Genomic DNA, 72,089 nt, shown 5'->3' with positions numbered 1-72,089 from the left:
ATTATTCACTGTCCACTCCTTTTTTAACCAACCATGATGTTGTAGATGCTAATTCTATCCTTGCTTCCATAGAATACCCTGAGTTGTCTTCTCAGCAATGGAAGCATACTGTCTCACTTGGAATCAACAGAACATATTAGCAAATTGAAGCCATAGCTTTTGCCTAATGAAGGGCATTTTTCTCTGTGAAAATCTGGCTAGTTCATTAGGTAGGATCGAAACCATATACTCAGTTTCATTAGGTACATGTCTATGCAACTGAACTATCCAGCCCAAGAAAACATTAGAATGCATGTAGCATGGACAGAGAAATCCCGAGGATTCACATATACATATACCTTTACTTCTCTACTCAGGCATAGATTTAAGAATATTAAAGATAATATTTAAGGGAATAACAAAACAGCTAGCAATTTATTTTTGAAAAGGAGACATGACAGAAGAAAATTAGAGAATTGAAAAATTTTACCTGAATGATTCCATGTCTCACCATTGGAAGAGAATGGGGTTTGGCAATTTTTTGAAGAATTTACATGGCAAAGCCCCCGCTGGGTAATCCACATCCCATGCCTAAGAATTCACACCAAAAATAAAGCAGGCTCTCAGCAGGCATAACTGCTTTTTAAGTTGACTTAGAACATAATTTTAACACTTTCTGAAATTATAGGATTTTTTATGCATTTGTCCTACTTACGTCTCAATTCTTTTTTGCTGTCATTAAAAAAAAAAGATGAGCAAAATTCAGAGAGAGAGGCTAAAAGGTGAGCTGTTTTATAGAGAATAAGAAGCTAACATTTCCCTGGTCATGACATATAATGCCATATAATTTGAGAAGAAAATAAAATGAATCTCATCTTCAACCTATGAGTCTTCAAATGTGTTCTGAATAAACCCAATCATGACACCATTATCTTCTCCATTTAGTTTTCAATTAGATATGCAGGGTTTAAATGATCACCTTTCCTTAGGAATATGCATGCTCTCTCCCTATAAGAAATACTATTTCCTGTCAATGTTTTGTTGATACCTTCTTCAGGAGAGCTCATTTCTGTGTCCTACAAAAGTGGTTCTGCTGGCATGATCATTATCATCATTAAGCATTTATGAAGCACTTTAGAGTTATTTACTAGAACTCATGATATGCCTATAAGATAGGTTGGTATAATGGTCTTCTTATAAATGAGAAAATGGAGGTTAAATAACAGCCAAGGTTACATAGATGATTTGGATAAAAGACTCAAAGTCCCTGACTTCCTGTTTAGTACATAAATGAAAACCCTTAAGTGGCATTAAAAAGTCATCTGCTTCAAAACTTTACACCTTAACAGTTAGTGGGCACAAATAACTAGAGAGATGGTGTTTTGCTCTAACCCTGTGGCTGACAGAATTGTTTCAGTAGATCTGTGATGTCAAGGCCAGTGTCTCTGCAGTTCTCTTGGTGGTCCCTTCTTGATCTCAAGATGTTAGCTCCAGCTTCAGGCAATATGCCTGCGTTCGAGTATAAAAGAAAGAAGCTGTGTTACCAACACTGTAGATCCCCATCAGGAAAGCAAAAACTTTCCAGAAAATCCCCAGTGCAATTCTACTTATAGAGCTTTGTCAAGAGAGGTTGATCATATGAACATTTAACTTTCTATTTTTCATAATATATCAAGAAAGGCAGTTGTGCTGGTCAACCAACGGTATCCACCAAAGTCATTCACAGAATTTTCTTTTGGATATTTATTTGCTAAGCATTATTTGGTTGCATTATATGCTAGCATTTGTTAACAGATCAGTGGGAGCCAGCCCCCTAATATTTTTAAATTGGGATAAAACTTCTAAATTGAGAACATTTTATTCACTGACTTAATTTAATGGATGAAAAGAAATGATACAAAGATAGCCATAAATTAATTTTAATGGATTAAATCCAAGGTCTAGTTTATTGTGTTCTAAGGAAATATAGTTCAAAAATTACTATTTTAGTGTAAGTAGCCACACATTTTCTAGCCTCCATGCCTTTCCTTTCCTTGTATCAGCCCCCAGCAGATATATTTTCTTCATCCTCCTCCTTTTTGTTTATCTAAATCCAATCACTTTTAAGATTTGGTTCAGCTCCCACCTTTTCTATGAATGTTCTCCATCCGTTTAACCCATGATTCAATCGCTTATTCAGCAAAACACACAACCTTATCTTGCTGAGACATTCAGTACCTGCTATGGGAGCATTTACCAATTATAAAGATTCATTATATAATTTTTTATTTACATTTGTCTCACATCCCCAAGGAGTGTGGTCTCTCTTCTGTTTTGCATACATCTACAGAGCGCAATATGTAGAACAGCAGCTAACATTGATTGAACAGTCAGTATATCAGTTAAATAATTTCCACATATGATCTTAAGTCTTTCAACAACCCTGTGTGACTGGTACTATCATTATCCTTGTTGAATAGATGAGGTAATCCAAATTCAGAGAGGTTAAGCAACTCACTCAAAGACACACAGTTAAGTAATGCAGCTTTAATGTCAATTCAGGCAACCCATCTTAATCACTATGCTTCTACTCATTCTTCAATGAAAGAAGGAAGATGGAAGGAAGGAAGAGAGGGAGGAACGGAGGGAGGGTGGCAGTCAGCGAGGGAGGGAGGGATGGAGAAAGGGATGGAAGAAATAAGGAAGGAAAAAGAAAGACCTGGAGGGTAGCAAGAACGGAAAAGGCAAGCAGGCAGGTAACAGGCAGAGATGGACTTACGGTAAGACTAATGAAACTTAAGTGTCAGGGCCCTGCAATCACATAGGCTTTTCCCAGCACTTGAGAGGGGCGCTAGCAATATGCTTTTGTAATTTTGTGAAATTATCAAGAGACATTTTAACTGCAATTAGTTAAGACATCTTTCTCTTTTCATTCTGACTCCACCTCTGTTATACTTGCCCTCGTGTTCAGGGGCATTGGAGTGGCCATGGGTAATTTGGGATCCAATTAAAGTAAGTTGAGTTTAGGATGTATTTGGATCTGGCAGAATATATTTATGTAGTTTGCAGTCACTTGCTATATAGCTGCTATTTTCAATCATCCTAGTATAGAAATGGCTTCCAGGAAAATTCCTATTGCCCTTTGTGTCAACTCAACAGCCTCATTATGTGAAGGTACCACATATCCCAAAGATAACCTCACCAAATGAATGTGGGCTATGCTGCCTGGCTCCAAAAGTAGATGGGAGTGCATGAGAAACAAAGCTTGAAACACCTGGAACCAGAAGCTAGTCTGTAGAAAACTCTTTCAAGTATTGGATATGTAAAATTGTAAGCAGGGAATCTGCCTAATGCCGAGTCAAAATGGAAGTTCTCGCCTCTCAGGAATATTCTAGCTAATGCAGATTATTCCATTATAAAGATTCTTATATTTATTTTCTTTGTAATGGGAATTGTACCAAATAGAATTTATCAGTATCCCTGTGTTTGTAGGGTGCAAACCTGTAACAGGCTACAAACAGCAAATACGTCTGTGAGTGAATCCACATTTTATATATTCTTATGTGCCTTAGCATGACACTACCAATAATAAAAAGTGTAGCAAGAACACACTTTTTTGAATTGTCAATAGAAAGACAAATTCCATCAATTGTAATAGAGGAAAGAATGGATTTTATTTTTCTCTTGATATATATAGAGCGAATTACAAAATCTCTGCCCTATAAATAGGCAATTAAAAAGCACATAAACAATAATATAGAAAAAATGTTGGTGTGTCAAGTGGTAAATTAATGAAGGGATACAATTTTTTTATAAACTGATGATTGTTGTTTTGTCAGCTTTTAAAAATTGTAAGTTGCTGTCGTATATTTTTATTTTAGATGAATATTAATTTTATATTTGCAACTTTGTATTCCTTTTCTTAAAGAGGTCCCAAATATTGCCTAAGCTTCAGGATTGCTCATAGCATGGTTCTGCCTCTGAAAGAAAGAAGAAAGATAAGACTGTCTAATCAGCATGTAAATGTTTCCTTAAGAAATAACACAATGTGTACACTCTTATGAAAGACTACAGGTGTGAGCAGCGAAGATGTTCCTCAGGGTGGTGAGAAAAGCATCCTTTCCCCAAGATGATAACTATGGAAGTTCGTTTGAAGCCTCTGTTAGAACTCAGGATTATCCAGATCCTTTGAGGGGAAGCTGGGTTGCCAAAAGTGGAAACAGTATTTATCAATATAGCCTTTGAAGATATTCAATATTTGTTCTACATACAACTTTTAGTACAGAATCAAATATACCAATTTTGTATAGTAATAACTACATGCAGAATAAGCAACAAAATTTTTAAACTAGCTAACGAAGCGTTCAGTTTCTGAAGCAGAAAGGATGGAAGCAGTTGGAGAAGGCTCTCAGCAAGACGAAGTTGCGCCAGTGACTAGAATAGAGAACCATGTATGAAGATGAGAACCAAAAGGAAAATGGCAGCAAAAAAGGGTTAGCAAGGAGAACTCAGAAAAATAATGGAGGAATGAGAGCCCAGCACTGATGCAGCACAGCTCAGTTAAGAATTGCTTCTATCCGCACTTCCCCAATTTGAGGGTTTATGGAGCTAAATAAATGAACGGCCGTGTCCCAGGGCTAATAGCCCAGTTGGGGTGAGTACATTGTCAGCCCAACTCTCACTAGCTCAGGCTATTACTAGAAAAGAAATAAGAAATAAATAGAACTAAATAAGAGAGAATGGAGAAGACACTGAGAATGTAGGAGAGAGATGAAAGAAGAATGACCGAAAAGAAAGCCCCACCCATTGTGGAGAAGGGAGGGGCCCCCCACTTAGACTTAAAGATGTCCCAGATCCACAGGTTGTCCATGCTCTGACTCTATCCCATACCATAACGCCCCTTTCTCTGCTTTTACCAAATACAATTTGTTGGTGGAGAAGAGGATTCTTGAGGTAGGGCTCAACTAGAGCCTCAGGGCAACCAGTGATTTTCTAATAGAAGGCAGGGCAAAAAGAACCAAGATATCTTGGAATGAATCGTCAGCTATATTTTCCTAGATATGTCCAAATGGTAAGAATAAGAGTAAATGCTTGTGCTGAGTATGAGCAGACCAGACATTAGGCTACGCACTTTGAAAACATTTATTGTGCACAGCAACACATTGAAGTGGCTGTAAATATTATTTTCATTTTATAAGTTAAGAAAGTTCAGGCCTAGAAAAGTTAAGAAATATTCCCAAGTTCACACAGATACTAATTGATGGAATTTTAGGGTAGTCTTCCTGAATACAGAGTTGAGGTTCTTTAAAACTACATCATAGTAACTACTATTAAGTTAGACTCAACTCTAACTTAGATTAGAAGTAACTTCCGTTTGTGGTTTTGCTCACTTAAAGCTGCAGATAGGATGTTATTTCAATTCTTTTCATTTTTCTGCCTTTTACATTCACCCACGTACATCTGTGTCTGCAGAGAAGGCATTTCACTGCCTTACTTCCTCAAGTAAAAAATATTAGAAGAGTATATTTTGAATCTCTCTTTTTTCTTTCATGTTTCTTGATAGAAAAAAACATCCAGTCTCTGGTAGCAGTCTCCTAAGATAGCACTCCAGCCAAAAGCTAAAGTCAGATTTTTGGCCATGTTATGTATCCCACCCTCAGAGGATGATGAGCTTGGGTTCCATCAAGAAACACCCAATGACTTTCAGCATTCCCTTAGAATAGAATCTCTGTTATCAAGTCATTCATTATAGACAGCTCTTTTGCATGAAGACTGACGATAACTGTGCTGTTCTTTAAATCTCAGTATCTTACCAGTTTAGTACATTTATACACTTACAGAAAATAGCTAAGGAACTAATGGCCCACAAAATTTCTTATCTTAGCTTGAAACTGTGTTTAAGTTAGAAGCCACTAGTTTTCCCTTCACCCTTCTATAACTTAAAATATCCAAAGTTGAATTATACTGTTTTACAATATAATATGTAGATTATTGTATTCATAAGTAGAAAACATTAACAACTTTTAACTTTAAAAGAAATTTAGCAAATGTGGCCAAATTATAAATCTTTGAAGCAGAGAGTTCTCCAAGACTCTGGTGAATTCTAATGTAGATATTATAGTCATTTAGAATATATTCAAGATTTCACTGAATGGTAGTGTATTTTCTAACATGTGATTAACAAATAGCAACCCTGAGCTCCAGTGTTATTTCAAACATTCACACTGTATAAGCTCATTTTAAAGGTATAATGTTTAAAGGTTCTAGGTCTAGGACAGAAGTATGAAATATGTGTCCTGAGTGAAGAGCCATGGTCCCTGGGCTGCTTGAATCTCTACCAAAATGTCTGCAAAATTTTAGATATTTAGATTTGGATCATATATATCAAATATTGACTTTGATATTGAGTAAGCCACAAAACTTCTGTGAATTCCAGCCCCTCCTTTGTATAATTGGGACCGTAATGCCTCTCCCATTGTTAGTTCAGTGCTAAACACAGAGTGTATAAAGCACAAAGCATGGATAAGCACAAGGCATGGATCAGCCTATAGGGTATCTCTTCTTGAATATCTTCCAGGCACTTTAAACCCAACACATCCCAAAAATGAACTTATGAATTTCTCTCCCTCCACCATCATGCCTGTCCCATTCCAATGACTCAAATCAAAAATCATAGGAGGCATCACTGACTCGCCTCTTCTTGAGTTTCCATATCTAGTTGTACCTCCAAATGCTATCAAAACTGTCCTCTTAACAAATCTGGTCTCTGTCTCCTTTTATCCTAGCTGGAGTCTTCATCCTTTCTTTATGGAATCATAGCAAGAATGACTGGCCTTCCTACTTTCTGAGCTTTTTCCCTCAGATCCAAACTCCCTATTACTGGTAAAGTGCTATTTCTAGATTGAAAATCTGATACTCTTGCTCCCCCATCTAAATCCTTCCACTGGTTCTCTCATGACTCCAGCATCACCAAGTCCAAGCTCCTAAAACAGAATAAGACACTTAGTGTCCTTATGTCCATGATCATGTTTTGTTCTTCTCTGCTAACACTGCTCAACCCACATGCACTGTAACATTAGCAATACCGGGCCACTTGCAGTTGCCCAGAATTCCCCCACCCACTTCTCTTCCTCCCCTAGATCATTGCCACTTCATCTAGACAGTCCGCAGCAGCAGCTTGTTTGAAGTGCAAATGCACAGGCCCCTTCCCACACAGACAAATCAGCATCTCAGGTATGGGGCTCAGGAATCTGTATTTTAACATGTTCTCCATGTGATTCTGATACATGCTAAAGTTTGAGAAGCACTGACCTAGATGATTCCTACTTATCATCTGAAATCTAAATTAGGCGTCATCTCCACAGAAAGCCCTCTCTAAGGCTCACAACAGGAATGAGATGCACTATAGCGTTCTACGCATAGTGCTCATCATTCAATAGCAATTGTGTGTTTGGATGCTTATTTCCTTCCATGGATTGTGAGTTTCTTCAGGGTGCAATAGATATCTTAGTTTGATTCCCCATCACCTAGCCCCTAATATTTTTAATAATAGTAGATAATGCTTATATAGTGCTTATGATATGACTTGCCTTTTCCTAACTCTACATACATGAATTCACTCAATCATTGCAATAACCCTAAAATAGAGATACTATTATTATTAACCCCATTTTTCAGATGAGAAAACTGAAACAAAGAGAGATTAAATGAAATGTCCAAAATAAGTCAGTGAAGAAGTACGATTTGGAGCCGTGCAAGGCTGACTCCAGAGTTCATGTCTCCAACCACTGTAGGGCACTGCCCCTACAGAACAGAAAATGAATGAATACATGAATTGTCTGGAACATGATTGCTCAGTGAATGAAACAACCACTCTGATTACTGTCACCACCAGACTCCCACAAACCATGTTCCTTGCCTAATCCTCCACAATCAGCTCTACTCACTGCTGCCTATTCATTGGCTCAAATACTCTCCCTTCAGCTCTCCTACTAAGATGTAGCAGGGGTTGATGTAGTGTCAAGTTTACCTGGGAAAAATATAACATCGGCTTCGTCTCTTGGCCCCCTTTTCTTACTTTTTAAAAGATCAGGAACCTCATGTAGCAAAGGGTTTGCCCCTTCCAATTACACCCCAGTCCAAATCTTCACTAATAGAGTTATTACCTTAGAGTGTCAGTGACAGTATAAGAAAATGCTAAGACAACTTTCAATTACATTTAAAGCCATCAAAGGCAATCATCCCCAGAGTACTAACAGCATTCTTGCTCCACCCTAATGTACAGATTTAATGTGGTGGGATAACAGAAATATTGTGAAATGCTTACCAATGTATTTTTCCTTCCTGGTAATTGTTTTAGGTTGAAATGTGACCTTATTTGCAGATTAGGTCTTTATAGAGCTAATGAAGTTAAGATGAGGTCATTAGAGTGGGCCCTAATTCAATATGACGAGTGTTCTTATAATAAGAGGAAATTTAAACACAGACACATAGACAGGGAAGATGATATAAAGATACAGGGAGAAGATGGCCATCTACAAACCATGGAAAGAGGTCTGGAACAGATTCTCCCTCCCCACCCTCAGAAGGAACTAACCCTGCAATACCTTGATTTTATACTCTGGCCTTCTGGATTGTGGTACTTATTTATATCAGCCCTAAAAAAAAAAAAACACACAGTCATCCCTTAGTATATGTGGCAGATCAGCTGCAAGACCTCCCTAAGGATACCAAAATCCACAGATGCTCAAGTCCTTTACATAAAATGGCATAGCATTTGCATATAAGATATGCACATCCTCTTATATACATATACTTTAAATCATCTCTAGACTACCTCTAATACCTAATACAACATAAATGATATGCAATAGCTGTTGTACTATATTGTTTAGGGAATAATGACCAAAAAAAAGTCAGTACAGATGCAATCATTCACTTTTTCCTTATATTTTCAATCTGTAGTTGGTTGAATCCACAAATGCAGAACCCGCAGTTAGCAAGGGCCAACTGTGCAGCAACCCAGATTTTTTTCCTTACAGCCTTTTCATAATCCCTGCAGCCAAGGAAGGGGTGGATGAGGCCCTTCAGAGGATATAAAGAAGATAGGATATAGGAGCAGCTCTTGCCAGCTGAAAAGTAGCACAGAGCCCATCAAGAGTCAAGGGAAAGAGCCAAGTTGGGGGAGAAAGAAAGGGAGAAAATGAGAAAATAGAGAAGAAGAAAAAATGCGAAAAGGGAGAAGGCTCAGAAGTGTCTTAAATTTCTGCCAACCCTAACTATAGAGTTGATGTTCTGAGAAGAGGTACAGTAGAAACACCCCTTAGAGGTATTGCTTCTCATTTATCCGGCAGTTTGCAAGCCCCTTAGAGACATTCTGAGTTGGTCAAGATGCCAGAGCATTATGGTTCCAACTCGCATTGGGGTAGAAGTACAATTGTCTGCGGGGACTGTCTAGGTGGATGGATGGAGACAGTACCCATGTTTCTCCCCAACCCAAGGATATAGAAGCCCCATGTGCTCCACTGGGGGATATGTGAGTGCTGAGGGAAGTTGTAGGCTAAGAGAAGCATGAGTAAGAACAGAGGCCACAGGATCAAGTCAGGGTCAGGATGACCAGAGGTGATGGTACCTCTGACTCTATCAGTGCAGATACTGATACCAGTACAATGCTCAGAGCACAAGGCAGGACCAGCCACACATCAGTGAACATCCGCTAGCTTGCTCAGTGACCAGATAGGGTGAGATATTGCAGAGAATGCAGGCAAAATCCCAGAGGACAGTAAGTAAACAATGGTCTTTACTCCCATGTGAACACTTAAGCATCTGCTTGCACCCAGAGGGCATCTCACATGGAACAGAGACAGGCGAGGCCCTCTATGATGGGAGAAAGAGAGAAGCTTGAACTTTGAATGGATTAAATGTTTACCACAATATAAATCTTATTTTATACCAGAAGATACTGAGCTACAGGTACTTGGTAAATGGAACTTTTTGCAGCCATCATTAGGAAGGGGCCTCCCAGGTAAGGTAAATTTGGCTATAAGATAGTCATTATTTTTATCTTGTTTATCTGAAGTGCACTGAGTAAATTCCTAACCCCATCCCATTAGATAATGAGTCTGAATGACAGGTAGTTTAAACTAAAAAACAAAACAAAAAAAAAAACTAAAATAATTGACATTTTATTGTGCAAGGAGATGCCACACTAGGCTCTGCAAGGGATTAAAAGATGCCTAGAGAAGCAGATCCAGAAGGCTTGCCAACTCACAATTGTCACTGTTTAGTGGGCACCCAAGTCAAAAGTTTCCACTGCCTAAGGTGACATACTTCACACTCCAACTTGTCTTTCTGGTGTGCAGTGCTGAATCCTTCTTAAAGGCTTTCAAAAATAGGCTGGAAAAAGAAATATTATGGTGGGGTGAGTAGGGTGGGATAAGTCATACATGGAATAATCTCCACTTTCAGAATCAATGAAGCTTGTGGTTTACAACATTGTGGTTTAACTTTCTATGCAGCAAGCCCGCATCTCCTAATCTATATTCAGGTAATCATTTTGAGTATTATGCAGCTTGAAAACTTGAAGTGAATTTTCTGGGTGGTTAATAAGTGATCTGTACAAGTATTAATGAACAATGACCTTGCACTGGAACCAATGCTGCCTAAGTGTTTATCTCGTCGTTACTTCTCTAATATCACAGTGTTTTGCCTCCTTACTTTCCTGGCTCTTTACTGTGAGCCAGTGTTTCTACCTTGCAAAATCAGGCATGCTAAGTGGGGACATTGGATGTGTATCCACATATCCCTCAGAAGTCACACCTGAAAGATGTGACCAAATCTCTGAACTGTTTTCTTTAACTCTCGTTGGTGTCCAATATGCACTCATATAGCCTGAAACACCTGTATAGGTATGAAGATTTCAAATAGATCAATCTGATTTTTTCTTAAGCAGCCAGTATGTGCTATGTACTGTCTTGAATGACAATATACTGAAAAGATGGAGACCATATAGTCTCCGTCTTAAGAATTGTTTACAGAAAATTCAGAATAGTCTACATTTATAAGAGATTTACATGTAATAAAAACATTTAACATGTGATACACCATAGTCACTGCTTATCCATGGGGGATACATTCCAAGACCTCTAGTGGATGCTTGAAGCCACAAATAGTATCAATCCCTGTATAGGCTGTGGGGTTTTCTTCTATAAAAACCTACCTATGATAAAGTTTAACTTATAAACCAGGCACAGGAAGAGATTAACAACAATAACTAATGACAAAATAGAGTAATTATAACATTTACTGTAATAAAAGCTATCAGGCACTGTGGCAGTAACTCCTGCAGTTTGAAGTGCAACAACAAAACTAGCATGAATTTCTGTTTCCTTCTTTGCAATTTCATGGACAGAAGATTCATTCTTACCATAGATCTTAGCGACCGTGGCACAGAATTTTTTATTTAAAAAGTGGGGAATTTTCACTTTGCACTTAAAGCAAGCACTTTAAGGCTTCTCTTTGGCATATCTGAATTTCCAGCATCATTACTCTTGCACTTTGGGGCCATTATTAAGTAAAATAAGGACTACTTGAACACAAGCACTATATTCCAAGATGGCAACTCGGTGACTAACTGGCGGGCAATGTAGACAGCGTGGATATTCTGGACAGAGAGATGATTCATGTTACAGGCAGGACAAAGTGGCATGGCATGAGGTTTCTTCGTGACAGAATGGTGGCAACTTAAAACTTATGAATTGTTTATTTCTGGAATTTTCAATTTAATATTTTTAGACCATGGATGACCGCAGGCAACTGAAACCTCAGAAAGGAAAACTGAGGATAAGCGGGGGAGTACTCTGTGTGTGTGTGTGTGTGTGTGTGTGTGTGTGTGTACATTTCTAACAATTGCTCCCCACAGCAATTCTATTCATTAGGTAATAGTATTAACTCATTAGGTAATTTTGTAGATGAGGCAAATTGCCTAAAGTCCTGTTGCAGCTGAATTGTGGCGAATCTACTATTCAAACCCAGGGCTCTGTAACCAATATCAACAGGAACACTCTTATCATTTCTATTTTTGAAAATACTGCACAAGAAACTCCATAGTATCATATATAATATAGACTCTGTATCAGCTAATTATCAAAATTACCTGAGAAGCTTTTTGAAAAAGAAAATTACATATGTATATGTATATGTGTATGTATATGTATATCTGGGTTTCACTTCTAGAGATTCTAACTAGGTAGATCTGGACTGACTTACAAATCTGGATTTTTATAAAGCTACCAAGCCAACTTTAACAACCAGTCAGGTTCAGCAGTTACTGCCATAAGAGCTCTAGAAGCAGGTCTACACAGAGCAATGAGAGAAAGTGCTGAAAAATATTCACATTATTTATTGTACTTTTAACAATTAATTCAGAACAAAAATGGGGAGAAAAGTAGCCAGGAATCCTAAAACATCTTGATTAGTCAAATTTTTTAGAGAAAGGAAGTAATCTTTCTTTATGTGATAATCAGAGTGTCACTGGAAACTGGCTCATGGGGTATGAAAATAGTTAACCTATTGTCCCTTGAACAGTAAAAGCTACGGTCTTGCCAGATAGGTGTTTTTTCCCCTAAATTCGTTTCCCCTGGGATTTTTCTGCTAAGTTAGTGTATCCACAGACTGGGATTAACTTTAAGACAGTCAATAAAGGCAAGACCCTCCCTTGAGTGATAGACACACAGGTACGTGGGTTTTCTGTGCAAAGCTTCAGGGAGAACAAGCATTGCCTTTTCAGGCTTTTGCTTCCCCCCTGGGGCCTCAGATCATGCCCTATATATGGTGGGCACTGAAGAATATTTGTGGACTTAGGGTCTCATCCTTTCTTGCTTCTCTTTGAATTATTTCTCTTGAATTCATAATTTCTCCCATCAAAGAGTTAAACCTTATGAAAAAGAATAATTGATTATGCAAGATTAACATAACATGATTCTTCTTTAGCCTTAATATCTGAGTTCTCTGGTTGATTAATTATGTCCAGTCCCCACCCACAGTATTGCCCTTCAATCCCAGAATAACTTGCTATGGGTTCAAGTCATTTCAGGAGTAGGAGGCAGTCTCCGGGTGCTTAATTATGTATGTAGAAAAGAAATCAAAAGTTCCTCAGTGTTGTCTATCATGTATATGAAAGTAAGAAAATGAAATGAGTTTGTTGTCATAGATACTGCCACCAAGAACAGATTTCTCTTAGTCTGTCCCTAGAAGACAAGATAAAAACGAAAATGTATAAAGGTATTTTAAGTTTTTAGTTGAACTTAACTTGAGCACTATTGTTTCTCCACTCAAACATCTCATTAACAAAAGCACCATAAACTTCAAATGTCAACTTTGAAAACTGTTATACCAGCACTAGTCATTGTTGTTTTTGCTTTACCTCTGCCTGTCAAACTCAGAAACTCTCTCACTTAGTCACTCATATTTTCTCTCCGCTTCACTTGTAATTTCTTGGCTAAGGTAAATGAGTAACTATGACGAACCAAACTCCCAAGTGTCAGAAGGAGACTAGAAAGAAAGCTATTGAGCACACACAAATCACTTTTATGCAGTGTGACTTGTCACAGTAAAAGGCCTCTCTTCCCTGCCCCCTCCACTTACATAGACTTTCAGTTCTGTCCCACCTCCTATTCCCAGTAAGATTGCAGAGGTCAGGGAGACAGAGAAAGCAGAGTTTATCATAGCAGAAAGTGAATGTGCTGAGACTAGGTAGCTCGGAATGTAGGTAATGGGCTGTATAAGCAGCTGTCTGCAGGTCACCAGGTCTATTCCAGCCCAATAGAGGAGTCTACACATCCACATCTAATGTGAAGTCTGGAGATGAAGTACTTTTCTGGATAAAATAGTTCCCTTTTTGGATAAAAAAAAAATATTTTATATTAGAAAAATTCTCATATTAAAGTGTAAATATCCTATTTAAGTATAAATATATTAGATTTACTATCCCATTTTTTTTCATTTTATGAAGCAAGAATTTATACGAGGGTATTGCCTTTGGGTGATTCTATGTTAATTGCTCTTGTTCAGACATGCTATGCATAGAGGTATCAACAGACTTGATCGCCTCTCCTAGCTTTATGTGATATGGGAGAAAACTGGCCACAGATGAAGCAGCTATAATTCCACTGGAAAAGAGAAGAGTTACAATTACCTCTTGCCCTGATAATATTTTAAGATTCACGCCAATGTTTATTCACTCAGCAAACACTGATTGAGTACCAAATACGGCCAAGAAATGGACTATGTCCTGGAGTTACAGTGGTGATTAAATGTGGAGGAAATGCCTTCTTGTACTTCTGGAGCCCATGATCTAGCAGTGGAGAAAGACAGTTCTATAACTAATAGCAATCAAGTGCAATGTATGTTGCTATGGGGAAGTTTAAGGAGCTACGGGCACAAATAGCAAGAGGAGCTAACCAAGGCCTGAAGGGAGGGATGGCTCCTGGAAGAAGTGACACCTAAGAAGGACGTGAAGTTAGAGTTTTCTTGGCATAGTGAAAAGCACCTGTGAAGGCCGGGAGGTAAAATAGAGCTTGATATATCTGAGGACCCAGAGAAACCGAGGTTAGACACAGAGGGCGAGAGAATGGACTAAACGAGAGGCCCATGGGGTCGGCAGGGCCAGCAGCACTGGTGGAGCCAGCACCACCCACAGGAATGCCTGTCCTGCTTCAGGGCAGTGCTTTCAAGATCTCTGGTTGAAACTCTCCCTACTTTCCATCCCAAGGATTCCACATCATTGCCACATTCCCTCACTTTCTTCTTACTCTCAGAGGGGGGCCTCACCTCCTCCTTTAATGAGGTAATTCCCTCCTGTATGGCTCAAAATGGTTCTGTGTGTTCATTCAATTTCTCCTTGCTCCCATTTCAGAAGAGGAAGAGCCAGTCAATATGAGAAGCCAGCATGGAACATCTATGGGGCTTAAAGCTTTGTGCTGGGAATTGAGTGGACACAGTTATGAGAGAGAATGCCAACAAATAAAGCTAAGAATAATAACCCCCACAGCCCTCTCTCCCCTGTGGTGTCAGTAGACTAGGTCAGGGGGCAGGAAGGAGAGTCTTGGGAGGAATAAGTGAATTAAGGGGATCATGACACTGAATTTGAAAAGGGCAAGGCTCTGGACACATATCTGTTTCTTCCTTTCCTATCTTTCTTCTTTCTTCTTCTGAAGCAGCATTTGACAGGGGAGTGAGGGGACAGAAAAATAACATGGAAGGAGGTGTGTGTTTTCTGCATGAAAAGCAACAAAACAAAAAAGAACAAGAGTCAGGCCTAAGACAAAGGGCGTGAGGGATGACCTTGCTCTGGCCTCTGAGAAAAAGGATAAAATGTGAATCTGGAGTCCCTCCTGTCCAGCACATCAAAGTAGAAGAGCAAATAGGAGTTCAGGGAATAATAAAAACAATTACCAAAGGCAAAAATAAAAGAGCCAGGCTGCTTGGTGCTTTCAGGAACTGGGAGATATTGACAGAGGAGAATTAAAGAAGTCACAGAATCACCTGAAGCTAGCAAGCAAGACATGCACATCAAATTGAAGAGATGCATTGCCTTCAAGAATGTCGTACTGATTGCGAATCTCCCATTACAACTTACTTACAAGCCAACTCAAATTTACTTAAGTGAGTCAAGAGGTGTCATCAGGAGTCAGCATCTCTCCATCATTCAGTTCTGTTCTCCTCCATGGGGCTTCATCTTCAGGGTCCATGTGGTGGCAAGATGACCCCCAGCAGCTCCAAGACTGTAGCATCTTGGCTTCGAGTTCCACTGAAAGGAGCACTTCTCTTTCCTCACCAGATGATAAAACGTTTATAGCTCTTACTCTGTGACAGACAGCAGTCTAAGAGCTTTCTCAGTGTTAATTACTTTGATCTTCACAACAATCCTGTATTACACTGAGAGAGAGAGGAGTGAGATAACTTACCGAAGTCACTCATCTAGTTAGTGACAGAGGTAGCATTTGAGCCCAGCTGTCAGGATCCAGAGTCTGGACTATTCATCACCATGCTACAGCCTGATGTCAGTGGGGGGAAGTGGATCAGGTGTGTATTCCTGCGCCAATCCCCTTGAACTTGATGCTTTGACTAGCCAGATCTGAATCACATGCCACACAGATCTGGGAGCAGACTCACCGCCACCTGAACCCTGAGCTGACAGTAGTCAGGATGGTTATCCAGAGAAAATCCAGGATGCCACCAGCAAAGGAAAAGGAGTGAACAGATAAACAAGATGTCCACTACAGAGTAGAAGCAAAGTGCTGCCTACCCACACCTCTGATCCCATTCTGACCCATCTTCTTCTCTCCCCCTCTTTTCTTCCCTTCTGCCAAATACACAGAAATGTTATGTACACTATGTACCAGACACACAGATGGAACATTAACTAGAACAAAGCCCTTGCCCTCAGAGAGCTTATGTTCTAATGAAGGTAGTGACACACAAAATATAAATATGTAATATTCATCGGTGCTCTGAAGAAAAAGCAGAGCAAGGGGCTAAGAATGACAGCAGAAGGAAGAAAGAGTGCCGTTCTATATAGAATGGTCAGCGGAAGCCTCTTAGATGGGGAATATTTGAGAAAAGATCTGAATAAATTGAGAGGCAGTGATCTGTGCAGATTCTGAAGAGAGATCTAAGAATGAGAAGAGCAAGCCCAAGGGCCCTGATGTGAGAACGTGCTCAATGAGTTCCTGGAATGGCAGGGAGCCAGCCTGGCTGGAGTGGAGGGAATAAGAGAAAGTAGGAGAGAATGATGTCAGAAGAGCTTCTCAGTCTGCTCCTCCAGGGTCATCTTGCCCAGGCTATAGCTCCTCTCTGTGAGCAGATAACTGGAGACCTAATCTCTTGCCAAAGGAGTAGGCCCTATTTCCAACCACCTCAACATAAAAATCCCAGTAGCATCTCAGACTTAACATGTTGAAACTAAAATCTTCTTAGACTCAGACCTGGTTCTCCTCCCAGCATCTTCATATTTGCTGGCAACTACATAATTTCCTAGTTGCCCAGAGATGAAAACCTTGAACTTCTCCCTTTCACCCACCAAGACCCATTCAAATTGTTTTCATTTTTATCCTCTTCCTGAAATGCCTCTCACATCTGTTCCTGATTCCATTCTAGGAAGACTTTCATCATTTCTGATCACAGACAATTGCAATAATTTCTACCTACACTCACAATGTCCACCACACTCCTTCCCAAGATGGACATTACACAGCTGGGAGACTAATCTTCAGAACACACAACCCTAATCACTACTGGGTAAACCTGAACATATTCTAATGCCTTCCTGATCAAACGTAAACACTTAATGTGGACTTATTAGTACTCAAGGTCTTCAATAAGGAAGATCCCAGAATAACATTATAGCCTTGGCTCCTACTTCCAATCAGCCAAGCTGAAATCACTTGTCATTCTGGGCTTCTCTACCTTGCTGACTTGGTTTAACATTTTCTTCTGTTATGATGCATAATTCCAACACCACTAGTGACAAAAATCTTTTCAACCCTTCAAGGTTCCGTTTAAACATCTCCTTTCATGTGAGCCTCTTTATTCCTCCAACTGGAAGTGATTTCTCCCCAATCATTTCTCAAAACCCTATTTATCCCATTTCATCTTGTTTGACAATATGGTCTTTTATTTCTCTAAACTTTCTTAATTTCCTTCTCCAAAGCTGTTCCTCCTCTCTCCCTTCTCAATAAATAGCATGGACATTTATTCATATTTTTTCAGGTGAAAAATCTAAATAACACTCTTGATTCTTCCCTTTCATCTCACATGCATACCATCAGTAAATACTGCTGGCTCTTGTTCTGATAGCCTCCTATTCACCCACTGGTGAGGGAGGAAACCCCCTCCCTAAATAGTATGAAGATGGCAAACACACAACACTGGGCAAATGAGAATGACAGCAGTTTATTAGTCACATATATTCACAGCCCAAGGAGGAAGACACTAAATGCTCTGTAGGGCCACATTGGGGTTGCATTCAGGAATAGAGTAAACAAGAACAGGCTGTGGGAAGCATGCTTTGTAGTAACAAGAGTCTGGGGTGAACCCTGGTTCCAGTGGAAGGATATAATTGGCTTGTTTGAATAATTTTTCAGACCAACAGAGAAGTGAAATCCATTGGGTTAAGGACTGGATAGGGTAGAGCTGGTCCAACTGATGTGAGAGCTAGCTGGGTGGGGGCATATCTGAGGAGAGCAGGGGACTTGGGCTTGGGGTTGGGGCCCTGTGAAGCACAAAGTTGTCAAGACAGCACTTCATATTGCATCTTAATTTTAACCCTTATACCACATTCAGTACCTTGATAACTTGAGGTTAATTTAAACCTTGTTGATAACTAAGATTTTTAGAGAGTGGAAGCATTCCCCTTGGAAGGGTCATCAGCATTAACCAGGAAGGATAGAGCCACATGGTGGAGTAGACATCAAGAACATAAACTTAGAGGTAGCTCCCTTTACGGCCACTGAAGATAATTGATAGACCCGTGAGGCATAAGTGGAGGAAGTGCCCATCCCTAGGGGTGTGAATTGAGATTAATCAACACCTATGGCAATAGCAATACCCAGTAGGGGGTCCATTTACCACTTGATAATTTGAACAGGAGTTATTTGGGGAGCTCATTAGGCCTCACAGTGAAACCAATTGCCTGGTTTATAGTAAAAGTGGAAGTTCCATTGAATATCTTCTTCAAGAGCCCAGCATTGTATATTCTGAGAAGTGAATGAGTGTCTTGTCAACATGGGTGATGTCTGGAACTACTTCACAGGAGCTAAGGAGTGTACTGGTGAAGCCTTGTGTTGTGGCCTTAGTATATGTAGAGACATCTCTTACCTTGATTTATATTTTGGGTATCTGTGAGGCAAGATATTTCCAAAGTTCTTTATCCTGAAGGGGGCAACCCTTAGGCAGTAGTCCAAGAGTATGTAAAAATGTGCAGATGGGGCCATTTATTGGGCAGAACACCCAGTTAGGTAAGATGACTGTGTAAAGTTTGGCCAATTGTGCTTATCCTTGGGTACCATCCTTCATCACGGCTGTCTTGGTTAAGAGATGGAAACCAGCAACATTCCACTGGGCTCCATCACATAGGATGATGGCAATTCCATCTGTGAAGTGTACAAAATCTCATTGCAAATAACTCCATTAATTCCAGCGAGTTTCCTGGGTAGCCAAGGGGTCTGGAAAAGCGGTGTCTTTCTCCAGTGCCAAAACATGGCAAGAAATTGAGGACAGAGAAGGCCATCCTCTCCTGCAAGTAGAATATACAGATGGCCCAGATTTGGCCCCATCCTGTAGCAAAGAGACCTTGGTAGCCATACCGAGCTTTGAGGGTGATGTAAGGCAAAAATGGACAGCTGGATATGGAGGGTAACAGGTTCACAGTCTGTTAAAGCCTCTTTCCACGAGAACCCAGTAAGTGGCCAGCTATTACCGCTCTAATAATATAGCGCAGGTCTGAGGAAAGGCAGCTTCTTGCATTAGAAGTCCGTGGACAACTAACTGTGGCCACCATAAGTAAGCCAGCAACTCCAGTGGCATAAGGAATGTCACTAAAGGCTCTAAAACAAAGGACTCTCTAAGGGCACTAAGGGGAATTCCTGATTCTTTCAACTGGACAGATTCTAGAATCTTTTGTTAAGAGGGGCTCATTTAAGGTGGGCTGATTTCAAGTGACAGCCTAAATATGTCAAGTAAAAATTTAAAATGTGGACTATGCTGCCTTCAGAATCCCAAAATTACTAAAAAAAAATGGACTTGTATTAACATTTGAAAAGGTCAATAGCTGTTTGTTTCTTGATACTGTCAGGAATGAAACATCTCTTGATTTACCAATAATTTTCAAAAATGTAGCCAAGGTGGCAGGGCTTTATACTATATGGGGCAATTGCCTATTCCCTTTTTATAAGCTATTTTATATTTTCATGTCCTTAATTAATGTGTCAAATGACCTCAGGAGGATGTCATCAATATAGTTTCATAGCAGTGCTTCTGGGAAAGGTAGATGCATTGAAGACATTCCTTGCAAAGACTGTGTGCAATGGCAAAGCTGCTGGTGTACTCCATGGGCAGCCTGGTAAAGGTGTGTTGGGTCCCTTCAGAGGGAAAGGCAAACTGCATCTCAGAGGCTGCCGAAATAGGCACTAAATAGACTGCATTAACTAAACCTATAATAGCAAAATATTTACTGATTGCTGATTAGATTTTTTAAAAGTAATTTCAATAATATTTGGTGTTGAGTATGGGGACCTTAGCAGATGCAACCACAGGATTAAGACTGTAGTGATCTACAATCTTCTATTATTCTTTCTAGGTATAAGAAAGCACAAAATTGGGCTGTCAAATGGAGAAGCAGTGGAGATAATCATCCTGTTACTAATTAGGTCTTATATAATGAAGTTTGATCCTTTAAAATCCAAATTTATATTGGACCATATTAATGATATTTACTAGGGGGGTTATGTAGTTCCATTTTGTCAAGCCAATTTTTAGGTGCCAAAGACTTAATCTAATTTTTATTTTTATTATTTATTGATTGAGTCAGATTATCCATGCTTACTGTGAGACATTTTAGAGCAATGGGTGCTATGACCATGGGAATTTATTTCCCAAAGCAATAGCTTTGATGGTTAAGGTGAGGCATACCTATTTGTTCTTTATTTTATATTCAGTAACTCTCCCAAGATTATAGCGGTACCTTGTTTAAAGTTAGTGGCACCCCACCTCCAGATATAACAATAATTTGAGCCCCAGTGTTGAAGTACATGAAGGTCCATGAATTGTTAATTTCAACAGATGTTAAAGTGAATTCAGAACCTATATCATAGAGACACTAAAGCCAATTAGCACTTCTTTATCTTTTTGCTGTTTAAATTACTTCTAGTAAATTTTGAATTTCAAATTGGGCCAAATTGTGGACCTATGTTTTAATTTAATTACATATATATAAATTACATAAATTTAAACATGTATATGCACATATGTTTAAATTTTCTCTCCTCCTGTATCCAGGTTTCTTTCTCTCCCTCCTTTTTTCTGTTTGTCACTGGATATACTTCATTGGGGAGGGTCCCCTCTACTCTGCCTATATTTATAAAAAGTCTTCTTCCAGAGAGCCTCAGTATTGTCAGGCTTAGGTGCCTCCCAGGTGGCAATTGTTATGGTTTAAGGGCCCTAGGTTTAAGTCAGGTTTGCATAAACACCTTTGCTGTGCCACAGGGGTATCATGAGTGTTTTGTTGTTTGGGGTATTGTTCTAACCCTGAGGATTAGCCTCTGTTGTGACAAAGCCACAGGCAGCCCAGTGATGCAGCAAAACAGTGCTGGCCCACAGCCCAGAGGCTGGGGAATAGAAACCAGCCTCTGCTACAACACTGCCTTTTCCTGCAGGGTGGGCTCCCCTCACCTACTTATTTTCTTTCTGTACAAATTTCCTCAGTGTATTTTGGTTTCTGGCTGCATTAAGCCACAAATTTCAGTTTCTGTCTCCATCCAGTCACTTATAGTGCAGACATTCTGGCCCTATCCAGAACCAGCTGGTTAGCAAAGAGCAGATAACTAAAGCTACAAGTTCTTGGTGGTGGTTGGGCCATCCTACTTTTGCCATCCATTGTTCTGATTGCCTCCTATTCACTCCATTGGTGAGGGAGGGATTCGTTGCTTCAATTAGCACAACATGGACAAATACAAGCAACCCAACACTGGAGATGAAAGTAGCAGCAGTTGATTTGTCATACATTCTCACAGCCCAGAATAAAGTACCATGCATACCATGCGGGGTCCCACAGGTTGCATGCTGGAACAGAGTGAACAAGCAGGGGCTGCTGGGGAGAGACTCTGTAGTAACAAGAGGGTGCAGTGACCCCCGTTTCCCATAGGAGAATATGATTAACTGGTTTGGATAATTTCACAGGCTGGCAGGGAAGTCAAACCTGTTGGGTTGAGAACCTGTTAGAGTGTAGCTGGTCCAACTGCTGCAGGGACTAGTGGGTGGGGAGTGTAATAGCAGGGAAACTTGCAGTGAAGACTCTGGGGCCCTGTGAAGCTTAAAGATGTCAAGGCAGCAACTGCAACTTCATTTCAGGCCCCAAAGCTCTATCCCCTGGATCCATCCTGAATTTCATCCACTTCTCACCCCCTCCATGTCTCTATTGAGTGCCAGTTCTCACCTCCCTCACCTGTTCTACCCCAATGGCCTCCTGTGCAGTACCTACACTTCACTCTTCTCTCCACTGCCCAACACCACCATGGCCCATAGACTTTACCCACATCTATGATAAATGTCTGCATTTTCTACTCAAAATGCATCATTATACTCACATCACACTTTGAATAAAATAAAAACCCTTGGCATGGCCTGTAGGATCCTATGAGATCTGGGCTCCACTTCCCTTCTTTCCCAACATCAGTTCCTGACTACTCTTCTTATTGAACACTCTGCTCCAGCTACACGGTCCTCTTTCCTTCCCTCCACTATGTCAAGCTACTTGTAATCTAAGGGCCTTCACACTTACTGTTTCTCAACATGAAGTCATCTCCCAAAAAATATTTGCAAAACTGCCCCTTTTCATGATTCAGGCATCAGCTTTAGCATCACCAGGCTGTTCTTACCATGCTTTATCTTCTTCATAAAACTCATCCCTACTGGATTTTATATTACACATTCTTTTTGTTTGTGTAGCTCCTACTGCGATATACATTACAAGGCAGGAGATCTTTTCTGTCTATTTTCTACTATATTCTCAGCATCTAGAATGTACCAAATATATAATAAGCATCCAATGAATATTTGTTAAATGAAATAATAAATGAATAAAGGATATGTGTAAAAATGAACAAATGAAATTATCTGTATCATACTTGGCACAAAGTAGAGAAATATTATCTACCCTCATTAGTAGGACTATTAGCATTATAGGCTGACCTTTTCCTAATTATGAGCATGCACTGGGGGTCATATTCTGATGAAGTTTACTTGTTATTATGACTTAGAAGCCTCTGAGGAATGGCACACTTCTTAATGTCAGGCATATCTCATCTTTATTCTTATTTCTCCCCAGCAGCTACACTAAGCAAACACTAGGTGCTTAATAATTAAGAAGCACACATACCATGTGTCAGTTCCCAGTCTAAGGACTTTATATTTATTAACTCACTTAATTCTCATAAAAAGCTTGTGAGATGGATACAGATGGACACTCTTGATATCTTTATTTTACAGATGAAGAAATTGAGGAACAGAGAGGATAAGATATTTCCCCAAGGTCAATTCAGTTAATAGATTTGTCAGCCAGTGTTCTACCAGAGAAACAAAACAAACTGAGAGACAGACAGACATAGAGACAGAGACAGAGAGACAGAAAGAAACAGAGAGTTCAAAAACTTGTCTCATGTGATTGTATAGTCAGCCTGGGCAAGTCTGAAGTCTGTGGGGCAGACAAGCAGCAGGCTGGAAACTCCCAGGCAGGAGCTGAGGCTGCATTCCACAGGAGGGATTTCTTTTTCCTTGGCGAAAACTGTTTTGCTCCTAAGGCCTTTCAACTGATTAGATAAGGCCCACTCAGATTATCGAAATAATCTCCTTTACTTAAAGTCAATTGACAGTAGATGTTAAGCACATCTACAAAAATGCCTTCACAACACCTAGATTCATGCTTAATTGAATAACTTGGCCCAAATAACTTGACACATAAAACTAACCATCACAGTAGATTTGAATCCAACCTTCTGACTTCAGGCCTAAATTCTTAAGCATTGTGATACTCTGTGTTTCAACCAGTATTTTTTGAATGAATAAAAATGAAAGAATGACTCCATCATGACAAAATGGATGACTGTTGTACTTCCTGAAATAACTGTATTCTCCCTCTCACCTGTCCTCAGCCTTGTTGAATACTTCAATTTGTAACTTGTTTCCAGGATTCTTTGAGCAGGGCCATTTAAAATATATTTGAAAAGAGATTTGATGTGTGAAGCTTACTCGTTTTCTAGCCAGAGGTCTCTCTATATGTTAGGGATTTGTAGTGGAAAACTCACAAATGGAATTTCAACACATCTGAATTCAAATATCCTGGTTGCCTGACAATAGGATTGGCAGCCTAACAACTTCCAAGCTGACACCATCTTGCTTTCCTGGAGAGAGTGTCTAAAAGCAATTTACACATTACAGAGGGCTGAGAGTGTCTGTTCTTTATCTGCCATAGAGAGCACAGTAACCAATATCAGTATAGACAGTCAGAAAGTTACCTCTATATCCTCCTTAGACTGACTCAAAAGTTGAATTTTGAACATCTATCTCCTTATCACTCCTCTACTTGCTTAGAGGCTGCCATCTTGCTTCCTAAACCACCAATCCATGCCTTTTCCTACGTATTGTCAGGAATTCATGACACCTAGGAAGTACTAATTAAGCCTTGGAGGATGCGAGAATTTTCTTTTGCTCAACTATTTTCCAGGCCTACTTCATTTCCTTTTGAACCAATCAACTGTTTGCAGCTTCTGCAGACTGAGCTTTTGAATAAGAGGTCTGAAACGAAAGCATATCTGAGAATGAACACCTGGAAATGAGTACGCTGAGTGTAGTCCCTGTTTGAGGCTGTTGTTAATTCTTTTTAATTCTCTCAGATACTATAGAATGCTACTTAAATTTGTTACTCAATTTCCTTTAATAAAAACAGGATAATTGAATTCAGTAAATATTGGCTCAGTGTTTACTTCACAAAAAGTACTCTGAGGGAAAAAAGCTTGAGTAGAACACAGTCCCTTGAAAAACTTTAACTATAAGAGGGGAGGAAAATACACAAATCTAGGGTAGGTACATAAGAGAAGTTAAAGCTATGAACATTCATGAAGGCAGGAGCATTTCAGACTCTTTCTCTCAGGGGATCGATATCTATAGGCTGGCCTTGAGCTGAGCACTGGCAATCCAGTGAGTGCTTAACAAAAAAATTAATATCCCTCTTTATGTTTGAGAAGCCAGATAATAAACAAATGATAAGTACATGAGAATTTCAGCAAAAACTAGACAGACCAACGGATATGGAATTTCTCAGGGAAGGAATTATTTTCTACATGATAATTCAGGACATCCTCTTTGCAAAGGTAACATCTGAGCTCAGTCCTGAATTTTAAGAAGCAGACATTTGGGGCTAAGTAGATTCTACACAGATTGAGCCATCCATGTAAACTCTCTGAGGGATATATATACTTCAGTTGTCCAAGGAACAGAAAGAAGGCCCACAAAGCAGGAATATATAATATAATAATCCAGGAAAGAAGAGTAGGCAGTGAAGCTGAGGAGGCACCAGAGACCAGATCACCTGGAACCATTGCAAGCCACTGTGGGGTTTTAAGCAAGGACTGAAATGATCTGATTTATACTTTTACAAAATCACATTGGTTTCTGAATGGAGAATTATTCATGTGGGTCATAAATGGAACTAGAGAGACCACTTGGAGGGCTGTCTGCTTTGGCCATCCGGGCCAGGTGCTGGCTTGGATGAGAATAGGCACTGGGGAGATGGTAAGTTCTTGGAATCTGGGTAACATTTTTTGGTAACATAATCGATACTTGTTGACAAATAGTGGAAGAAGGGAAAAGAAGAAATCAAACAGACCCCTATGTTTTTTCCCAGGCAACATGGTGCTTGAAGACGCCATTCACTGAATTGGGAAGTGCCCTGAGATAAACGGATTCAGCAACACATAGAAGCACATTTTATACAAGATGAGACACATGGACAAAGTCCTGGAATCAAGAAAGGAAGCAAAGCTTTCAGGAAAGTCAGTGAACATTTGGCTGGAAAGCAATATACATGTCAGGAAGCTAGGGGGCACTAGACTGAAGAGGCCAAGGTTGTATATTGAGGCTGTATAATATTGAAGGCCATGGATGCTGTGGTTAGGTTGAAGGGGGTAAGTATTAGACAAGGAAGCCACAAATAATTCAAAAAATAAGAAAAACTGGAAGATCCTTATGCACAGACTTATTGCTGCCTTAGTAAACCCAGAAACCAAAGGGACCCAAGTTGGCCACTCAAAAACCACACAGGCCAAGTACAGAAAGTGCCTATAGGCCATCAAAAACTACTCAAGCTTTGTCAGGACCCTTGGAGGTGATTTTTATGGACCCACTTCCTCTGAATGCTGCTCTTCATGGCAAGCAGATGGGCACCTACTTATTGAACAGTGGCAGAGTAGACTCCCTTCCTGACAATCCCATTGTGTGGGATCCAGAATCTTAGTAGCCATCATTAACAACAAAAAGGCTATCAAGAATAAGCTATCTGAAACTCTCAGTACCTCTATAAAGTACATCTAAAATATCAGTTTAAAGAGAACTTGGGGTTATCTAATTCTCTTTCCAAAATGCACTGTTGAAACATTTTCCCCACCTAAACAAGGGCCATGATTTTCAAAGAAAGGAGAAACCACACTCTCTCCTCACCACCAGGCTGCATCAAGATGGCCTGGAGACCATTCAGGCCGAGCACAGTGGCTCATGCCTGTAATCCCAGCACTTTGGGAGGCCGAGGAGGGCGGATCGCGAGGTCAGGAGATTGAGACCATCCTGGCTAACATGGTGAAACTCCGTCTCTACTAAAAATACAAAAAATTAGCTGGGCGTGGTGGCGGGCGCCTGTAGTCCCAACTACTCAGGAGGCTGAGGCAGGAGAATGGTGTGAACCTGGGAGGCAGAGCTTGCGGTGAGCCGAGATCGCACCACTGAACTCCAGCCTGGGTGACAGAGCAAGACTCCATCTCAAAAAAAAAAAAAAAAAAAAAAAAAGATGGCCTGGAGACCATTCAAACCACACATCTACCTCCCGGAATTGCTGAAACACCTGCCTGCCCCACCTCCTTGCTCAGGGGTATGTGGCTCCCCAACTTTAGAAGGATCCACATGGAAAAACGGAAAGCTGAGACCCTCAGAGTCAGGGTGCTACAGGCACTTGCTTTTTGTCCATTTAAGTCACTGATATGCAATTTTATATCAGGAGGCAGAGTCTAAGGAAAAGAAAAAGGATCAGACAGCTTTTTGAAACCAAATTATTGCCTCTCTGACAGATACCACTGTGCTGCTTACAAGTATTTTTCCTATTAAGTTTTAGCAAGTACAAGGGCTATAGTAAATAAGCTTTCATCTGCAGAAGCTTTTCAAGGAACAAATAAGGAGCAATGCAAAGTAATCCTGGGAGAAGTTTAAAGAGAGATAGTATCACCTGAATTTAGAGTAATAGAACAGAAGGAAAAGTAGAAACCTATATACCATTGCTTTGGTGAGGGGGGCAAATCATTCTTCTTTCTAATATATAATTTATATGCAAATTGTTGCTATTATAAAAATAATTACACCTATTTGGATTGGAAATATATATATTGGAAATATATATTATATATATAAATATATATATAAGATTACATATATATATATATGAGATTATATTTGAGGCAATGAACAAAATCTGACATTAAGTAACAATACCTTGAGACATTTAGGAAGGTTTTGCCATCAAACAGTTAATAGAGAATTCAGTTTTTACTTTCTTATTTTGAGTTTTTCTTTTTTTCTCTCGGCTAGAGGAGAGAGATGATTTCTGTGGCATATGATGGTAGACTTGTTGCGAGGTAATATTTTTATTTTTTCAAGGCTCAACTAAACTTTTTATGCAGTAATAACCACATTTCCAGGCGAAGTTAGGAAACCTCATAATATTACACATGAAAAAGAAACAACAAGATGAGGAGAATGCTGGAGTTTGCACTGGTTTGAAACAAGCCGTGCATAGCTAATCAGTCAGAAAACCCTGGATTACAACCAAACCATAACAGAAGAATATAAATGAACACAGGGCATGTGAATGATTCTTGCTTGGGAAAAAAAAAATCTTGAATTATCAAGTAGTTTTCTGAAAATTGAAAAATAGCAAACACTCAATTATTGGCAGCACACGTCCTTGATTAGGCAAATCTGTGTGTCAGTCAACCAGAATATACAATAGAATGATTTAGGTTGATTCTCTCTCAATCTACAAACATAATCATTTTCACATGGAAACTTGGCAATGTCACACCTCATTTCTCAGCAGACTTAAGAACAGTGTGCAGTCTTGAGGTGTTTTGGATCACCTTTACAAAATGAATCCCAGTACATTTCCACTCCCCTTACAGATTGTTATCACGTACAATTAAATCTAAACTGCACTTGTCAAAACAAGATAACAAATCACAGTCCCTGGTGCAGTAGCCCTAGATTTCTTTTTAATCATCCTTTGTCACCTGCTCTCAAAGTTTACCAATTGAACCATTTGCAATACAATCCCAATACTTACCAGTAAGATAGCCATATTTAAAACTTTACACCTACAAATAATTAGTACCTAACAGCTTTATAGGATGTTTAATGAAGTGGCAGTAATTTTCCAGAAATAAAACGTCAGAAAAGTGACAATTCTTTTTTTTCTTTGTCTTTCTGTTTTGGAAACTTGTATTATGATAAAATAAAACCAAAGCCTAATTTAGAATCTAAGATTTTTAGAGGAAGAATACAGTTTTACATATGCATCAACAGGCTGAATGACTTTGTTCTTTTCCAGTTTATCAGTTAAGATGGGCTATGGCACCAAATCTCAGTGGCTTAACATGACAAAGATTATTCTTCGTGCATGCTAATACCTAATATAAGGTAGCAGTGGAGGCCTTGCCCAATGTATTCATTCAGGCAGGGACCAAAGTGAACAGAGGCACCATCTCAATACATGCTTCCAAAGTATAGAAAGGAAAGCCACACATATCACTTCTGTTCAATGTTCACAAATCTTTGGCAAAAGCAACTCACAGAGCCAAGCCTATATTCAAAAGGAGGATAGATGTATTAGTCCATTTTCGTACTGCTATAAAGAAATACCTGAGACTGGGTAATTTATAAAGAAAAAGAGGTTTAATGGACTCAGAGTTTCACGTGGCTGGGAAGGCCTCACAATCATGGCAGAAAACAAAAGAGGAGCAAAGGCATGTCTTACATGGTGGCAGGAAAGAGAGTGTGTGCAGGGGAACTGCCCTTTATAAAACCATCAGATCTTGTGAGACTTATTCACTATCAGGAGAATAGCATGGGAAAAACCACCCCTATGATTCAATTACCTTCTACGGGGTCCCTCCCCATGACATGTGGGGATTATGGGAGCTACAATTCAAGATGAGATTTGGGTGGGGACACAGCCAAACCATATCAGTAGAGATGTACGATCCTACCATATGCCTAGAAAGCTACCTATTTCCAGTATCGAGGCAATAGTTTTATAAAATATTCAATATTCCATGTAGAGAAAACCTGAAATTGTCAATAACAAAGTAAATAAATGAACCACAGAAGAAAATATTCTTCTATTTTAATTAGAATCATACATATTCATTTTTCCCTTTAGGTCCCCTACTTACACATCAATCAATCAATGAACGACTATAATAATAAGTGACAGAATGGATTCTTACCCTGCCAGTGTTGTGTGGTCGATGCTGGTATCCAGAGATCCAGTCTGGGAGCCCAGAAATGAAATAGGTTACTGACCATTGTAATACTAAAGGGAGCTTGACCATGTTGTTCATAGGAAGTTTTGCCTCTGCCCATTTGACACAGCCATTCTGATGCAATTGTTTTATCCAGGGAGACATAGACAGCTATTTTGACACATCTACTTTGACACAATCTTGTCAAAATTTCAAAGGCCAGATGTAATAATATTTTTTATTGTTGTTAAAATATGTAACAGACATTTCTAACCTTCCGAAGCCTTCCTTAACACCAATATACACTCTGGCAAATCATAGCAGAATGAAAACATTCTTTGTGTATTATGTTTATCATGTAATAGTTACAAATTCTTGTCACTGACCTTCATCCTATTATTGAATTTCTCTCCATTCTTTAATGTCAACTCCTCTCATGTGTTTGCTAGCACTTTCAAACATTCTCTACCCTCCTCATTCCATCCCAGAGTCAGCCCCTTCCTTGCTTCTCTTCACTGATGTTGTCTAGCCTCAGCATGTACAATCACTGAAAATTATTCATAATATATTTTTATCATCTGTAAATCCATGTTTTGCCTTGACAGGAGATTTTGTAAAATATTCATAATAATTGGTACTCATTAAGTGTTGGACCAAAGATTGACAAAATAATTTCACAATTAATCCACAGGAATTTGAGAGCTACTCTTCTCAGATACTTACAGAGAGTTTTATTTTTGTATTCCTTCTTTACATTTGAGATTTTTCTATCACTTCTAACCCTCACAATGGCAACCTGTTCTTTCCTTCTTTTGTAATGTATGTGTCCTTTATCTTTTCAATGTTAGACTGTGAGTTCCATCAACAAGTTCCCAAATGAAAGTATCCCTTTTTAAATTTTGTTTCTTTCTTTCTTTCTTTCTTTCTTTCTTTCTTTTTTTTCTTTTTGAGACGGAGTCTCACCGCTCTGTCGCCCAGGATGGAGTGCAATGGCGCAATCTCAGCTCACTCTAACCTCCGCCTCCCAGGTTCAAGTGATTCTCCTTCCTCAGCCTACCAAGTAGCCAGGATTACAGGCGCGCACCAACATGCCCTGCTAGTTTTTATATTTTTAGTAGACACGGGGTTTCACCATATTGACCATGCTGATCTTGAACTCCTGATCTCATGATCCACCCGCCTTAGCCTCCCAAAGTGCTGGGATTACAGGTGTGAGCCACTGCTCCCAGCCTGTTTGTTTCTAAAGTTGATAGATGCCTTGAACTAGGCGATCATTTATTATCATTATTTATAGATTTACTATGAAATGACTTAAGATGGCATGAAAATAATGGAGGCTGACATTGTCCTTGATCTTGTATGTACGTGTGGCTGGTGAGTATGCACATAAGCAGCTCATAGATGGATAGATATATAGATAGTAGACTCAACCAATTTTAAATTGGATGCAGTCTTTCAATTTTGTTGCCTTCTGAGACTTTAAATGTACATTTTAGTTGATAATACAGCATTTTTATTCTTTTAAAATGACCCTAAAATAGTGTTACATGTGGGATGGTGGTCAGAGGTAAGTATCAGAAATATACATCTCAAAACATTACCTAATAATGAATAATAGAGTTTTAAATAAGGGGAAAAAATAGCAATAGAACAGAGGCCAGGAATGAAATGTATACCGCCTTTGTGTACATTACTCATAAGTATATAAATGAACTTAGAGAGTTTGTTCTTTCTTATACATTAAAATATCTTAAAGTCAAAATTTCTGCTTCAAATTGTCAAAATGTGGTTTATATTTCCCAAGATTGTATATCTGAATAACAGTTCTATTTATTTCAAATGATCTGCAGACTAAACTCAATGTGCAATGCACTGTGCTTAAGTGTTTTAGAAAAGATTAGAAAAAAACACAGAGCTTGACCTAAAGATCTCCTCAACTGAAAAGATAGGTATGGTAAGTACCATTGAGGGTAGAGAGTCACTAGCCCTGGACGATGGCTCTTGGACTTCAGAAAAGGGAAAGCTAATTTAACAGACTTAGACCAATGATTTAGAAGTCCACTGTTTCAAAGAGAAATGTATATACATTCTCACATACGACTATCCTTTGGAGGTTGGACTTGGGTTCATTATTCAGAAAAATTTGAAAGCTGAATCCACCAGGCAAGTTTAAGTGTGAATTTCCCCAAATTTATTTTCTGAGCATGCAAAATTTGATCTTCAAAATATCAAATGTGTGCAGAAGACACTCTGTGCTGAGATGCACGCATCTGTTGAAGTGCCAACTGGTCTGGCCAAAGAAAGAGCAGCTGCCTGAGTCTTGAGGCAGAGATAGGTTGGAGACATCTCAGCCTCCAAGGCTAGTTGACTTAAAACATGGTCGGTAAGAAGAAAAGCCTCACCCTTATCCTGTACCTTCAGCATCAACATCTGTTTCCTAGTTCTCAGTGAACAGCCTGCTCCCGTTTCTTCACAGAAAATATAAATAATCAGCATTTTTCAAATAGCAGCCTCATGGTACCTGCCAAACAGAGGAAATGTATTTAGCATGTATTTACTAAGACAAGCTTTCTTCCCATCATGGGCCTCAACAGAGTGTTCTACTCTGCTAGGTAGACACCTGGAGATTAATGCTTCAATTTCATTGCCAGGTATGCTACTTTTTGCGGTTATTCTCTTGTATGTCATTGTCTAAAATATATATATATATCATATGTTACATAAGTGAAGGGTGAGTTGTGGAGAGAAAGAGTTTCAACAGTTCCTATAATTAGGTTTTCTATCTATTAGCTTTTATTAGGTTATAAAAATGAGCTCCATAATTAAGATTCTGTGGTCCCCCCTCTTAAGGACTCAGTATAATATTTGTTGAATATGGTTGAAGTCCACCATTTGTATCATGGAAATGCCTCCTTGGAAAAGTATGTAAATAAAGTCATTCTAAACATCTTAACCCTAGGCAAAATTGTAAAGTAGGTTCATGTTTTATCTTCAATGATGTCTTTTTTCTCTAAATCCTTTCTTCATTAGATTCTGATTTTTTGAATTCCCACACCAATGGGAAAACTAGTGCCTCCTGATGCCCCATCCCTCCAGTCACAGGGGGAAAAAAAAAAAAGCTGCTCTGATCAATTCTCACATTCAGCAAGTTTACTAGTCCTAAACAATGGGAACACAATGGATTGCTTCTGTCAAGTTGCCTATAGTCTAGTGAGGGCAACAGATATGTAAACAACACCTCCTCTCTACAATTACAGTCTTACAATAATAATAATCAGTCTTATAATAAAAGGAAGCTCAAGTTGCAACTGGAATACATGGGGCATCCGTCACCCAGACTCTTTAGACAGCGTTCTGGAATTGGTGACAATTATTTTGAATCGTGACAAAAAATCAGATGATATCAAAGCAAAAATGGGTTTATTCCAAGCAGAGGCAACAGCATGTGCACAATCACAGAAATGAAAAAGGAGATGACCATCAGGAGTGTAACCCCTCCCAAGATGGGTTCACCTAAAGCCAGGTAGAGCCAGCTGGAGCCGAAATCCCAGATTCTGGCCTGTGGTTTTGGGCTCCACACACTACAGACAGGCCAGACACATAGTCCTGACCTCAGTCACTCTAACACTCCACAGTTTTTGTCCTAGAAAATCCACAAATTCTTCATGCTCCACCTCACTGATTAAATTAAAATTAAGCCCACTATTAGCAGTCATTTGAATTATTTGTATGATCAGCATATCAAAAATAGGAAAATTGAATAATGATACAACTATAATAAACATTTCTGAGTACCACATAAGGCACTGTTTATAGAATGTACACGTATTAACTATTTTAATCCTCACAACCCTACAAAGTAGGTGTGCTGATTATCCATTTTGTGAGGCGTGAAGAGATGGTGCTGATAAGCGGTGTAACTGGCATGCTGAGCCCAGCACCAACCTCCCACACGTCAGAGCACACATCATTTCTCTGCTTTGAGCTGAGGTTTACGGGATCATATGCTTGGATGCTGCTCACTGCCTGATCCCCAAATCCTAACTCTAGACTTCCTGATGGCAACAGAAGGAGCAAATTATAGACTTTAGAACATTTAGTTTTTATTCCTATTTTCAGGAATTAACCCACGCCAGCCTCACAATGTCCCTAGAGAGATATGTACAATTGTCCCATTTTATAAATGGAAAGCCACTGCAGGTTTCTAAGCAGGAGAGGAACAAAATCAAGTTTGCACTGTGCAAAGATCATTCCAGCTACAGTGTACAGAATGGATTAAAGAGAAGGAAGGGTGAATGTGAGGAGAGGGGTTAAGAGGCTATTGCAGTGACGGGGGTGAGAGATGATGGTGGCTGGGCCCCAGGTGGGGGCACTGAAAAGGAGAGAAATGAGCACATTCAAGAGCCCTTTAGGAAGGGAACCCTCAGTTCACCCTCCACACAGCAGCAAGATTTGGAAGGCAAGTCAGATAAAAACTGTCCTCAATTTAAATCCTTTCAAAGGCTTCCTGGTGCCCTTGGGATGGAATCTGGAATCATTTCCAACAAGACTGTCTCCGGGCCTCTCTCTGCTGTCTACATTGCCAGCCCCTGGCTCTCTGTTTCCATGTTTTTTGCGTGCTAGTTCCTCTGCCTGAAGCCCTCTTCCGACAACTTCCACACTGAGGGCTCCTCCTTGTTTTTTAAGCCTCAGCTTAAATATCCCCTCCTCCCAGCAAACTTCCTGGACCATCCCATCAAAGTAAGTACCACACTATTACCTACCTCAATGTGCCATCCTTTCCTTTCCCAGGCCTTAGAACAATTTTTCATCATTTGTCTGTTTCTCGTTTACTACCTTTTGTTTGTCATGAAGAATGTAAGATCATGAGAGCAGGAGACCTATCTGCCTTGTTCATCTAGCACAGTGCCTGCCCTGCCATGTAGGGAGTTCTCAGTAAATAAACTTACCAAATTCACAAAGCAATACCTATGGACAGCTTGGGAAGCTCCCACTTTTTAGCAGGCAGAGTTGGCTGGGTGATGGTGACCTTCTCCAAGGACCAGGTTTGGTGGAAAATAATCAGATTTTAGGTCCAGAAGCTACGTGTTAAACATCCCCAAGATTTTTCCAAGAAGGTAACAAGAGCAAATGGCCTATAAATTTTCAGACAATATGTACAGCTTGCTAAATTGTCTTTTTACTGTATTGTCTGTTATACCCATATTTTGTTTCAATTTCTTAAAAGTTGCCAGCACAATGAGAGGCCACCATATTTAACTAGATGATCAAAATAGTAGAAGGTCAAATTGAGCTGCATTTTGATTACCGAGGAGATTTTTCTGATTACTAAGGGAGAGACCCTAAGGGATAGGTACAGTTTTAATTAGTTATTAAATTATTTCCTTTTACATTCTGGAGAATTTTCTATTTGAAATCCCACTTCCAGTGATTAATCTTTATCATTCTCCATAGAAGGCAATGTTTAGAAAATTGTATAATCCCTATATTCTAACTCAGGAAAATTGAAGTAGGACAAGATTGCCCTGGCCAAGAAAGAGAGTGATTTTATGGCTGAGTTGGTTTCAAATTCAGAGTATATCCCAGGCTTTCAACACTCTACTAATGAACTGTATACTATTTTCATTTCTGTTTGCTTACATGAGTATTCACCGAGCCACCAGCACCATATAAGATCAGTATCCAAGCTACAAAGTCTTCTCAAATTGCTAACACCAGACATAGTTCAGATTTTAAATACCAGGAAGCAACTGGGAACAGCTGCTTTTGAATCAGACATAAATCTAAGCAATGCTGCAATATAGCAAAAGGGGAAAAAAGACCTTGTCTCATTAAATAGCTAACAGGAGAGTGTGTCTGATAGTAAAATCTTGGCAGAACATAAAATACCTGTTTACTGCCAAAATCTAGTCACACAACATTAAGGTTACCTATTTAAGCACAGAGGACTGACTTCTCATATATAATTCTATCAAGGAGTCTCCCTCATTGCCTTTAGAGTGGGTAGAAACATGACTGCCAAGATAACCAGGACCCATCCTCACAGGAATTTATAGATAAAAATTAATTTCTCAAATGGTGTCCAAAAGCAAATCAGTGACTAATGGAGACTATCGAGCAAAAGCATAACCAACCTCCTGGAGCCTGTAGCAGCCAAAGCTTTTGAATAATTTTCCAGGGCAGCTCCTTAGTAGAGCACATAGACAAAATCCCATCTGGGTGTTATCAACAGGAACTATACAGACATGATCTGTTTATTTTTTTCTTCTTCTTTTTCATGGCCGTCCTCCAATTATTGTATTTGGATGTCTTCAGTTTGTTACAGGGCAACCAACTCATGACCAGAAAAAAAAGGTATGTGTATATATAGCTATGTGTGTGTGTGTGTGTGTGTGTGTGTGTGTGTGTGTATATATAGTGTGTGTGTGTGTGTGTGTATATATATGTGTATATATATGTATATATATGCGTATATATATACACGTGTATATATGTATATATACGCGTATATATAGACACGTGTGTATATGCGTGTATATATACGCGTGTGTATATGCGTGTATATATGCGTGTGTATATGCGTGTATATACGCGTGTGTATATATGTGTGTATATATACGCGTGTGTATATATGTGTGTATATATACGTGTGTGTATATGTGTGTATATATATGCATGTGTATATGTGTGTATATATATGTGTGTGTATATGTGTGTATATATACGCGTGTGTACATGTGTGTATACATGTGTATATATGTGTATATGTATACATGTGTATATATGTGTATATACACGTGTATATATGTGTATATACGCATGTGTATATATGTGTATATGTGCATGTGTATATACACATGTGCATATATGTATATATATGCATGTGTATATATACATGTGTATATACGTGTATATATACATGTGTATATATGTGTATATACGTGTATATATACATGTGTATATACGTGTGTATATACGTGTGTGTATATACGTGTGTATATACGTGTGTATATACGTGTGTGTATATACGTGTGTATATACGTGTGTGTATATACGTGTGTATATACGTGTGTGTATATACGTGTGTATATACGTGTGTGTATATACGTGTGTATATATAGTGAGTATATACGTGTGTATATATAGTGTGTATATACGTGTGTATATATAGTGTGTATATACGTGTGTATATATAGTGTGTATATATACGTGTGTATATACGTGTGTATATATACGTGTGTATATACGTGTGTATATATACGTGGGTATATACGTGTATATATACGTGGGTATATACGTGTATATATACGTGTGTATATACGTGTATATATACGTGTGTATATACGTGTATATATACGTGGGTATATACGTGTATATACGTGGGTATATACGTGTGTATATACGTGGGTATATATGTGTGTATATATATGTGTATATACATGTTAAAAAGCTATATGTATATCTGTTTGTGTGTGTGTATATATATATATATATATATATATATATATATACACCCCTTTTTTTTACTTGTACACAGCCAAAAGATAATTTCAAGAACAATCCTGGGGAAAAATATCCCATGGGATATTTTTAATCAAGTAGCACAACGTTGCTGATATAAATATTGCATAGGGACTGCCATGAAAATAACCCATTAAGTAAAATATTCCAAAATCGAATCTAATAAAGCTGGATAGAAAAATCCATTCTTCTGCTTTGGAATAGAATGTATAATAAAACTAGGGCAATGTTCACATGCCATTAAACTCGACAAGCCTAGGGTAATCCAGAGCATTCACAGAAAAGCACAGTAAGAAATGGGAAAATGAAAGGGTGATAGCATTCTGCCATGGCCATGACTAATAGATCTACCTTCAAATAAAAGAAAAAGAAAATCAATTCAGTTAGAAAGATGTCAGGATGGAGCAATTATTCATGGCTAATTACGTCTTAAAAGATGATGACAATGGGTTAGTTTTCCCTGATATTGATGAAGGAAAACCTTTGGGGAAATCATTTGCAAAGGTTAGCAAGGATATGAATTATTCTCTGGTATGTTGGAAGGTAAAGCAGAGGGAAGAATAAGTAAAATACTACTACAGCCTAGTGAAGGTCATCAAGACAACTGAGCTGATACTATGAATTACCGTTTTCTAAAATCCAAACCTGTCATCAGTGTGTCTCACAGTGAATTATTTCCTAGAAAAGATGATTTGTTATGAAATGTTCAGTAACTCACTAGACAAATGACTTTAAATAATTGTATTCAGTAGTACATTGTGAAAGCAAGATTAGATGTAGTTGTTCTACCTATAAATTAAGAATCCTTTTGAAACAATTACTATAGTACTATTTTAATGTGTGTTCTTGGCTTTGGCCTTAGAAAAGTTGGTGGTGTGTTTATTGACACCTGCTCACAGAATTCACCTGCAAAAAATTTTAAAAAATGGTGGTTTTTGCAGGCAGTCTTTGAATATAGGTTAATTATAGATTATAGCCTAGAGCTCTGATCAAAGACCATGCATATTTGTAAGAAATGAACAGACTGTGGCATATTTGGTCCATTCATTTTCATCATCAAAAGCACCTATAACTAACAAGAGGAGATGTATATCAAAGAAAACCTTTCCCCTTGGTATGGTGAAGCAGGGGCTGCCTACTGTACACCAAGATTTTAAATCAACCACTATTTAAACTCTCTGTCCAAAATACATATGCAGTTGGCTCTCTGTAGTCATGGGATCCACATCTGTGGCCTCAACCAACTACGTATTAAAAATATTCAGGAAAAACACAGACGGTTGTGTCTGTACTAAACATGTATGAATTTTTTCTTGTAATTATTCCCTAAACAATGAAAAAAACAACTATTTACATAGCTTTTACATTGTATTAGGTCTTACAGATAATCTAGAGATGATTTAAAGTTCATGGGAGGATGTGAGCAAGTTATATGCAAATACTACATCATTTTATATAAGAGACTTGAAGCATCTGTTGATTTTGGTATCCTCAGGGGATCCTGGAACCAATCCTCCATGGATACTGAAGGGCGACTGTATATGTATATAAATGGATTTGCATATACTAATGTGTATCTATGAGCTCATATTTAAGGTCATGTGTTACCCCCAGACAAAAAGACATGCCACTGAGAACCATTAATAATGGCTGATGTACAGACACACTTTGAGCAGAAAACATGTGTGTATTTGCTCTTGTCTAAAGCACAGTGAACAAAATAAAGATCATTAGCTAGTACTCTTTAGTCATCCGGTTTTTGATACTAAACTCGAGTCAGTTACTGAGACAACAGGGTTAATTCCTGCTTGCACAGAAATTTATTTTTCCTGACTTGTTGAAACCACAGTTGCAAATCCTAGTTTGAAAAACAGTTAAATGATTTCATCTTTCATCAGGCGTTTTACTAGTCTCCCCTCTGTTGTTGTTTTTTTTAATTTATTATTATTATACTTTAAGTTTTAGGGTACATGTGCACAATGTGCAGGTTAGTTACGTATGTATACATGTGCCGTGCTGGTGCACTGCACCCACTAACTCGTTATCTAGCATTAGGTATATCTCCCAATGCTATCCCTCCCACCTCCCCCCACCCCACAACAGTCCCCAGAGTGTGATGTTCCCCTTCCTGTGTCCATGTGTTCTCATTGTTCAATTCCCACCTATGAGTGAGAATATGCGGTGTTTGGTTTTTTGTTCTTGCGATAGTTTACTGAGAAGGATGATTTCCAATTTCATCCATGTCCCTACAAAGGACATGAACTCATCATTTTTATGGCTGCATAGTATTCCATGGTGTATATGTGCCACATTTTCTTAATCCAGTCTATCATTGTTGGACATTTGGGTTGGTTCCAAGTCTTTGCTATTGTGAATAATGCCACAATAAACATACGTGTGCATGTGTCTTTATAGCAGCGTGCCCTAACATCACAATTAAAAGAACTAGAAAAGCAAGAGCAAACACCCTCTGTTGTTATTTCCCACTACTCCAGGTTGACCGAGCAGTTCCCAGACCTTCCCAGCTAACCCCAGCACTCTGCAGCTTTCGCCTGAAGCAGTTTTAATTGTGTCAGTCCCTCTACCTGCAGTGCTGTCTCTCCCTGCTCTCCCTTATATATCTCTTATAGACCAATACATACCTCTACTCTTTGTTACTGTAGCTTATTTATACCTCACTTTTCTAGCACAACCCAGGAAGCCTTCTCTGACTGCAGCAGCACACAGTAAGCCCACCATTCTCTGGCAGTCCATACTGTCAGACTTCACATTCTCTTACTACCTCATGTGATTGTTTGTCTTTAATAATTATGTCAGTTATAAACCACTTGAAAGCAGGCCAGTGCATAACACATCTCTGTGTCCTTAAAAATAATGGCATCATATCTCATTTATAGTAGGTGATCACAATACATTTTGATTCATGAATGGATCGATTTTAAATGGCCTTCAATGTTTCTCCAGATTTTATGTGGGCAAATTAGCCTACAAGCAGATGGCATGCATATAAGCAATTGGATGAATTTCTGTTAACCATAACATACACGCCAAAATTCTACATCTTGATGTTACTGGATAATAGAATTACTCTTAATTAAGTCAATAATGTGAAAAACAAAATGTAGAAAACAGTCGTTATTACCTTACCTAAAATTTGCCCTTGTTGAGATCATTATTTTATGTTCAGAAATTCAGTGATCAAGAAAACGGTAACTCCAAGTTAATTTTCCTTTCATTGTTCTTACTTAAGAATGTTCATTCATTGCTTTTCAGAAAAGCTATTAAGAAAGAGGAAAAGTTGAAGACAGAAGCTGAATAAAGAAATCTTTCAATGGAAGATACCTGCAATGAAACAACTCTTCCCTTCTTTTTAAAAACACTTCTAGAAATGGGAAAAAAATGAAGAAACAGATCGAGGAGGTGTCAGACTCTAACACTCTCAAACCTGAATATGGAGTACAGTATAATGAAACAACAAAGTCCCCTTGCTAAGTCTTATCAAACATTTCTGAAAACATCCATTAGCCTCTTTTTCCTTTCAATATGTGACTGTTCTGCCAGAGTGTTGCTTTTTAGCTGGACATTTTAATTCAACAATGAGAAAGAAAATCCTCCTTTTACCATCTTAACAGAATCAAGACATTAATGGGATCAAATTGTCATGGTCCAGAGGGATTCCAATAGCTGATTTTCTATCCTCAGCTGTGTAAGGGAATTCACCATGTCTATTTGTTCATGCATATTATAAACATTTTCAACGTCTTTTGTGAAAATTTCATTATAACCAGCTAAGGGCATTGGTTTTTCAAACCTCTGGAAGTGTTAAGAAGAGTTTGGGTAGACTGTCTTCTGAATGAAGGAATGATTACTCTGATTGTTCTTCCTAAGGAATATTTTAAGATTATGAATGCATTGTATCATGTGCATTTAACTCAACTCTACTTTTTTACGAGCATCTAGTGGGCTCTTAAAAACACAATAAAATTTGAGATAAAGTTCCACAAAAACTCAGATAAGAGAAAATTACCTATTTCTGAATCCTCTTTGGAGAATGTTTTAGAGAGTTTGAAAAAGGACATTGATGGATTCCTGCAGAATAAAGTTTAAGAAGTAATAATATCTGAGCTGAGTGGAAAAAAAAACAAAAAGATGCTGAAGTGTTTCTAGTGTATTCTGCTGATGCTTTAAGTTCTACACTGTAGTAATTGGAATGGGATTTCATTACGAGAAGTTTTTACCCAATCACACCAACTGCATCCTTGTAAGAGCGATGGAGACTAAGCGTACCTGTGATGACCATTACCATCAAGTCTCCAGGGAAACAACTCACAAAGTTATCAAAGCTATAAAAGTATAGAGGAACATGCTGCCAACAAGCCCAGCACTCCAAAATGCTTGAAGCTTTGAAGCTTTAAAATGAAATAAACAAATAAGTTACAGAATTCCACCTAAACAATCATGAAGAAAAAGAGATACTTTATTTTGAAGATTTTAATACTACAAACATTTCCCTTGAGAAATATTACTCATATTTCTTTTTTCTTCAAAGAATATACAGATTTAGTAAGATTGTCAAGTACAGTGCAGTTGAAAGTTTAGGTAAAGTTAAAGTTAGCCATCAATGCAGATAATTCTATTAAAAGTTCTTTAAATATAATAATTATCTGTGCTTCTTTCATGTTTCTATTTTTGCTTCCAGAGGGGTGTGTCTAAATAATACTTGGGCAAGACATTTAATAGAAATCTGTTATATATGATGGCAAAATTCTCAACTCTAAGCTCTACACCTGGGATGCACATTTTCCTTCTTGTCCAGGGCTGTCTTTGAAATTCACGGGCTCTTAATGCAATGTGATAAGTGGTTTAAGGGCAAAATGTGGTGTTAGCTGGTGGATCTTTTTTCTAGTCTTTTTAGTGGTCCTCATTCCAGCTCAATCTGAGAGGCAGTCTCCTGTTTTAAAGTTCCTGCTTAGTGAGGAAAGATGGAGTGCCCTAAATCTTTACTACCATAGGCAAGAGGATGTGCACACCAGTACAGCAGCCTCAAGCCTGCCTTCTTCAGAGCTGGACTTTACCAGCTTCTGCCATGTTGCCCTCAGGGCTTAATGGCATTGGTCAAGCCTAAACCACTCTGGTTCTATCTGGAATTGACCAACAGCAGACCAAGAACATCTGGTTTGTACCTCCTAACTTGACTTACTATGTGAGGTAAGAAAACCGAACTTAACTATTGCTAGCAGAGTCCAAAGACAAAGGAGAGAACAAAGGTGAGAGGGGTAATTTTAAAAACTTCAAATAGCAGGTGGTTCTGAGTATTTATTTTATAGTAAATACAGCAGACTCCTGTTGTCTGCCTAGCCCTCATCTTCAGCAGAGCTGAAGCTCTGCTCTTGAGGGTCAAGGAAGGCAGGGGCCCTCTTCTCTCCCAGAAAAGAGAGAGAACCCTCCTAGGGAAGAGGGAGGAGGACAAGGACAGATTTGTACATCCCTGGAACTCTCTGAGCCTAGAGTTCATTCCTTCTCCATTTTTAGAGTATTAGTCCTCTTTAAATATACATATTCTATCCTCGATTCTTTTTTCCCACTCCAATAACTCTCCTCAAAAAAAGTCTGGACACTTAGCTCCAATGATCAGGGAGGATTCAATTTTTTTGAAGGCAGAAATTTATGCAATTTTGAAGAAGAAAGCAAAGTTGCAAATACGAAATTAGGTATGAAAGTGAAGGTTTACTAAGAATAAGAAAAGAAAACACAACACATTAGTGGGTAGGTCATTGCTGGTCCTAAGTGCTACCCACCAGGCCCCTTCTACCGTCAGAAGATTTAGACCGGGGCTGCCACTGCTACCAAAACAACGACGCCTACCCTCACTCCCACTCTGTCGATTTCCATTTTTCACATAATTGTGCTTTAGAAAATTTCCCCTTTTGCAAATAAGGTGCCTAGTTAGTTGAGAGATTTCACTAATGCTTATGGGTCTTTTGTGCAATATTTCATTAAGCTGTTGTATATCCTGTTTGATAACTACAAAAGGAAATGAACACAGTTATTACAATTTAAAAAAATCTTTCAGACAAATCTTTAGTTTCTTTTTTCCAAGGGTTCTATTTTCTTTTACATACATTTCTAAACCACAACCACATGTAAAAATGAATTTTATTTTAAAGGCTTACCATTGCTCTGTAAAATGCACATACATTTGCAAGATAGATAAAATATAGACTACAAATTGCTCTCAGTAGTTAAAATTCAATTGCATTGATGAAATATGGGAAAAGGTTCATTTTCTGGTGCTGTCTTTGGGTTTTTTGAAATCCTGGTTGCTGGCTTACTCACTAATTTGGTAATTTGCAATAGGCTTCCCAGTCATTAGTGCAAATTAGCAAGGTTTAGCTATAATGTGAATATTAATATCTTCATTTAGAACCATTCCACGTGCTTTCTCCTGGTTTCTAAGGACAAGTTGTTTTTTGAAATCTTGGAGAAAGGCTATACAAAATACATGAATATGATGTTTATGAAAAGGCATTTGGTAGCCCATCCATTATTTTTCATCTCCTATGAATAAAATGTCAGCGACTTTGGTAATATTGTATTTCCAAAGCCCCAAAAACTAACAGACAGCCTCATGCACATATTGTGCTATATTAAAGGAATATTGGTTCTTGGCTAGAAAGGATTTTCTAACCTAGTCTGAGCAATAACCACTTGATCACACATCTCGCTGGAGTCTAAGCTCCTGATAGCAGAATATGTGCCTCTCATTTGCTGGCTCCAAGCCCTCACTCAGCATTCTGCACAGTCACTGGGGCTGTGTGCCTTCAGCTACATGACCTCTGGGGCATGCTGTAGAAGTGTTGCCTTCTGTCCATGACCCTTTTAAGACCCTTTAATGTCTTCCAAAGTTGTCACCATGGCGCTCTCTTGCTTTCATAATTCTCCCTGACAACCACTCCTCCTCAATGCCTGCTTTCACTGTAGTGCAATAATTTAAGTGCATGCCACAGACTTCCACTGTCAGTGTATTTTTTCCTAATAGAACAACACTGGAATTTTTCTTACAAATACACCAAAACTAGTAACTCATGAATTTCTCAAGGATAACCTTCTCAGCCTAGTACCTAGTATGGCTTCGCCTGACTCAGGCGTCAGAATTCCAATGCTTTCTTTCCATTTCTTTCCTAAATGTGGCATTATTTAAATTTAACACTTGTAATCAATCAGCTTTCAGGCAAGAATGATCACATGAAACAGTATCCTCACAAAAAAGAAAGATAAATGTACCGGCTGAGACCTCCAAACAAGACAGTAAGATGGATGGGGGCATGAGAAATCAGAGTTCCTTATTTTTCTGAATTAAATCACCTTAAACTTATGGTTCTAATATTCCTGAAAGAATATTGAGGTTTAGATTTGAATCTCTGCTCTGACACATCTCAAAAACTCAGTTTCCCTTAGTTGTAAAACGAGGATAAATAATATGATTTCACAAGGCTATAGTAAGCCCTAGGAAGAAATATATGTAAAATACTTAGCACAGAGCCTGGTGCATAGTTGAGCCTAAATAGATAGTGATGTTATTGTCTTAATTGAATGTTTTATTTATGAGGTATGTGCCTGATTGTCCATTCTGGTCCTTGCTGGGGCCCTGGGGTTGACTACTAGTGAAATAGTCATTGACAAGGTTAGGCTCCTAATCCAAGAAGGATTCTGAGTAGCACGTGTACAAAGAGGCAGAGAGGCAAGCCAACTCAGGATTCTTTCAGAAATTCTAAGACTCATAAAACAAGAGATTGTCCATACTGAATTCAAAGGGCCAAGTGCAGGAAATGTTAGGGCCAAGATTTCAGAGTTGGGATGGAGATGAAGTCAGAACAAGAACAAATGGGGCACAGGTGGCAGCCATCCTGCACCTTAAATGCAGGTGCCTATTTCCAGCTCACTCCTCTGAGCCAGTGAACATGTGGCTCTTGGATAGGTAGGGCAGGTGTAAGGGGTCCGAAATGGGACAGAGAACATAGAATAGAAGGGATAAGAATGCTTTCAGCCCACCTGAGCTACTTTTCTTAAATGCTGCATAAATACATTTCTAATACTGCCACCTTTGGAAAATACCTGTCTTCAAAACCTATCTTCCTGAAAGACCACATTTTCTATAGACCAGCAGTTCTATTTCCTGAAAATCCCACACCTGCTACCCAAAGTCACATTCCCTGCTGTGCAGAGGCAGCCAACAGATCCAACAGCTGTGTACACTTGAACTGCATGGCAAAGTGACCCTGTTGGGGCAGAGGGCTCTGTAGAGCATCCCTCAGAATCGCCTTGGCGTGCCCTCTCCAGCTGCAGTCAATCTGTCAACAGCCTTTATTGGGCACTTGTCCTCAGGGCTGTGGACAGTTGTGTGAACCGATGTGGGGTTCTTTCCAGGAGAGAATGAGATGTGACCTCCTCTACACAAATGTTTGGGCCGCCCCTTCACATGGTTAAAGGCCCTTCTCCCTGCCCTATCTCTTGCTATTGTATGTCATAACTTTCCTACAGCCACCATCCTGGTGCATCTGTAAATGTTTAATACTTTAACACAACATGCCTCCTCTTTAGACTCCTCATGCCTGTTCTTGAAATTCACTGAACTCTTTCCCCGCAAGTGATCACATACTTCCTGCTGGTCAATGTGTACCCACTTCAAAACTTAATTTTTAAGTGTAGTGTTTAAGGGTTTAGTCTAGGGAAGGAAAAAAGAAAAAGAAAAAAGTGAAAATGTGAGTATCATGAAAAGGGAAAATCAGAACAGATTGCAATAAAGCTAAACTGTCTATTCATTTGAATCAAATGCTATAAATTTCTAAGCATAATGTTTGACAGTAAACTGTCATCAAAGCAACAGACTCATTATAAAAACGCTAAGGGTATATAAATCTCATTGACTGCTTATCATTAACTGCACAGGGTGCTGATAGGAAATGCCTGGTTATAATTTATATTTCACTAATAAGGTCCATTTTAGAGTATAGCTGTCAAATCTATTACTCACCTTTCCCCAGTTTTATAGTTGTTCTGGACAGCACTGAAATTGAATGTTAAGAGTGTGTTTCGAGCGTTATCTTTTCCTCTAATATCTCATCCTTGCATATTGAAGCATGCTTCACCTTTAATCAGAACTCAACAGCCAGATTGTTTTTCAGAAAGTAAACCAAAAGGTGGGGGGGAGAAACATTCTTTTTAAAAGGCAAGACAGAACAGAGTATTATTTGCCCACTTTCAAAATGTAAAAGGTAAAATGCAATTATACTATATCCCAATTATTTTATTCTTCAACATGCTATCCATATTAATAATTTTGGGATGAGGGTTTTGGTGGTCTGGGGGAGGTGGCTGTAGTGACAAAAAGCTGCCAATAAGTTACTACCATGTGGCAGGCACAAGACTAGGTCCTTCCACTTAGGTCATTTTATTTATCTTAAGGCTGGTTCAAGGACTTCAAGAAGTTTAATCAAGAATTATACCACATATTCATAACCTCTTAATAAGGAAAAAAGTCATTCATCCCACAAACGATGTGTAGAGCATGGTATGTGTCCAAGGAAAATATAAACACAAATACCAAAACAAAGCAACACAATGTTTAACTGCCAGCACACTTTAGAGTCCATATTCTTGGTATGCAAAACACTGAAAAAGTCTCAGTAAACGTTAAGTTTTCATATTTTTGGCATGTGATAAATGGAGTTACATGTTGAATCTCCAGTGCACCAGTTATTGTTCACTAGACACTTCCAAGTTATCAAGAAATAGAAAGAAGAAGATTCTAGAATGTATCAAGCTTATGCATTAGGCAAGGATATAAATTGAAGGCCACAGTGGGAGTTGAGTTTTGACAAAATGTCAAATCAATGAATAGGTTTGAAGTAATGAAATCACAGAACTACTAGGTCAAGACCAGCTCTGAACTGAGGAGTTCAAATGTGGCAGGTCTAAGATAAAGCCCGCTGGACAAGCAGTTGCCCCCAGCCAGTTGGATTTGACTGTGAAATGCTTCCTGTTTGATGGCCATACCCTTTGTGTATTTAATGCAATAGTGCTTATGAGCTCTCCTAGGCCCAAAAGATTGTAAATTTTAAGAATGAAGTCACTGAATGGCAATACCACTCCACAGTGGCACTATTCTCAGAGTCAGTGCCCTTGGAACTTCTGATGTTTCTAAAAACTAATGCCACTGTCTAGAGGACAAGTGGGAACTATGTTACACCAAATTCAGCTCCAATGGGTCTGGGTTTCCAATCCTCCAACTAGATCATTCAGGTCAAAATCAACATGATAGATTATGGAGAAATTAGTTGTTCATGTCGTTGATGCTTAATGTTAGTATCCTACTACCACTCCCTCTGAACTCTGCTATAACTCTCCAGAAACTTCCCCTTAGGCAACAGCTCTTTAACCAAAAATTGTGTAACTTCTACTAGATGCCCATCTTGCTGTTTTCCTAAATATTTTGAGAACTCTACATTTCCTCTTAAGATCTTGTTCCCTTTCCATTCTATGCAACCAACTAGCATTCAGCTTGTCCTCCCTTTGCACTGAGCCATAAATCCTTATCTACTCTGTCGCTTCTAGTCTCCCCTTCAGCCTTTTAGTGAGATGAAAAGAGCGCTAGTGTATTTAGTCAACCTGAATGAAATCCTGCCTCAAACATCACTTGATATTTAACTTGAAGAAAGTCATTTAACCTCTCTGAGCCTTTTTCCTCATTATCAAAATGAACATGTAAATCTGATCCAGTGTGCCCCTGCTCAAATGTGTTCAATAGTTCACAACTGCCACAGCAGTGATCTCAGCTCTTTTCCACTTACATTTGACATATTCTCAAGGGCACACCTAGCTTTTATAGTCACTCAGAGGAGGTTACAGATAGGGTATTGGAGATGTGTAATTGCTACTCCCCAACTGCCATTTGTCACAACTTCTATGATAAAAATCTCTTATAGAGTATAAAGGCTAAGTTCCTTTGCTTGGCAACAAAAGTGCTTCATAATCTGCCTGCCTCTGCCTGCCTCTGCCTGCCTGTGTGTAGTCCCATCTAGCCCAGAACATCTCCCCTCCAAGTGCCCCCACCCCAACACACACACACACACACACACACACTCTTTAATACCCAGCAATACTGAACAACCGTGCTTTAAACAACCATGCTCTCTTTTGCCTCCAGACCTTGGTATACTTTCCTCCTCCTGAAGTGTTCTGTTTTTTTTTTTTGTTTTTTTTTTTGGTATAAACTTCTAATTGTCCTTGAAGTCTCAATTCAAATTCTATTCTGACCAAAAAAAAATTCCCTAACACCGCCCACCCAAGCAAACTGTGATTCTTCTACATCTATCCTCTTTCTATAATTTAAACCCTCTCTTACAGCAGTTATCACTGGTGCTTATTTGCAAGGCTAGCAGCCCCCTAGATGTTAAACTTTCTAAGGGACTGTGCCATTTAATCTCATTTCCAGATGTGCACAGTATCCAGCACATTGTAGTTGCTCAATAAATATTAGAAGGATAAATGAATGTTACCAATCCTTCTACAAAACCTAACCAGAAACTTCAGAAAGAATAAACTATTGTTCAGTTTTGCAGCTCCGTAAATATGGCATTGGTCTCATACATCCTCCTGGCACTGTGTTCATAATGAGAGCCGAATAACAATTTGCTCAGATCATCCCAAGCCAAATGTAACTTCATCTAGGAACTTATCAAAATTGACCACATATATGAAGTCATATAACCCTTATAGAGTCATACAGGATCAAACTGTGCAACCGTCACACTCACTGGAGCCACTGACTCTACAGAGTGAGGAATGGAGGTAAAAAGATGAAGACAGCAATTTGGTGCTTCTGAGGATCCATGAACATTACACAAGGAAAAACTGTGCTGTTTAATGTTTGGTTACATACCTAATATTAGCCAGATATTTCACTAAGGTGAGAAAGCACATACCATAAATCCACCTCCATAGGTGGAAAAAAATTCAACGCATATATATCATGGATAGATAAATGATGATATGACTTCCTTAATGGAAGCAAATGTGTGTGTGTGCGTGTGTATGTGTGTGTGTGTGCGTGTGCATGTGTGTGTGTGTGCGTAAACTATGCAACTAAATGCTTCTAGCTAGTCTAATCTGGCCAACAAGACAGTCAGAATCAAACCTGCGTGTGACAAGCAGAGTAGTAGAAGAAATAAGGCTATCCTCCTCCTAATTTAAGCTCACCTTCTTATTACCATAAACCAGTGAGAGTATGCAATTCAGCTAGAAACACTGAGATAACAATAGCCTCAAAAGTGCTCCTGAAACTCCAGACATGCTAAGCAAAGAAAAGCAATTTTTATTTTTTGCTGATAAATGGTTTAATCAAACCTAACAGATGAGGCAATATACTTTAAGAACACTTTGTTGTTCAGATCACGGGGTCAGTAATTTTCTTTGGTTGAAACACATTACTGTGTAACTGAATATGTGTTGTTGGGGGGTGGTGAACTAGTGAGGGAGGATGACATAGATTTCCTGCAATAGGTAGTGTATTATATTCTATCTAGAAAATATTTTATAATTCTTATATTTCAAAAGTGTTATAAGAGGAGAAAGGCATCAGAATTGATAGGTTTCCTGTGATTTTGCAGAAAGAGAATAAAATAGCAATGCAACATTATGTCTCTCAAAAAGAACACAAAAAAATAAAAACTAAGGTAATAAAAGAATAGATGTTAAATTTTAATACAGCTTTCAAAATTCAACACATCTTGTATATGGTAGGAAGCCAACTTTGGCAACAATAAATGATCACTAAAAATAATGATCAGGTCATCAAATTACTATCATGTAATTTATACAATTTAATTACTATCATGTAATTTATACAATTTAATTCCATAAAAGAGATGATCCTAGGCTGTAACGTTAGAAAGACACTGCTTTTCATGGCCAGCTATCCCTATGTCACAGCCAAGAACTTCCAGCATTCGAAGCTGTGTATCATGTGCTTACAGATTTTGCTTTATGTTTTTGCACAGGCTTTTTTGGTGCATATATATATATATTTTATATATATATATAATTTCAATAGTTTTAGGGGTACAAGTGATTTTTGATTACATGGATGAATTGTATAGTGGTGAAGTCTGAGACTTTAGTACACCAGTCCTGAGTAGCGTACGTTGTACCCAATATGTAGTTTCTTATGCCTCACCCCCTTCCCACCCTCCCTCTTCTGAGTCTCCAATGTCTGTTATATCACTCTGTATGCCATTGTATGCCCACAGGTTATCTCACTTATAAATGAGAACATATGGTATTTGGTTTTCCATTTCTAAGTTATTTCACTTAGAATAATGGCCTCTAGCTCCACCCAAGTTCTGCAAAAGACATTATTTCACTCTTTTCATGGCTGAGTAGTACTCCATGGTGGAAATGTACCATATTTTTTTCATCCACTCATCAGTTGATGGGCACTTAGGTTGGTTCCATATCTTTGCAATTGCACAGGCCTTTTTATTTTTTTATTTTTTATTTTTTATTTTTTATTTTTTTTGAGACGGAGTCTCGCTCTGTCACCCAGGCTGGAGTGCAGTGGCGCAATCTCGGCTCGCTGCAAGCTCCGCCTCCCAGGTTCACGCCATTCTCTTGCCTCAGCCTCCCGAGTAGCTGGGACTACAGGCGCCCGCCACCACGCCCGGCTAATTTTTGTATTTTTAGTAGAGATGGGGTTTCACTGTGTCAGCCAGGATGGTCTCGATCTCCTGACCTCATGATCCGCCCGCCTCGACCTCCCAAAGTGCTGGGATTACAGGCGTGAGCCACAGCGCCCGGCCAGGCCTTTTTATATCCCTGAGAACAGACACTTCTAGAACCACGCTGACTATAACTTTTAATGGAAAAACTCAGCGTGTGTTTGTACAACATTGCTATGGAATAATGAAAGCTCTTCCCATTTGCAGAGCACTTATGGCTTTCAAACTACTCTCACACACACTGTCCACTGTCCTTTCAAATTTCCAACAAACCTGGGATGCATACAGGAAAGCACTATTTCATTTTACAGATGAAGACACTGAGGCTAAAGTCAACTAGCTTTGGAGAATCTCTAATTAGATTTCCCAAGGTGTTCCAACTCCAGCCCAGGACTCCTGCCGCCCTCACAGCTGCCAAGAAAGGGAGCTTTGCAGATGTTCCATCGTGGATTCGAGTATCAGCTTCATCAGTTCCAACACTGGACTACTGTGAGGATATTGCCAAGTCTTCTACCTCCTGGCCTCAGCTCACACTCCCTTTAGATTCTCATTCAGCTACATCCCCTGGAGATGCTAGAGGTTTCTGCAACTAAATAGGGCAGAAATACTAGGAAGATAACCTCTAAGACATAAGACTTCTAGGGCAAACAACTGCCCCAGTTTACCCAGTTGTCCCAGGACTGAGGGATTTCCTAGTACATGAGACTTTCAGGGCTAAATCAAGAGTGAGAGCTTTCCTGGGAAGCAGGATTTAAGGAACAGTCCCAGGAAAATCAGGACAGTTGATCACCCTAATTTTCAAAATTCTAGTTTAGTGTTTTTAGAAACAAGGACTTGAATCACCAAAGGTGTTTGGAATGCTCTTCCCTTCTATTTCCAATTCACCCATCAATAAAATTTAGGAAGGACTCATATAAGATGAGCCCATTTATGAAAGGCCCAGTTTAGGGAAAAATTGAAACTGAACTCACCCTTTATTGAGCATTTATCTTACTTTCAGTCATTTGTTTAACATAATTGTTAAATGTTTTGTGCTTCATGATAAGCTAAGTATTAGAGAATATATTGTTAAACAATCGAGACTTAGAACTTGCCATCAAACAACTAGAAAGATAGATGACAAGAAATGAAGCATCTATACTTTAGTATGGAAAAGACAACGGATGCTATGAGAAGACAAAGAAATAGGCTGGGTGCAGTGGCTCACGCCTGTAATCCCAGCACTTTGGGATGCCGAGGCAGATGGATCACCTGAGGTCAGGAGTTCAAGACCAGCCTGGCCAATATGGCGAAACCCCATCTCTACTGAAAATAAAAAAAATTAAAATAAATTAAAAAAAAATTAGCCAGGTACAGTAGCACATGCCTGTAGTCCCAGCTACTTGAGAGGCTGAGGCAGGAGAATTGCTTCAACCCGGGCAGCAGGGGTTGTAGAGAGCCGAGATGGAGCCACTATACTCCAGCTTGGGTGACAGAGTGAGACTCCGTCTCAATTAAAAAAAAAGAAATGATGCGAAGCACACTGTGTTTTGGAAGAAAGAAAAAGGGAGTGGACATTCAAGAAAGGAATTTTGAATGAAGAGATGTTTTAGCTCATGGAACTTAGTTGAGTATACAGAGGAAAGGGCGTGGGGCTTGAGCTTGGCTGGAACAGGATACTCCCAGCAAAGAACAAGAGGCACAAAACCTAGGAGGCAAGATAGAACATGGTGCATTCAGAGTCTTAGGGCAGGGAATTCAAAAGAGGAGCATCAGGAGATGGTTCTAGAGAGGCGAACATGATGGACTTTGTACATCATGCTAAGGAGTTAAGACTTTATTTATCCTGTGCGCAACTAGGAGCCACTGATGGGTCTTAAGCAAGGCACACTCTGTTTTCAATTTGAAGAATAGATTTGAGAGAAAAAGGAGTAAGACTGGAATGTAGCAAGACAGGAGCAAGTACTAAAAACTAAATGAGGAACCGCGGTGGCTTGTACTAAGGTAGTGGCAGTAAGGATAGAGAAAAATGTACAGATTTTAAAAAATATAAAGGTAGTAGAATAAGTACAACATAATAATTGATTGAATATAGTTTGTAAGGTAAAGGAAAGACTCTAGGATGCCCAAATATGTTGATAGAGATAGAGATAGATACATCATATCTGTGTGTATATATAATGAATTTATGTTTCTCATTCTTAAAGCAATTGTGTCCCATACACACAAATTTTAAATTTTGCCTGCATAATAAATAGAAGAGCTTGGGATTCTGTAGCCAGCTCCTGCTATTACCTCTTTAAAATATTCAGGAAATACATGGTTATATTAGTGAGGACTTCTGGAGGAGATTCTCTACAGAGGCTCTTGCGGAGTTGGTTATATATTTCCATCTCATCCCATCTCTCTCTTCCAGTGAGTTATTTACAGAAAAAGACTGTTTCTTATTTATTACAGAGCCGTGCACAGTAGGTGCTCAATAAGATGGATGGATGGATGGAAGGATGGATGGAATGAAACGAATAAATGGATATTAACCTGACCTCAAAGGATTGAGGAAGAATGGCCATCAATTCATGGAAATTAAAGAGTAAATAGTGCTTTATGGTGAAAAGGATTTATGGAGAAGGTACTGGATTAAATGATCTATTGGTTCAATTTTGTTTTGTGGAGTTTGACCCTTATCAGTTGATTCTCATTGCTTAGTATTTATTGAGCCAGATTTTCTCTGTACTTAAGCTACTCCCTGGGAGAAGGTTAGGCACTTCTGGAAGCTGCTTTAACTCTTTCAAGCCACTAGGGTGCTATTCAATGAATTACTTTTCAGTAATTAAAGATGCTGCAACACAAAAACACAATGTGCTGGGAAATTGAGAGCTAATCTCTCTCCTGCCTTCCCCAGCTGCCTATTTCTGATTACTGAAAAGATAGGGTGCAAATATGTGGGGATTACACAATGACAGTCATTCCTGGTTTCACATAGGAACCTACAGTAGTCTCCTCCTAAAGCCCATGAATTTTTCACATTAGAGAACAAAGATTAGCAGGATCAAGTGACTAAAGCACTTAACAGCTTTAATCCTTATTCCTGCACAAATTCACTCTGTGGTTTTGTACTTATCTCCTTCAAACTCTTTACCTTCTTTGCTCCTCTCTGTGCCTCTGCAGGATGATAAGAGCAGTTGTGAACCCAGGACAACCAATATCTCTAATCTTTTTTCTTCTAATATTAAAAAAAATATATACAGCTAGGTTTGAATGACTGCCTCTCTTTCCTGGTGCCCATATACATGCCTGAAATCAGTTCATTAAACAGGAATGGTTTGCCCTCCCCCCCATCTCGCTTCTTTAAAGCCAGTGATATTCACCTTCCATTGTCAAACATCTTGTGCTGCTAGTTTGCATCTTTAATTACCCAGAGCACTGGTCTTGTTTTATATGACTTACAACAAGCAGTTTTGTCCTCAGTTCATTTAAGCAAAATCATCCCTGGTTTGAGCCAAGACATATTCAATACACAATTACCTGGTGGGTCAGGGCGCTGCCGTTTTGTCATTTTTACTGGCATTTTCTCCATTATTGCTAAGTACTAAGCAGTCTAAGCTGTCAGAGCTACATGGCTGGCCTGAAACTTAATTTTCCTAAATTGCACAATTCTTCAGAAACAGCTTACCCCCCAAGCACAGTCCCCTTGACAAGGGGCAAATAGGGTTAAATTTCAAACTGAGTTATACAGAGCTTGCCAAGAGCAATGGTAGAAGGAAGCAATTAAGCAGAATTTGGGTTTGCAGGGTGAATTAGACTTTTAGAGACAATGCAGAATTCTGTGTCAAAGTGGCGGCTCAAAAGCCTTTGAGTAGCAAGAGGTTTTAGATTATGTAGTGCTGGAGTAAAAGGAAGCAGGCAAGGTGAGGAAAAGAAATGCTTACCGAACACCCATTATGAAAAGACAGTGTGTTCCATTTTTATATGCATTATTTCATTAATTCTGATAATCTTTAAGATAAATATTTTTATTCCCATTTTACAGATGAGAAAACAGAGGTAGAAAGTTTAGTGGATTGACCAAGGATTGCACAGTTAGTAAGTGAGGCAGTCTTATTCAAACCTAGCTCTTCTGAATCCATGCACAATGTTCCTTGCACTGAACCACCTTGGAGATAGTTTAAAAGAAGTTTTCTTGTAACAAAGGACTAATAATCCAGCATTATAGGCTCCCTGATTAAAAGTCCTGAGATACAACCGAGGAATACAAAATGCCCAGAATTAATCTTTCCTTACCTTCATCCCATTATCCTCAGTGCCACTCATCTGCTTTCTGCCTTGCCTCCAGGTGATCTGAGAGAAGCATGTCCTAGGAGAGAAGAATCTCCTATTCCTATTCTGGGTAACATCTTAACTTCCTGTACTTACTTCTCATGAGGAGAAGCCCTTTGAAGTCCAATAAGCTACCCAGTCCCTAGCACCTGGGGAATTTGAGAAAACACAAATCAGCTTAGCCACTTGCATTGCATTAGCCTCAAAGACAAACTGTTCCAGCTTTTAATGAAGAGCAAAACAAGATTACTATTTCCTAAACCAGAGTGTCTCTGTGAGCAAGTGCATACCTCAGAGCACATTGAAATCCAAATGCTAATTATTTAGAGATAACCTGACAATTTCCCCAAGTCTTTGCTCTCTGGCCTGCTACCTCGCTCGCTTACTCTCTCTCTCTCTCTCTCTCACTCTAAAGGATTGAGAATTTGTTTTAAGCAACACTTATTACTCTGTCATCATCAGATATTTCTGTTTTTGTTGTGTGAAGATAGAAGCTTAGACTATGAATTCATAGCCACTAGTGGTCTACTTGAATGTAAAAACTGGGGCAAGCCTAGAGATTGGACTGTTCTGACCAAATATGTGCAATAGCTGCATTTCTACTCAGGTAGCATGTCTCACCTGGTCTCTTGGTGAAGCAGAGTTCAGCCCATGCGGTTCTGGACCATGGCAGGTGGCCACGAGTCTCCTGACAGCATTTTGTCCCACCGCTCATGCTCCCTGACCACCTGCTTGCCACACCTTTTTGCAACCTGACAAGTTTACACATACATGAGCTTTGGGTCAACCCACATTGCCAAACAGTGTGGTGAAGAATTAACTTCACCCAGTCAGAAGTCTGGCGTTTTTCCTGGCTCCTTAGAGGTAACCTCTAAACCCTTGGAATTGCCCAACTGATAGTGGCGCCTTTGTTATTCATCATGGTCCCTCAGACCATACATGACCATCTGTGCTAACAAAGTGACTCACAGTGGGTACGTGACAGTTTATGCTAAAGAGATGATATGGATAGGTTTAGGATAGGTTAGGATAGATGATATGGATAGAGCCACATGGATAGGTTTAGGATGGGGTCATGCCACAAAGAGCAAACATGCGATTAAAGAATTGGAACTTTAGGTCAAGTGAAATCAACCTGACCTCTGGAGAGGAAAGGGCTGGAGACTGAGCTCAACCATGTGGGGAACAACTCAATCAATTATGCCCATCAAATAAAAACTCCATAAACCAAAGCTAGGATGTGCTTTCTAAGTTGGCAATGTTCTGCACATTGCCACACATTGATGCCAGGAAGGTGCTGTGTCCCTGAGATGAAAGTTTGGTGTTTAGGACCTTCCCAGTCCCAGATTCTACCCTATGTTTCTCTTTCATTGGCTGGTTCTGATTTGCATTGTTTGCTATCATAAGACTGCAATTGTAAGTATAGCACTTTCCTGAGTTCTATGAGTTACTTCACCAAATTATCAAACCTGAGGGATTCCACAGGGATCTCCAAGTTTGTAGCCAACTGGTCTAAAGTGAAAATAGTCCTGGTGACCTCCACACTCAGGATGGGTGTCAGAAGTATTTGACAGGCTTGACACTATGGAGGACATTGTCCTTAAGCTAGATTCTGGCTGATTCTGGGTGCAAACCTACTTTCTGAAAGCAGAGCAGTTGTTTAAATCTAGTTCCACCTGCTTTTTCTACTGGCCCTGAGTCAAACCTAGTATCTTCCTCATTTTCTAACTCAGTCTCATTGTAACACTCCATTTAGTGTCCTGAGATGTGTCTTTCACAGGCTCACCCAAAAAGTCAAAGGTTAAAACCCTTAATTTATGATCACTATTCCCTCTGTCAAAAGAAAATTGTTTAAATGATTCCAATAGAGATTAATGACTTCATCCAGCCAATGTACATCAGGAAACCTCTGAAAACCAGGGACCTCTCTGAGTAGAAGAGAAGCAGGATTGGAGTTTTATAGTGTGCGGAGATAAGAGAAGTATGTGTCCTTGTGGTCCAGCTCAGGTAGCAGTTTCATCTTTTTTTTTATATTTTTTTTTTAGTTTTTTTTTTTTTTTTTTTTTTTTGAGAGAGTCTTGCTCTGTCACCAGGCTGGAGTATAGTGGCGCAATCTCGGCTCACTGCAATCTCCACCTCCCGGGTTCACGCCATTCTCCTGCCTCAGCCTCCAGAGTGGCTAGGACTACAGGCACATGCCCCAATACCTGGCTAATTTTTTGTATTTTTAGTAGAGACGTGGTTTCACTGTGTTAGCCAAGATGGTCTCAATCTCCTGACCTCGTGATCCACCTGCCTCGGCCTCCCAAAGTTCTGGGATTACAGGTGTGAGCCACTGCACCAGGCCCAGTTTCATCTTTAACTGCTCTGAAATTTGAATTTAGAATGTTGTTCAGGCATTCATGCAATCTCATCCCCAAAACTGTCATAACAGTGCTCTCAAGAGATGCTTTTACAAGCGTTGCCCTTTGCAGCTTAGTTAGGATTTGGGGATGGGGTGGTAGCATGAAGGGCAAAGGGAGAAAAAGAGAAAAGAAACAAGGGTCAAAGGTAAGAGAATGGGGGGAGTCTCTCATGTCTGTTTCAGTCTTTTCTAACTTCCTATGCATGGATCCCCACCATCTAAGTGTTTAGAAGCTTAGCGTCCCCCGCTCCGCTCAGTATTCTTTACCACTCCTGCTTCTTCCAGGCAGGCATCTAGTCATTCCCCCTGCGTGTTGGTATTACTGTTGCAGGGCCAGAACTTCCCACTGTGAGATGGATACCACACTTCCTGTAGATCTACGTGGAACATACAGAGATGCCTAGCTTTTCTTCTAGGATCTCCGATGTGACATGCAGTATCTTGTTGGCATTTTACTTGGTGCCTTAGAAATGAGTCTTGTTGACTGCTAGGCTTTCTGAGCCTGGTGATTCTGTGTTTTTGTACTTTCTGGAAAAATAGACCTATTGCAATGCCAAAAATACTACTCACTCACTCACTTACTCACTGCAACACTGCTCCTCCTGTAATCCCCAGTCCTCTGAACACTGCTTCTTCCTGCCTCTTCCTCTCCCATGACAATCAGGGAGGGGATGTTTACTGAGCTGTCGGAAGCTTGGAGCACTGAGGACCCCTGATATCCCTAAATACTTGTGCTACTTGCTTTCCACTGTTTATTTTGTGGGAAATAGTCAATTCTCTGCACAGAATGTCAGATTATCTTCCATATAAGAAAATGGGAGAACTGGGAAATTTTTTTTAACATCTTTGTAAAACAAGACAGAAAAATCTTAAAAGAAAGTCTCGCTATTTTAAAATGCCACATGGAATCTCTGATGCCTCTACTGTCCCTTTCTAAGCCTAAGAGAAGGAAAAAGTCTCTGGAGTGGAAGTCAAAAGACCCAGAGTCCAGGTCCAGCACTCCCCGCACTAGCTGTGTGACCTCCAGCAGGACACATGACCTCCACAGGCCTCAGCTTCCTCATCTATGAAACGTACAGATGACCTTAGAGGTCCCTTTCAGTTCCAAGTTCCCATAGTAAAGAACACACATAAGAACACACGCTCCCCCAGGGAGGAGAAGTGAGGACAGGGAGTCAAACATGAAGAGTAGGCAATGGAAAGGAGGCCGTTTATGTGTGGCTGGAGCCAAGAAAGAATCAGATCCCCTCTTTCTTCATAAGGGACTGCCTTGCCTGTAGTAACCCTGAACACCTTGGCTCTGAGAAATACATTAAACATCTGAGAACCGCTATTATTCCAAGTGATTAAATGAGCCACTGAGACTAAAGTGGACATTAAACTGAAACCATCCTGACTGGTTAGACTGTCCTTGATTGTGTGCCGTTAAACAACCACCTGAGTGGGCGTGCTGGGCCCACAGAAAGAAGAGGATTTTTACTTAACAATGAAATAAACCATTATAAACCTAAGGAGGTCATTTTAATAGCGGGAGGGAAGGTAATTTGAGATGATTCTATTAAAATTAGTTATCCTACTTCACTTACTTTTTTTTTTTTTTTTTTTTTTGAGACAGTCTTGCTCTGTTGCCCAGGCTGGAGTGCAGTGGCGCGATCTCGGCTCACTGCAAGCTCCACCTCCCGGGTTCACGCCATTTTCCTGCCTCAGCCTCCCGAGTAGCTGGGACTACAGGCGACCATCACCACGCCCAGCTAATTTTTTTTTTTTTTTTTTTTTGTATTTTTAGTAGAGATGGGGTTTCACCGTGTTAGCCAGGATGCTCTCGATGTCCTGACCTCATGATCTGCCCGCCTCAGCCTCCCAAAGTGCTGGGATTACAGATGTGAGCCACCGTGCCTGGCCCTTCATTTACATTTTAAAGCACAGTTGGCAGGTATTAAATAGACATGAAACATGTCATTTGTTATGCCAGTTGCAGATATTATTGAGGCATAAAAAAATGAGGTGACATAGTTTGGATGTTTGTCCCCTCTAAATCTCACGTTGAAATGTAATCCCCTGCATTGGAGGTAGGGCCTGGTGGGAGCTGTTTGGGTCATGGGAGCAGATCCCTCATGAATGCTGATACGGTTTGGCTGTGTCCCCACCCAAATCTCATCTTGAATTGTAGTTCTCATAATCCCCACATATTGTGAGAGGGACCTGGTGGGAGGTAATTGAATCATGGGGGCAGTTACCCCCAAACTGTTTTCGTGATAGTGAGTGAGTTCTCACTAGATCTGATGGTTTCATAGGGGGCTTCCCCCCCACCCTTCACTTATACTTCTCCTTGCTGCCACCATGTGGAGAAGGACATGTTTGTTTTCCCCTTCTGCCATGATTGTAAGTTTTCTGAGGCCTCCCCAGCCATGCTGGACTGTGAGTCAATTAAACCTCTTTCCTTTATAAATTACGCAGTCTCAGATATGTCTTTGTTAGCAGCATGAGAACAGACTAATACAAATACCTGGCTGCCATCCTCACCATAATGTGTGAGTTCTTGCTCTGAGCTCACATGAGATGGGGTTGGTTAAAAGAATATGCACCTCCCCACCACCCCCTTGCTCCCTGTCTCACCATGTAACCGCCTGTTCCCCTCTTTGCCTTCCATCATGATTGTAAGCTTTCTGCATACTCATCAGAAGCAGATGCCAGCACCATCCTTCCTGTACAGCCTGCAGAACTGTGCACCAACTAAATCTCTTTTCTTTATGCATCATCCAGCCTCAGGTATTTATTTATAGCCATGCGAAATAAAAGGACTAATGCACAAGGTTTGGAAGTTTTCTTTGTAATATCTTGGTTGTAAAGTCTATTGTAAGTTTCCTGATTAGTAAAGCCATTCCAGATTGAATCTATATTTTTGTGCATTCTGAAAGGCAGCAAGAACATAAGATCTTTGAAATATAAAGAAAAAAAGCAAAATAAAAGCCATTAATACTTTATGCCAAAAATGCTGAAAAATTTAAAGCTTGAAAGGACCATTGAGATCCATCCAACTTCCAATTTGCAGATGGACATCAGCAGTGGGAAGCATTTACACTGTGGAAACATGTATCTTTTTTTTGTTGTTATGGTTTGCAGCACAGTATTGCTTTGCTTTTTTCAGAAATAAATAGGGTTTCTGAATTTCTTTCCACTTGAGCATCATAGAGACTCAGTTTTAAATCTCGTTTTCACATTAGCAAATATTCTGCATTTGACATTTTTTCAGATTTTGCCATATTTTAGTCTTCAGCCCCAATATAGGGTGGCAGTTAATTAACAAACAAAATCACCTACGATGTGCCAGACACTATGCTAGACCCTGGGAGGGAAGCAAAGATGGTAGGGATGCCTGCCCTAATCAAGAAGGCAAACATGCAAACAACAGAGCAACATTGAAAGGGCAACAGGTATACGCAGATGGAAAAAAGTATGCTTAAAGGAATTGGATAAGGCTTTCTCTACAGAACTCTGTACTTTTATATACACAGAACACTCCAGATATTCAATTCCTAACCACTGAAGACATATAGCTATGGAAAGTCCTGTTAAAAAAGAGTTGTTGCTTATATGTGCTGCACAAAACCCTTGTGACCTCTCAGAATGGGTAAACTGAAAAATTAGGAAAAGTATCCATGCTGAGAAGTGATCCCAAAATAAGAGTTCACCAGGGCACATGATGCATTATAGAAGGCTGAGTATAACACATTACATACCTACCAATCTTTCTGCCAATTAATATCTCACACAAAAGCAAAACACACTAAGAATTTCCATTTTGAAAACACACTTCTCCCTACCTCCCAGTGGTACAGCTTGCCAGGCATCAAAGGTCCTGTCTGCCTCCTCTGGCTGTCCTGCCAATAACAGAAGCATAACAGACCTAAAAGGAAGAAAACAAAAGGTGAGAATAAAACATGATGTTTCTGTCGGCCAGACAGCACAGCTTTCCCTAGAATCTACACAACTGCTGAGGCACACTGGAGAACATTAAAAATCAGGTTGACACTTGCTATTTAGAATTGCAATAAGAAAGTCCATTATACTAGTTGTTAACATTCTGAATAATACTTAAAAACAGTAATCTATATATAATTTATCTCCTAATATAGCACTATTATTTCTGGAAAGCTTGCAGCAAGACTGAAATGGCCTTATTCCAACCACCAAAATCAATTCTTTTGTACAAATTTGATATAGGCAGCCTGTGTACCATTTGAAAAGGCTCACTGACCTGTGAAACCTGGCATTTACACCATAAAATTTAGATCCTATTTGATGAAGTTATTGAACACTGTACTTACCTCCTCTAAGGTTTGAAAGCAATCATACATACTTTCACTTTTTCTCTTTAGGAGGAAGTTTTGGATAAGCAGCAAATCAAATTGCTTGTGCTTTGAGTTTGGGTAAAGATACAGTCTAGACTGCACTTAATGAAAACTGTAAGTTAATTTTGATTGTCATGCTGTAGGTTCATTGCCAAGTTGAAATGATGGAGATTATTTTTAAAAGGCTTTATAAGTGAAGAAAAAAGAGACATACTGCAATATTGGGATATGAGTCTATTTTCTTCACTAGATTGCTAATTAAAAGTTTATTTTCATATTCTCTCATCTTAAAATTCAAGGAAAATGAATGATACACAAAATCTACATGCTGTGTTAAATGGGGACAATAAAGAATAGGAATATCCAACCTTCTTAATAATCAGCTCTACAATGATCCACACACAAATGAATGGCCTGATTTTTCACTGCTAAATCACTGCCAATTATGGAGGTCAACTTTTAACAGTACAGAAAAAGCAGTCCAAAACCAGCTTGATCCACTTTATTCATAAAAAGAGCAAGCTTAGTAGCTGTGAACACTCTTGTACATATCTGGTAGAAATTTGTACTCAATTTTCTTGGATATTCCTGAGAGTGAAATTGCTGAGTCGTGAAATTATATGTTTAGCTTTAGTAGATACTGACAAAGAGTTTTCCCTAATGATTGTACCAGTTTGCACTTACCTGGGGTGTATGAGAGTTTCAGTTGATCTGCACCCTTGTCGACACTTGGTACTCTCAGTCTTTAACTATTCTAGGTATATAGTGATATTGTTGTGGTTTTGATTTGCACTTCCCTCATGAGTAGTGCAATTCCATACCTTTTGGGAATTTGAGGAATATTTGTATGTCTTCTTTGGTGAAACACCTGTTCAACATTTCTGCTCATTTTAAAAATGGAATGTTTTGTCTTTTACTTAATAATTTGTAGTTCTTTATAAATTGTAGATATGAATTCTTGTTCAATATATATATTACGAATATTTTTCCAGACTAAAACAAAAGCTAGTTTAGTTGTAACCACTCAACAGTGTTTAACAAGACCATGAAAATATCAGTATTAAACAGACTAAACCGTGGGTGAAAACTGCTATGCATAACTCTAATCTCACCACAGGTTCACATCACTGATGAGAGTTTCCAGCATCCAATTTAGACAACTTCACAGAAGATAATCTATGATCACAAACCCAGAAGGGCCCAAATATTGGCTTGATTGTGGCAAGAGTCAAACTTTCCAGGATTATTCTGATATGCCTTGTATAGTGGGCATGATTTTCTTTAAGTATAATCCATTTTTTTAGAAATTTGACCAAACCAATACAGCAGACACTTGATAATTGGGATAAATCCTAAGGTTTCAACTCAATAGGCAACTGTGGAAATGTAATTGCACTCAGTAAGATCCACATCATTTCCGAAATTGTGACTTTGTTTTGCAAATCTTCACACTGAGTGATCATCTCTTTCAAGTGTAGATTGTTTGCTAATAGAAGTCTCAGTCTTGTCTCTTCAACTCACAGATAAACTCTGAGTCTAGATACATACATATCTCATAGGAGGTAGGTATGTGGTAAGAACAACAGGAAGAAGATCTCTGTGAGTATAGAAATAAGGTTGCCCTCTGAGATCTACCCTCTAAAATCAGCATAAAGGGAGTAATTCTTTATTACCCTCATTTTAGCATATAAGCATGCAGAGTCACCATAAACAGGCAGGATATCTCTCAGGACAGCCAGCAACTCTGGCCCATAAACTACTGGAATCTGTTTGCCAGCTGCATCCATGAACCTGACAGAATGCATCATGTGGTCATAACCCAGTGCTATAAAGCATAAAGATAGAGGTAACTCCTTCCAACACCGTGATTGCCAGGCAGCTGCAGATAATTTGGCTTCCTGTGGAGCTTACCCACAAAGTGAGATAAGCTGATCAAGCCAGTTTGAAGGTATACTCCACTTGACATTGCATTTATCAGTGTAAATTATAACAGCTGACTATTATGCCGTGCCTGCTCCACACCAGTAACATTCTAAGCACTTTAAACTCATTTCCTCCTTCGGTTCTCACAACAGGACTGAGAGCTAAGTCGCTTAGCCAAGGTCATAATGGAGAAGCCAGGATTTGAACCTAGGGAACTTGCATCTAGAACATGTATTCTTCACTGCTGTGCCCTAGATAATCTAATTTTAATTATCAGTGTTGTTGGGAGCTTCAACATCACTTGCTCCAAACATATGATCATTTGTGAAGCACTAATAAGATACTGTTTTCAATGCCAAAGAGTACAGCTAAACCCAGGACCATAGAGAATTCCCCAAGGAAATGCCACCCTGTGGGTGAGGTGCCACCCATGGCTCCCAAGAAACATCTCCATACATTGCTATCCCTGTGCACCTTGATTTTTAAATTCAACACTTGAAGAAATTAACTATATTTCTATTTTCTTTGTTGCAGTTTCAATTTGACAGAGTACAGATTATTTTGTCACTTGAATAAGAAAGTGCAGTCTTCTACACCAGCTTTTGGACTCTCAGTGACACAGAAAGCCAACGGCCTGGCCTCCAGTTTATGTAAACCAAATCTCCAGGCTCTTCTTGAGCTTTTCCAAATATCCAAATTTTACACCATTAAAGACATAGTCGTGAACAGGATAGGAATTTACATGATCGGTGGCTCCAACATGTCATGCATGAAAACTGGATTCAGTGTCTTCTATTTTTGACACGAATAAACAGTCAAAATCTTTGTCTTCCATCACTTTTATTTCTGACTTTTTATCTGGAGTTAAATTAGTTTATCCTCACATGGATCAACTCTTGAAGGTATGTGAGTAGGTACTACAACTTTTTAATATCCTAAATAGTTAAACACACACATTCCTGAATATGTAATATGGCATCATGTTTGGTGTGTGGTATTTAGCCACTGACTTCATTTTGAGTAGTTTTTTAATAAGATATTCCTGTGCATTCAAAAATATAAAGTATGCCCAGACTGGAGTGCAGTGGCACAATCTCAGCTCACTGCAACCTCCACCTCCTGGGTTCAAGCAATTCTCCTGCCTCAGCCTCCTGAGTAGCTGGGACTACAGGTGCACACCACCATGCCCAGCTAACTTTTCTATTTTTAGTAGAGATGGGGTTTCACCATGCTGGTCAGGCTGGTATGGAACTCCTGACCTCAGGTGATCCACCTGCCTTGGCCTCCCAAAGCACTGGGATTAGAGGCATGAGCCACCATGCCCAGCCCAAAGTACTTTATGAACATTGCTTATCGTAATTTAACAATTCCCAAGATGTATTCTGTAAAACATGAAATACATAGACTATTAATAGAGGTAACCCACAAGAAAAAAAAGATTTCTGAGGCCTCAGAAGTATTTGGAAACACTGAATTAAATGAGTCTCTTTACTGTGTGGCTTCTCAGAATCTTTATTATATAGCAAATACTGTGAATCTCTAAGAAAAAACAATAGTATATAGCATTGTTTCTCTGACTATCTGTGGTGAAGGATCAGTTTTGGGGTTTTTTTTTTCCCTAATTCATACTGGAGCACTATTTTAGCAAAATATGATAGAAGTGATTTACTAGAAAACGGAAATAAAAATAGTCCCTAATTTTTAATTATTAGATTTAACAGATATAAAATTATTACATCAAGTTTCTATTCAGGTCTCTGCATAGTCTCATTTTGGTATGCATCACGTCACAGACAGGAAACAGTCTGGGGACAGGCAGCAGTTAATGGACCACCCTTAAAGTAGCAGCAGATACAGCATTTGCCACACATACTTAATCACAGATCTTTGCTTTCCAGATAGTATGAGTCTAGTGTTCAAGATAACATGTGATGAAAAATGCTTCTCCATTTTCAAAACCTGTTTTATTGCTTTTCCAAGTTTAATTACCAAAATAGGGAAATTATCTCAATTAATTTTGAAAGAATCCCAGTTACTTGGGAAGCCAAAGTGGGAGGATTGCTTGAGTCCTGGAGTTTGATGCCAGCCTGGACAATATAGCAAGGCCCTGTCTCTAAAAATAAATAAATAAATAAATAAATAAGGTTGAATTCTGTTTATTTTAAGTCTAATGAGCATGGCCAAAGTGAAAAGCATGTAGAATTAATTAATGGTTGGGCTTAGCATATGAAGATGTAGAAGATGGGGCAGGTTGCTAAGGAATGAAATGGTATCTACCTGGTCATTGTTCCCTGCTGATATCTGCAAAGTCCAAACAAAGTAAAAGCTAGTGAGGAAAAAGAGGAGAGAAAATGTGCAGTGTTTGCTTGTATTTGGGTTTATTTAAATAAATTTCCATGGTAAGGAGACAGAGCCTCCCATCCTAGATATAATAGCTTTCTGTACAAACCCACAGGGTCATGCAAATTTCAACTAACCTAATTACAGTTTCTCCTCTAATCATTTTGGATCAATCAATCACATTCTTCATTGATTATTCTGTACCTAATAATGTGTCAGATTCTATGTCTTTTCTGATTCTGAGCCTGTTTTGTAATATAAAAGTCAATTAGAAGGTTTCTTGAGAGCTCTTGGTGTTTGCCTAAGGTTTTTTCCTCATCAGAAATGTTAAATTATAAAATCATAAAACACAGGTTTAAGAAATATGCCCTTGTCTAGGAAAAACATATATATTAATTTTGAAATTTAACTCAAAGTTTGAGCCAGTGGAAGACTTCTTAAAAAACAAAAGTAAATAAATTCTGTTAATTCTGTACTTTTGTTACCAGAAAGGGGTACCAAGAGAGTGTTCTTGGATCTCCTGCAAGAAAGAATTTAGGGCAAGTCCATAGAGTAAACTGAAACCAAGTTTATTAAGAAAATAAAAGAATGAGAGAATGGCTACTTCATAAGCAGAGCAGCCCTGAGGGCTGCTGGTTGTCTATTTTTATGCTTATTTCTTCATCATATGCTAAACAAAGGGTGGGTATTCATGAGTTTTCCAGAAAAGGGGTGGGCAATTCCCAGAACTGAGGGTTCCTCCCTTTCTTAGTCCATATAGAGTAACTTCCAGATGTTGCCATAGCATTTGTAAACTGTCATGGCACTGGTGGGAGTTTCCTTTAGTATGCCAATGCTTTATAATTAGCATATAATGAGCAGTGAGGACAAGCAGAGGTTACTTTCATTGCCATTTTGGATTTGGCGGGTTTTGGCCAGCTTCTTTTTTTTTTTTTTTTTTTTTAATTATACTTTAAGTTTTAGTGTACATGTGTACAACATGCAGGTTAGTTACATACGTATACATGTGCCATGTTGGTGTGCTGCACCCATTAACTCGTCATTTAACATTAGGTATATCTCCTAATGCTATCCCTCCCCACTGCCCCCACCCCACAACAGGCCCTGGTGTGTGATGTTCCCCTTCCTGTGTCCATATGTTCTCATTGTTCAATTCCCACCTATGAGTGAGAACATGTGGTGTTTGGTTTTTTGTCCTTGCGATAGTTTGCTGAGAATGATGGTTTCCAGCTTCATCCATGTCCCTACAAAGGACATGAACTCATCATTTTTTATGGCTGCATAGTATTCCATGGTGTATATGTGCCACATTTTCTTTTTTTTTTTTTTTTTTTTATTATTATACTTTAAGTTTTAGGGTACATGTGCACATTGTACAGGTTAGTTACATATGTATACATGTGCCATGCTGGTGCACTGCACCCACTAACTCGTCATCTAGCATTAGGTATATCTCCCAATGCTATCCCTCCCCCCTCCCCCCACCCCACAACAGTCCCCAGAGTGTGATATTCCCCTTCCTGTGTCCATGTGATCTCATTGTTCAGTTCCCACCTATGAGTGAGAATATGCGGTGTTTGGTTTTTTCTTCTTGCGATAGTTTACTGAGAATGATGATTTCCAATTTCATCCATGTCCCTACAAAGGACATGAACTCATCATTTTTTATGGCTGCAAAGTATTCCATGGTGTATATGTGCCACATTTTCTTAATCCAGTCTATCATTGTTGGACATTTGGGTTGGTTCCAAGTCTTTGCTATTGTGAATAATGCCGCAATAAACATACATGTGCATGTGTCTTTATAGCAGCATGATTTATAGTCCTTTGGGTATATACTCAGTAATGGGATGGCTGGGTCAAATGGTATTTCTAGTTCTAGATCCTTGAGGAATCGCCACACTGACTTCCACAATGGTTGAACTAGTTTACAGTCCCACCAACAGTGTAAAAGTGTGCCTATTTCTCCACATCCTCTCCAGCACCTGTTGTTTCCTGAATTTTTAATGATTGCCATTCTAACTGGTGTGAGATGGTATCTCACTGTGGTTTTGATTTGCATTTCTCTGATGGCCAGTGATGATGAGCATTTTTTCATGTGTTTTTTGGCTGCATAAATGTCTTCTTTTGAGAAGTGTCTGTTCATGTCCTTTGCCCACTTGTTGATGGGGTTGTTTGTTTTTTTCTTGTAAATTTCTTTGAGTTCATTGTAGATTCTGGATATTAGCCCTTTGTCAGATGAGTAGGTTGCGAAAATTTTCTCCCATTTTGTAGGTTGCCTGTTCACTCTGATGGTAGTTTCTTTTGCTGTGCAGAAGCTCTTTAGTTTAATTAGATCCCATTTGTCAATTTTGTCTTTTGTTGCCATTGCTTTTGGTGTTTTGGACATGAAGTCCTTGCCCATGCCTATGTCCTGAATGGTAATGCCTAGGTTTTATTCTAGGGTTTTTATGGTTTTAGGTTTAACGTTTAAGTCTTTAATCCATTTTGAATTGATTTTTGTATAAGGTGTAAGGAAGGGATCCAGTTTCAGCTTTCTACATATGGCTAGCCAGTTTTCCCAGCACCATTTATTAAATAGGGAATCCTTTCCCCATTGCTTGTTTTTCTCAGGTTTGTCAAAGATCAGATAGTTGTAGATATGCGGCGTTATTTCTGAGGGCTCTGTTCTGTTCCATTGATCTATATCTCTGTTTTGGTATCAGTACCATGCTGTTTTGGTTACTGTAGCCTTGTAGTATAGTTTGAAGTCAGGTAGTGTGATGCCTCCAACTTTGTTCTTTTGGCTTAGGATTGACTTGGCGATGCGAGCTCTTTTTTGGTTCCATATGAACTTTAAAGTAGTTTTTTCCAATTCTGTGAAGAAAGTCATTGGTAGCTTTATGGGGATGGCATTGAATCTGTAAATTACCTTGGGCAGTATGGCCATTTTCACGATATTGATTCTTCCTACCCATGAGCATGGAATGTTCTCCCATTTGTTTGTATCCTCTTTTATTTCCTTGAGCAGTGGTTTGTAGTTCTCCTTGAAGAGGTCCTTCACATCCCTTGTAAGTTGGATTCCTAGGTATTTTATTCTCTTTGAAGCAATTGTGAATGGGAGTTCACTCATGATTTGGCTCTCTGTTTGTCTGTTGTTGGTGTATAAGAATGCTTGTGATTTTTGTACATTGATTTTGTAGCCTGAGACTTTGCTGAAGTTGCTTATCAGCTTAAGGAGATTTTGGGCTGAGACAATGGGGTTTTCTAGATATACAATCATGTCGTCTGCAAACAGGGACAATTTGACTTCCTCTTTTCCTAATTGAATACCATTTATTTCCTTCTCCTGCCTAATTGCCCTGGCCAGAACTTCCAACACTATGTTGAATAGGAGTGGTGAGAGAGGGCATCCCTGTGTTGTGCCAGTTTTCAAAGGGAATGCTTCCAGTTTTTGCCCATTTAGTATGATATTGGCTGTGGGTTTGTCATAGATAGCTCTTATTATTTTGAAATATGTCCCATCAATACCTAATTTATTTAGAGTTTTTAGCATGAAGGGTTGTTATATTTTGTCAAAGGCTTTTTCTGCATCTATTGAGATAATCATGTGGTTTTTGTCTTTGGCTCTGTTTATATGCTGGATTACATTTATTGATTTGCATATATTGAACCAGCCTTGCATCCCAGGGATGAAGCCCACTTGATCATGGTGGATAAGCTTTTTGATATGCTGCTGGATTCGTTTTGCCAGTATTTTATTGAGGATTTTTGCATCAATGTTCATCAAGGATATTGGTCTAAAATTCTCTTCTTTGGTTGTGTCTCTGCCCGGCTTTGGCATCAGAATGATGCTGGCCTCATAAAATGAGTTAGGGAGGATTCCCTCTTTTTCTATTGATTGGAATAGTTTCAGAAGGAATGGTACCAGTTCCTCCTTGTACCTCTGGTAGAATTCGGCTGTGAATCCATCTGGTCCTGGACTCTTTTTGGTTGGTAAACTATTGATTATTGCCACAATTTCAGCTCCTGTTATTGGTCTATTCAGAGATTCAACTTCTTCCTGGTTTAGTCTTGGGAGAGTGTATGTGTCGAGGAATTTATCCATTTCTCCTAGATTTTGTAGTTTATTTGCATAGAGGTTTTTGTAGTATTCTCTGATGGTAGTTTGCATTTCTGTGGGATCGGTGGTGATATCCCCTTTATCATTTTTTATTGTGTCTATTTGATTCTTCTCTCTTTTTTTCTTTATTAGTCTTGCTAGCGGTCTATCAATTTTGTTGATCCTTTCAAAAAACCAGCTCCTGGATTCATTAATTTTTTGAAGGGTTTTTTGTGTCTCTATTTCCTTCAGTTCTGCTCTGATCTTAGTTATTTCTTGCCTTCTGCTAGCTTTTGAATGTGTTTGCTCTTGCTTTTCTAGTTCTTTTAATTGTGATGTTAGGGTGTCAATTTTGGATCTTTCCTGCTTTCTCTTGTGGGCATTTAGTGCTATAAATTTCCCTCTACACACTGCTTTGAATGCGTCCCAGAGATTCTGGTATGTTGTGTCTTTGTTCTCGTTGGTTTCAAAGAACATCTTTATTTCTGCCTTCATTTCATTATGTATCCAGTAGTCATTCAGGAGCAGGTTGTTCAGTTTCCATGTAGTTGTGCAGTTTTGAGTGAGTTTCTTAATCCTGAGTTCTAGTTTGATTGCACTGTGGTCTGAGAGACAGTTTGTTATAACCTCTGTTCTTTTACATTTGCTGAGGAGAGCTTTACTTACAAGTATGTGGTCAATTTTGGAATAGGTGTGGTGTGGTGCTGAAAAAAATGTATATTCTGTTGATTTGGGGTGGAGAGTTCTGTAGATGTCTATTAGGTCCGCTTGGTGCAGAGCTGAGTTCAATTCCTGGGTATCCTTGTTGACTTTCTGTCTCGTTGATCTGTCTAATGTTGACAGTGGGGTGTTAAAGTCTCCCATTATTAATGTGTGGGAGTCTAAGTCTCCTTGTAGGTCACTCAGGACTTGCTTTATGAATCTGGGTGCTCCTGTATTGGGTGCATATATATTTAGGATAGTTAGCTCTTCTTGTTGAATTGTTCCCTTTACCATTATGTAATGGCCTTCTTTGTCTCTTTTGATCTTTGTTGGTTTAAAGTCTGTTTTATCAGAGACTAGGATTGCAACGCTTGCCTTTTTTTGTTTTCCATTTGCTTGGTAGATCTTCCTCCATCCTTTTATTTTGAGCCTATGTGTGTCTCTGCACGTGAGATGGGTTTCCTGAATACAGCACACTGATGGGTCTTGACTCTTTATCCAATTTGCCAGTCTGTGTCTTTTAATTGGAGCATTTAGTCCATTTACATTTAAAGTTAATATTGTTATGTGTGAATTTGATCCTGTCATTATGATGTTAGCTGGTGATTTTGCTCGTTAGTTGATGCAGTTTCTTCCTAGTCTCGATGGTCTTTACATTTTGGCATGATTTTGCAGTGGCTGGTACCGGTTGTTCCTTTCCATGTTTAGCGCTTCCTTCAGGAGCTCTTTTAGGGCAGGCCTGGTGGTGACAAAATCTCTTAGCATTTGCTTGTCTGTAAAGTATTTTATTTCTCCTTCACTTATGAAGCTTAGTTTGGCTGGATATGAAATTCTGGGTTGAAAATTCTTTTCTTTAAGAATGTTGAATATTGGCCCCCACTCTCTTCTGGCTTGTAGGGTTTCTGCTGAGAGATCCGCTGTTAGTCTGATGGGCTTCCCTTTGAGGGTAACCCGACCTTTCTCTCTGGCTGCCCTTAACATTTTTTCCTTCATTTCAACTTTGGTGAATCTGACAATTATGTGTCTTGGAGTTGCTCTTCTTGAGGAGTATCTTTGTGGCGTTCTCTGTATTTCCTGAATCTGAACGTTGGCCTGCCTTGCTAGATTGGGGAAGTTCTCCTGGATAATATCCTGCAGAGTGTTTTCCAACTTGGTTCCATTCTCCCCATCACTTTCAGGTACACCAAT

At 39.1% G+C, this 72,089-nt stretch overlaps 2 long non-coding RNA genes across 2 annotated transcripts; one reads left to right on the top strand and one right to left on the bottom strand.

The window, feature by feature from the left end:
• Positions 1–31,853: 31,853 nt before the first annotated feature.
• LOC129526110 (uncharacterized) lies at positions 31,854–61,403 on the bottom strand. Its single transcript, XR_008670718.2, has 3 exons — positions 61,328–61,403; positions 55,064–55,136; positions 31,854–32,028 (listed from the first exon to the last, which is right to left on the bottom strand). It is a non-coding gene; the product is annotated as an uncharacterized lncRNA (long non-coding RNA).
• On the top strand, positions 33,791–41,649 carry LOC129526111 (uncharacterized). The gene is made up of 3 exons (XR_008670719.2): positions 33,791–34,247; positions 35,823–35,861; positions 40,302–41,649. It is a non-coding gene; the product is annotated as an uncharacterized lncRNA (long non-coding RNA).
• Positions 61,404–72,089: the final 10,686 nt, after the last annotated feature.

Source organism: Gorilla gorilla, chromosome 14, assembly GCF_029281585.2.
Source record: "Gorilla gorilla gorilla isolate KB3781 chromosome 14, NHGRI_mGorGor1-v2.1_pri, whole genome shotgun sequence".
In the NCBI taxonomy this organism is placed as follows: Eukaryota; Metazoa; Chordata; class Mammalia; order Primates; family Hominidae; genus Gorilla; species Gorilla gorilla.
The sequence above is the reverse complement of the archived record's forward strand: the minus strand, read 5'-3'. Positions and strand labels throughout refer to the sequence as shown.